Here is a 72,089-nt window from a genome sequence, read left to right on the forward strand (position 1 = left end):
TAAAACTGAGAAGTCATCAGCATAACTTACAGTGTGTGAGTTAATGGGGTGTACAACGTCATTAATACAGGGTGTACATAAAGCCTGAGAACACTTACAATTATTTATTGCAGTTTGAAGAGAAACTCTGAAAGTTTTTTTTACAAACATTCGATATATGAACCATGAGTGACCCGGCAGATGTCAATATGGTAATCGAATTCTTGCCATACCCATCCCAGCATGGCATCGTCGACTGTGGCAGTCACTCCTGTATTCTCTTCCAGATCTCTGATACATCACGTGGTAGAGGCAGTACATACACCAGATCTTTGATGTTTCTCCATGGAAAAAACTCACACAGAGTGAGATCTGGTGACTGAGGAGGCCATTTCAGGAAACAGCTTGCTCCACACCTGAACTCGCCATGTTTGCAACTAGCACTGACTATCGGCAAATTACCAAACTACACTGTGGCGGTATACGTGTAAAGAACATTCAGGGGTTCTCTTCAAAATGACATATATGATATCTGTACAATGTTTGGTTCTTATGCAGTAAATAATTGAAAGTGTTCTCAGAATTAATGTACACCCTGTATATGCTAAAAAGAGGAAATGTCCAAGAACTGAGCCTTGAGGGACTCCCTGTCTCACTGTTTTACTTGTGGATTTAAAGGTTAAGATCTTATTGTCAATCTGATGTGTAAGTTTGGTACACGGTTTCTGATTCACAAGATAGGAGGATAGAAGTTTCATTGATGCATCACTGATATTGCACACCTGCAGTTTTTTTAAGAGAAGCTCATGTTTTACTGAGACAAAAGCTTTGCTCAGGTCAAGGAATATTCCAACTGTGTGCATACCCCATTCTATATTGCTATATACTTCATGGAAGAAACTGGTAGCAGGAGTGGTCATGCTTAGGTCTTTCCGAAATCCATGTTGCGATTTGGTAAGCATTTTGTGTCTTCAGAAAAATGTTGTTAGTTGTGATAGGATAACTGTTTCAAATATTTTACTGAAGATAGGGATTAGTGATATCGGTCTATAATTTGAAACTACTTCTTTACTTCCCTTCTCATGGATTGACTGAATTACATTTATTTTTGAGGCAGTTGGGTATACATTTTCATTAATACTACAGTTGATAAGATAGGAAGGGGTTTAGTTATTTCATTGGCACATTTCTGTAACACCACACTTGAGATACCATCCCATCCAGATGAATGCTTGTGCTTTAGCTTTTGCATTGTGTTAAATATTTCCTGTTTATTTACCTCCATAAGTTCCAGCTCTATACCATCCATGACATCATTTGGTGCACCAGCCTGTAGATCAATAACAGGGGCTGGTTGGTCAAAAGGAGAGATAAAATGCTTATTAAATAAATTATATACTTCATTTGGATCTTTCACTAGATGGCCCTCTGTCCCTTGCTGGTGGCTTTACAATGTTTACTGATTAGTCTCCAGGATGCCTTACCTATGTTGGCTGAGCGCTCTATTGCATTATTGTTTATCTGTTTCCTCAAATGTAAAAGATCTGACTGAAAAGCTTTTTAGCTTGATTGAAATTTTCCTTAAGTAAATGTAGCTTTGTTTCCTTGTATAAACAGCCAAGAGCATATATATTCTGCCTTAACTTAATCAGCCTAGGTGTAAGTTTCAGCCTAGTATTACTTTCAAGACAAAAGTTGGTTCATACCCTGGGCATTTCTTTGAGATGGCAGCAGCCTAGTATTAATTTCAAGACGAGAGTTGGTTCATACCCTGGTTATTTCTTTGAGAGGGCAGCAACAGTCGAAATGCTTCAGCACTGTCATATAACATTTTTCCCATTTGTTTTCTGACCCTTTAGTTTGCAAATAGTGTCCCATTTCTCCTCTGCTAACTAAGTTTTGAAGGTGCTACTCAGGATCCGCTTCTTCTCAATTATTTTAGCTGCTGTTGGTACAGTAAACCTTAAATATTCTTACACCTGACAATAGTGATCTGAGTAATGAAAATCAACACTTTGAAAGTTAACACCGTCTTTTACATTTTTGTTGACTATTACATAATCTCTCTTACTGGAGCTTGACTGTGGTAAACTCTGTTGTCAGAGTTCACTATATTTGTGAGATTATATGAGTTTAATATATCTGTTATTTCAAATAGGTTATACTACAGGAGTTTGCATCAATATTTAAGTCTCCAACTATGCGAAGGTAAGTGGGGCCTCTTTGTCTAATTGCCCTTTTAAGTCTGTCAAGATAGCATAACACATCTGTATTTGATGGCCGGTACATACCAATAACTTTATGTTTAGCTAACCTGCTTGAATGAGTGTTTATGTTTAGCTAACCTGCTTGAATGAGTGTTTATTTGGACAACAACACCAGCCATTTCAATTGTTCTTAAATGGAAGATGTTCATTTACAAATAATGCCACTCCACCCCCTTTGTGTTGTTGCCTGCAGTAACTATCTGGTAACACATAACCATCTAATTTGTGATACTCAGTTTCATTGTCTTTTAGTCCATGTTCTCTAATTACTAACAGGAGTGGTAAATTCTCATCCACAAATACTTACAGCAAATTTAGCCTATTCCTAAGATACTGCACATTTAGATGCATTATCCTAAAGGGCACTGATATTTTACAACATTTTGTGACATGGTATTCTGAATCAGTCAAATTATTACACAAGTCTTCCACACTGCACTGTAATGACAATTTACTCACTTCCAAGTCAGTTTCTTCAGCATGTGACCTTTACAATCCAAGGGGTTTAGTTCAGTAAAATAGTATTGCTTGAAACTGATCTAACAAAATTTGTTGATTAATGGAAAATCTCATATAAAGATGTGAAACAATTACTAACAAAGAGATAGAGGGGCTGGCCAGTACTTACCTCAGCTCAGTACAGCCGATAGAAACACAAAAAACAACCGAAAATTTAAGCTCCTAGCTTTCGGAATAAATGTTCCTTCATCAGGGAGGAGAGAGGGGAAAGAAAGGGAAGAAGGGAAAGTGGATTTAGTTACTCACAACCCAGGTTATGCTTCATGCTTCATAACCTGGGTTGTGAGTAACTAAATCCACTTTCCCTTCTTCCCTTTCTTTCCCCTCTCTCCTCCCTGATGAAGGAACATTTATTCCGAAAGCTAGGAGCTTAAATTTTCGGTTGTTTTTTGTGTTTCTATCGGCTGTACTGAGCTGAGGTAAGTACTGGCCAGCCCCTCTATCTCTTTGTTAAAAATTTGTTGATTATAATTTAAGATGATTGGTTCTGTGGTTTTATGAAGCTCCTTACAAAGTTCCATTATCTGGTTCACTAACTTGAGCTTTCCATTTCTGTTTAAGTGAAGTCCGTGCCTTGAATGTTCTTCATGTTTCAGTTTGCTTATGTCTAGCAAGAGGACATGATTTACTTTTTTACATAGTTTCGACAGTTCTAAATTATAGTGCTCAATTTCTGTATTAATACATGACCACTGCAGGAGATCATGTCACAGTGGTAGGTTTATTAGGGTAACATTTGTGTTGTATAGTTTTGGCAATAACTTCCTGTAAATTGCGAGTGCTGAATTGCTCTCGTTTTTGTAAACATTGTTGTTGCCACCACTGATTACAACATGGTCAACTTTTTTCAGATTGGTTGTTTCTTATAAATTCTCAACTACAGCACTTAATGTAACTCCAGGTTTAACTTTTGCGAATACAGAAAATTCGTTGTGTAAAGCTTCATGAAGGGGAGCTGAAAGGCTTTTACCGTGGCTGTCTGCATACAGTGCTTCCAGATCTTAGATTTTTTTGTTTCGGCCTTTATCGGAGGATTCATTATATTTACTTTTGCTTACACTATTCACTGTTTTGCTGGCTGAGTCTAGTGAAGAAAACTTATTCGGTGTAACCGGTGCAGCATTTATAGTGATTTGTTTTTGTTTTTCACTTTCTTGACGGTTTCATGTTCTGTTTTTGGACTTTACTGTAGTCCACATAAATTTAATTGTAATTTTGACATATTCTGAGTTTGATACTATGTTTGTTTCGTCATAAATGACACGTTTTTAGGTTTGCAAATCACGTTTAACAATATCAATACAACTGCTTTTGCGGCTATTTTACGCCGCTGTTTCACTGTTTTCACTAGACCACAAATTTAATTCACTTAGGAGTTTTTTGTTTTCTTGTTTCAGGAATGCTATTTCTTTCTTGGTGGTTTCGATATCACTATTTAATAACTTGATAATTTCGTTTCTTGTGTGTACCACGTTGAGAAGATCTTTATGTTTGTCATGCACACAATCGCCACAGGCCCTACAAATATCATTGTTTTCGAACTTCAGGTTTATGTTCACACACCTCTAATGTAACCAGAAGTTGCACGTCACACACAGGATGCCCTCCATCACATGTCTTTCACATTTTTACACAATGAGGTATTATAAAATTGCTTTTCTGCTGAGACTGATGCAGCACTGCACTGGTGTACCAGCGACATTGCTATCCTCTGTGGATAGTCATGTTTTCTTGTGATTATTTTGATAATATCTCCAAAACTGGAATCCATATAACTTCAGAACTGAAAACCACATGTGTAATTTTCCTTAAAAGAAAGAAAGATTAAAAAGACAAACCCTTGATCTGAAATTCTTATTACTGCATATATAACACATGATGTTATTTCTGTAGTTCTGTTTTCAAAATTATAGCTACAAAGACTTGTGGTGTCCCCTTTGACTCTGATTTCTTTGGACTGCTTTGTTGTAGCTCATGCTAGGTGCGTAACTTGTTCTCCTGCTATGTTTGTTCATTATGTCTCAGTGATTAATAAATGCATATTTGATACTTAGTGTGTGGTATTGCCGACCAACATGTGACAGCCATAGTGGTGACCCCAGAATCATCATTGTCTCATTGTGGGTTATATTGTGCTTGTTTTTGTAAGTTACGAACTTCGTGTGCCAGCCCCCTGTTTGCCGCCACAATGAATCTACCAATGTCTTTTGACTACGAATGGACAAGTGTACCTACTTCGAATTTGGTTAAAAGTAAACAATTATTTACACCAGGCCACCCACAACATGGCCACCGCCAAGCGTGGCAGCACAACAGCCACAACATGGACATTGGAAGCCACCTAACAACAATGTGGACGATCTTCCTGTTAAAGACATTTTTGTTTATCCTTCATCTATGCCGTCACCTGCAGGACAGTTCCAGAACTGCAAATTGAACATGTCTATGCGTGGGGTAGCAACCCCCCCCCCCCCCCCTGCCTCGATCTCGCTGGTTTCCGCAACTGTTGCACCGTGGTTGCACCATGATCGCCTTCCACCCACTTTCGCAATGGCACCGGCCATTCCACCCACACTGGTTGCTGGGTCAGCCCCCCCGGGGCTTCACTGCATCTGCCCCCTGTCTGCCATTGCAATGGCACCGGCCATTACACCCGCGCTATGTTTTTCGTCTGGCTTGCAGATTGGACACACCATGCCGACTTATACACTGGCTCCCTCTGCCCCATGTTCTGCATGTGGCCACCACCCCACTCAGATCTCGGGTGACTCACCATTCACCACTACCGCACTTCCGCTGTCTGAGGCATGCTGCTCTGCTCGCACCGATGTCTGTCTGCCGGTTCTGCCTCAACATGTGTTACTTGGCAGGCTCCCTAAGCTACCTGCTTAGCAAAAAGACAATCCAAAAACTGGGTTCATTTTAGCGGACCACCTCCTGGACATCCACGGCATTTCTGACGATGGCATTTGTTTTGTGTGCCTGATGAACTGCCTCCACACAGATAAGGAAATCAGTGACTTGCTCTTCTCACCACCCATCTCACACAAATATTTGAAGGCCAAATCATTGCTTATCGAGCACCTTTCCCATTCTATGCCAGAGGATTTCCAACAAATTATTCATAAGGACCATCTTGATGACTGCACCCCTTTGCAACTTTGGCAGTGCCTACATGCTTTAATTGATGATCAAGTATTACCTGACGCCACCTTTTGGACATTGTGGAAGGTTAAATTGCCTTCACATCTGCAACTTCATCTACTGTCTCATGTCGATGACCCACTAGAGGTTCATTTACGCATGTTGGATCAGGCTTATGCTATCATTTGTCACCCACACTGCCTGTCATGAATGACATCTCCATCTCCCTCAACTGGCATGCCTTCACCTCCAGTTTCATACTCAGCCAGTAGAGGCCAGTGCAGTCGCCTCAACGTCTCAGCTGCCAGCCAGGAGCTGCCACCTAGCGGTCTTCAGGAGTTGCTGCCAGCACGCTCCCGACAGCCTCCGACCCTGCCCGAGCAGCAACCGAATCTGCTACTGGCCCCGATGCAGTCAGCTGTGGCCCTCTTCCACGTCCATCGCTGCGCCACTCACTTGTCATGCAATGCCTCTATGCTACAGACATGTCAATGGGCATCCGCTTTCTCATTGACACTGGTGCCAATGTTATTGTCATCCTGGCCAAGCATGCCATCGATACGCTGTCACTTTCTACCCTCTCCTTGATTGCCACCAATCATTCTCCTATTGTAGTTCATGTGCCCATCAAGATGCTGCTTCGTCTATCACCATTGGACCTTGCATGTTGCAAACATGGATGAACCTGTGATTGGGTTGGATTTTCTACACCATTACAAACTTTCACCAGACCTGCAGGCTGCTGTGCTCTACCATGCGTCTGCCTCTACTGTTCCGTGCTCATGTGGAGTTCAGCAAGGCTTCGCTCTCCAGCTCCTTGGCTACCACTTTCCACATGTGCCTCCTTGGTCAAGTGCATTACTACACAGCCCTCTGATCTCTCCCATGTGCACTCACAAATCGATGAACTCCACACCCATAATGATGCCTTATGCACCCACAACGCCTCTGCCTCCACCGAATTGTCACATGCACGGTGTACCATACATCGCTTATCTGCAGCTTCACAGTGAGGTCCCCCACATGCCCCTACAGCGTCTTCTCACCAGTCTGCTCCTGTGTTGAGCATTCCACCGCCTGCTGTTGTTTTCTCACCACCATGGGTAAATCTACAATCTGCATGTTTCGCTCATACATCATCCCTTCCTTCGCTGACACACTGTCTATGCTGCCCCGGTTCACAAAGGTCAGTGAACCAACACCTATTCACCTGGTTCCCAAAACGGACAGCACCCTACACATGTGCAGGGACTACAGGCATCTTAAGGCTCACACCATTATCGATAACTACCCCATTGCTCACATACAGGATTGCACACAATTACTTCATGGTTCTAATTTTTCTCCATTTTAAATTTTTTTCCGAGGTGTACCATCAGATCCCTATGCATCCATTGGATATTCCTAAGACAGCCTTCATCACACCCTTTGGCCTATTTGAATACTGTTACATACTTTATGGGTTGAAGTGCTGCACAGACATGGCAGCAGTTCATTGATTCCATTTTGCTTCCTCTGCCATTTGCTTACACTTACTTAAATGATATACTGATCTTTTCCTCCTCCGCTGAGGAGCATCAAGTTCACCTTGATGCAGTTCATTCAGCCCTTGCTGCCAATGGTGTGGTGATGAACCATGATAAATCTCAACTGTGTTCCCAGTCAGTGACATTCCTAGGCCATACCGTGTCCAATGATGGCCTCCGGCTGATGAGTTCTCATGTCACAATCACACTTTAACCCCCTGTCCCTGAGTATTGTGTTCAGATCTGTTGTTTTCTGGGTATGGCTAACTTTTATTACTGCCATATTCCTCAGGCCGCCTACATCCAAATGGCCCTCACCGATGCCCTCTCCGGAAAAAAACACTACTGGGAAACAGAAGTTGGAGTGGACCAAACCCATGCTCAACACTTTTGGTAACCTTAAAATTGCCCTTGCCAAGGCCGTCACACTCACCACCCTGATCCTGAGGCCCATGTCTCGATCACTACTGTTGCCAGTGACTCAGCTTTGGGCACTGTTTTACAACAGCACACTGCCAACTCCACCCAACCCCTTTGCTTCTTTTCCAAGAAACTGACTAATAGTCAGTGTAAATAGTTGCTTTCGACCAAGAGCTCCTCGCAGTGTACAAGGTGATTAAACATTTCCATAGTGACCTTGAGGGGCAACCATTCATGATCTATACAGATCACAAGCCACTAATGGATGCTATTCTTAATCCAGCTAAGGACCTTCCACCAATGTGTTTCTGCCATATGGACTACGTCTGTCAGCACTCTTCCAACGCGTGCTATATCCGTGGCATGGAGAATGTTGTGGCAGACTACCTTTCCCACATCTGCATGCTAACCGCACTGCTGAATCTGCCTGAGCTCACCCGGCTATAGGCCGAAGATGATGATATACAGTGAATAATATCAGACAACGAGTCATCGCTCTGTGTCATGCCCTATATACTACACAGGTCAATGATCCCTGTTGTTTGTGATACTTCTATGGGCACACCCCACTCCCTGGTCCCCACTGCCCTTTGTCATGGGGTCTTTACTGTCTTGCATGGCTTGGCCCACCCTGGAACGCAAGCCATGGTGCAGCTGGTTATGGACTGTTTTGTCTGGCCTGGCATGAAGCACGACTGCTGCATTTGGACCTGTGCGTGCGTCCCGTGCCTGCGCAGCAAGGTTGGCAGGCATGCTCAACCTCCATTGGGCAAGTTTGACATTCCAAAGGGGCGTCTTCGGCACATCCATATTGACATCGTTGGTCCCCTGCCCCCTTTTGAGTGTTGCAGATACACCTCATCGATCATCGACTGTGTGACCCACTGGGTCGAGGCGGACCCGCTTATTGACATCATAGCTGAGACCATTGCATGTTCTTTCGTCTCAGTGTGGGTTGTTCATTTCAGCTGTCCCCTGTCTCTCACAACTGACCAAGGATGCCAGTTTGAGTTCATCCTCTTTGCACAGCTCTGTGAACTCTGCAATATAGCCAAATTTCATGCCACGGCTTACCACTTTCAGGCGAACGGCCTGGTCGAACGGTGGCACCAGTCACTCAAGGCCGTACTTATGTGCCTCAGCTGCCTATGGTCCAAGGCCCTATTCATTCAGCCCATAAAGAAGACTTGAACACCTCACTTGCTGAGATTCTATACTGCAAACCCCTCCTCCTACCTGCTGATTTTGTTGAGGATACACTGTCAGCTGCTACTGTGGATTTACCCACTCTGGCTGAATGGCTTCATACGCACATTGCACACCTCCACACACCCCTCCCACACCCTCACTCTAGCCCGCCTTTGTTCATTTACAAGGACCTTGCTTCATGCGACTTAGTGATGCTGTGGGATGGCACTGTGCGAGCAGCCTTGCAGCCATCTTATTTGGGCCTTCACCACATGCTACATAATGGTACGAACATGTTTGATGTCCACCTACATGAACAACCAGAGACTGTGTGTGTTAATCAACTGGAACTGGCATGGTCACTCAGCGATCTGCCTCCTGCTGCTGCCGACCTACCTTCGGCCAATGTCTCTCTGCTTGTGCAGCCATTGGAACCATGGACACTTGCCCTGCAGATTCTGATGCACCTACTTCTCTTGCCAACCGCCACCTACAAGGGGGGGGGGGGGGGGGGCACCTCTGTGGCATCTCTGGAGCAAAGTGCCCTATCTTTGACTCCTGTTTCTTTGGACTGCTCTGTTCATTATGTCTCAGTGATGCATATTCAATATTTAGTATGTGTTATTACTGACCAACCTAATGTGATAACCACAGACTGATTAACTGTTATTAACTTAGATATCTTTTCAGGTTGGTGATATGTGTGATTGATTTCCTATGGGAATCAGTTGTTTGGAATCCAGCAAACAGCCAGTCATTTGTGAATAGAGGTGGTCCATACCAGCTTTTGGATGTTCTTGAGGTATCTGAAAGTCCAATTATTGTATTTATTTTCAATTATTTTACAATATTGTGTGAGTGTGTTTGACAGAGAGACAAATAATACTATTTTTCCTGCTTCCATTTTAACATTTGTAGTTATTCTAAGATTTATTTTTAAGATAAACTGTTCTTAATTGGTGATGGCTGTCATTCTTGCTTCCAATGACTTCACATAATGACTCATAGTATTGAGAGCCTGAACCAATAACGGAAAGTGCACACTTACTCTATGGTCATATCTCTACTCAACAACAGATGCAGTCCCAAAGAAGCTTCCTGAAATCACCTAAAGACTCACTGTCCCATCTGAGAAGGCAGGGTTAGAAGTATGGAAGAGGGCAGAGAATTGTCTCTGCAAGTAGTTGATGGCAGCTTAACAGTTACCCCTGGATGCAGAGGAAGCTGGAAGTTGTGCAAGGCAATATATAGAATGCACTGAACAATTTACAGTCAGAAATGGCAAGAGACAAGCTGGAAAAAAAAACAGAGCTTCTGTGCAGTGAACTGAATTGTTGTTACGGGCAGCATTGTCTTACAGTAATGTAATTCAGTTTCTGATGAACCAAACATTTTACACAGAGAATGATCTTTTGAAAGCCTTTCCAATTGCTTTAGACATTGCAAAGTTTTCACACATGTAATAGAAAGAGGAAAAATACACACATCAAAAAAAAGTTTTGCATCACCTCGGTTCCGAGAGTTCTGGAACCTGTACAGAAAGTAGGAACAGAGATCAACATAAACATAATGTTCGCTCTTGTTATTGCTCATGAAAACCACACATTGCATGTTGCACCACTATACATTGAGACTTTCAGAGGTGGTGGTACAGATTGCTGCAAACACCGGTATCTCTAATACCCAGTAGAACGTCCTCTTCCATTGACACATACCTGTATTTGTCATGGCATACTATCCACAAGTTCATTAAGGTACTGTTGGTCCAGATTGTTCCACTCCTCAATGGGAATTTGGTATAGATCCTCAAAGTGGTTGGTGAATCACGTTCTCCATAGTCAGTGCTTGATAGGGTCATGTCTAGAGAACATGATAGCCACTCTAGTTGGGCGATGTCATTATTCTGAAGGAAGTCATTCACAAGATGTGCACCATGGGGGCACGAATTGTCATCCATGAAGACAAATGTCTTGCCAACATCCTGCCAATATAGCTGCAGTATCGGTTAGAGGATGGCATTCACGTATTGTACAGCTGTCATGGCACCTTCCATGACCACCAGCAGCGGACGTTGGCCCCACATAATGCCACCCCAAAACAGCAGGGAACCTCCACCGTGTTGTACTCACTGGACAGTGTGTTTGAGGCATTCAGCATGACCGGCTTGCCTCCAAACATGTCTCTGACAATTGTCTGGTTGAGGGCATATGCAACACTCATCGGTGAAGAGAACGTGATGCCAATCCTGAGCGGTCCATTTGGCGTGTTGTTGGGCCCATCTGTACTATGCTGCAGGCTATTGTTGTTGCAAAGATGGACCTCGCCATGGATGTTGGGTGTGAAGTTGTGCATCATGCAGCCTATTGTGCACAGTTTGAGTCGTAACATGATGTCCTGTGGCTGCACGAAAAGCATTATTCAACATGGTGGCATTGCTGTCAGGGGCCCTCTGAGCCATAATCCATAGGTAGCAGTCATCCAATGCAGTAGTAGCCCTTGGGCGGCCTGAGTGAGGCCTGTCATCAACAGTTCCTGTCTCTCTGTATCTTCTCCATGTCTGAACAACATTGCTTTGGTTCACTCCAAGATGCCTGGAAGCTTCCCTTGTTGAGAGCCCTTCCTGCATGGTGCCAACTTGAGAATAATAACAAAAGCACATATAAAAAGGAAGAGGCTTGTGACATTATTGGTTGGTAGGCACCAAAGGATAGGTGTGGCACTAATCAGTAATGGTTTCACCCTCTATGGAAAGTGGCCTTTTTCTTTGGCTTTGTTAGCTGTGTCTTCAGTGTATCTGTTGAATGTAGGTGACTGAAATTGGTGTGTGCTGTCACTTTTGTCCTGTGTGATGATGATAGAAGGAAAAGGGTGAAAACTGGTACCAGCATGAAAACTGGCACCAGCACATAACATACTCCTCTTGAAGAGCACCAAAGCTGCAGCTGAGCTATCCAGCAGACAGATCACCAGCAACAGTGTCACATGGCCTCATTTCGTGGGACACTGTGGAGAGGTGTAAAATTTAATATACACTACTGGCCATTAAAATTGCTGCACCATGAAGATTACGTGGTACAGATGCAAAATTTAACTGTCAGGAAGAAGATGCTGTTATATGCTAATGATTAGCTTTTCAGATCATTCACACAAGGTTGGTGCCGGTGGCAACAGCTGCAACATGCTGACATGAGGAAAGCTTCCAAATGATTTCTCATACACAAACAGCAGTTGACCGGCGTTCCCTGGCAAAACATTTTTGTGATGCCTCATGTAAGGAGGAGAAATGCGTACCATCACGTTTGGGGACGTTTGCAAGACAACAACCATCTGCACGAACAGTTCAGCAATGTTTGCAGCAGCATGGACTATCAGCTCAGAGACCATGGCTGCAGTTACCCTTGACGCTGCATCACAGGCAGGAGCGCCTGCAATGGTGTACTCAATGATGAACCTTTGTGCACAAATGGCAAAACATCATTTTTTTGGATGAATACAGGTTCTGTTTACAGCATCATGATGGTCGCATCCATGTTTGGCGACATCATGGTGAACGCACATTGGAAGTACGTATTCATCATCGCCATACTGGCGTATCACCTGGCATGATGGTATGGGGTGCCATTGGTTACACGTCTCGGTCTCCTCTTGTTCGCATTGATGGCACTTTGAACAGTGGACATTACATTTCAGATGTGTTACAACCTGTGGCTCTACCCTCCATTCGATCCCCGCGAAACCCTACATTTCAGCAGGATAATGCACGACCGCATATTGCAGGTCCTGTATGGGCCTTTCTGGATAAAGAAAATGTTCAGCTGCTGCCCTGGCCAGCACATTCTCCAGATCTCTCACCAATTTAAAATGTCTGGTCAATGGTGGCCGAGCAACTGGCTCGTCACAATATGGCAGTGACTACTCCTGATGAACTGTGGTATCATGTTGAAGTTGCATGGGTAGCTGTACCTGTACACACCATCCAAGCTCTGTTTGATTCAATGCCCAGGCATATCAAGGCCGTTATTATGGCCAGCAAGCTCTGTTTGACTCAATGCCCAGGCGTATCAAGGCTGTTATTATGGCCAGAGGTGGTTGTTCTGGGTACTGATTTCTCAGGATCTATGCACCCAAATTATGTGAAAATGTAATCACATGTCAGTTCTAGTATAATATATTTGTCCAATGAATACCCATTTATCATCTGCATTTCTTCTTGGTGTAGCAATTTTAATGGCCAGTGGTGTAGTACATTGGTGCAAAGTCTGATGGTTGGGAACTCGATGCCACCATTTCTCCTCCCTTTAATGAAAGTTTCTTCCAACACTAGGACTGGAAATGGCTAGCTCTAAATCAATTACCATGGATTTGTTGTGCATTGATGACCTTGGCTGTGAGATGAAAGAACATATGATTGACTGCATACCTGGGAAGTTATTCCAGTACACAATATAAGATTGTGGACAAGTTAACTAAACTGCTAAGTTTTACCCTGTTGGCACTCGGAAACCTTTCTCTTTCTGATAACATGCAAACGGGATAGCTGGTACACTTTTGCATTCATTCACTGAATTCTGTCCTGCAGCACAGTTTATTAGGACAAAAGCTAAGGTAAAAATGTTTGTAATCTATAAAAATATGCAATAAGATTATTGTATAAATGCAGTTACCAGACATACTGCAGACACTTCTACAAGGAGCGTGAGATTCTTAATACAGGCAATGTTGGAGGATTGTTCCAAAAGTAACCAACCTTATTTTTTATTGTTGAAACCAATGATGGTAACTGGGCATGCATACACTCTATTTCTGTAGGCATACATAGTTCACATGCTTGATTTTTTTCCTGACTGCAGAAACAATGAGTCACTACCTAGCCATTGGCAAGCAAACGCATTTAAGTCGTAGTCATCAAATATTGTACTGTGGGCAAACTGACAGAAAAGTGGAACAACTTTATTGCATCAAATGTTATCTTAAGCTTGGTGATTTTCAAATTGAAACAATTTGCAAGATGCAACAGGTGTTTGGGGATGAGGAAATGGGTACCACACAGATAAAAGAGAGACACGAGCACTTTGAAGATGGCTGCTCATCAGTGAACAGTGAAGCTGGTTCAGGAAAGCCCTCAGCAAAGGAAAATGAAGTTGTTACTGATCATGTAAAGACTCTGGTGATGCAGGATAGACAAATCATGACTACAGAACTTGCAGCTGAGGTTAAAACTTGATCCATTCAGTCCATTTTAATGGAACATTAGGACCTCAGGAGGTTCTCAGAGAAATTAGTGCCAAAGTTGCTAACAAATCGGCAGAAGCAACTTCATTTGGAGATTGTACAGCACATGATAGATATAGTGGATAATAATCCTATCTTTCTTAACATGATGATCACAGATGATGAGTCCTGGGTTTATAGGTATGACCAAGAAACAAATTTATGGTCATTGCAATTGAAGCATCCATCATCCCTGAGACCCGTAAAAAGTGAGGGATGTCAACAGTAATGTGAAAATCACACTAAATATATTTTTTGACCCCAGTGGCATGGTCCATCATGAGTACATCCCAAAAGGTACTTATGTTAATAAGCAGTGAAGCAGTGAGAAACAGCTGGACTTGTGGGCTGCAGTCATTTGAGACCTTTACCGCAATAATGCACCCACTCATTGTTCTCAATTAATTCAGAGTTATTCAACCGAACACAACACAGCTGTAGTTTGGCAGCCTCCCTATTGCTCTGACGTAGCACCTCTGGCTTTTCCCTAATGAAAAAGACTGAAAGGGAGCAGATTTCAGAACAGGGAAGACATTACGCAGAATTTGATGGAGCAGCTCTTCTCCATACCAGAAGAAGCTTTCCACCAATGCTTCCAGCAGTGGCAGCAGTGCTGGGAGAGATATGTAGAAGCTGAAGGGGACTACTTTGATGGTAACTAGCATCAAATGATTGTATCTGAATAAAGATTGATTTTATAAATAAAAGTCAGATACTTTTTGAGCAGCCCTTTTATTACTTCCTGGTAGCTTTTGTGCCTAATAATAAAAGTGGAAGGCTGCATCAAAACAGTCACAAAAAAAAATGAATTTAAAAAGAACTGTGAAATTCACAACCACAGTCGTATAAGTAACATGTATTTTCAAACAGACTATGTCTCCATGTCTAACATTCAGAATGGAAATACTTTTGGATTAAAGGAGACCACTCACCAAAAAGCAGAAATGTTGAGTTGTTGATAGGCAAACACAAACCAAAGAAAACTAGCTAGATTTTGGAGTTATCCTTTGATGAGTTAGAGTAAAATACACACACCTATGCCCCTGTCTGGTACCAGTTCTGTTTTTTGGCAGGTGGACTGGTTGTGATGGGAGTAGTGTCTAGTGGGGTGGGTTGCGGGGGAGGCAGGCAGGGGACACGAGGCAGATCAGCGATTGGCAGTTGGTTTGTTGGCTAGGAATGCGAGAGAGAGATAAATGAGTTAGGCATATAAGGCATGGCTGAAGGGAACAGTGGGGAGCTACACAGGCTGAAGGCATCATGGGGATCATGAGTTGGGAGGGAGTGACAGGATGGAGAAAAAAAAAAAAATACTCTTGGGTGAAGGGTGCGGGCATAATGGGTTACCTGAGGTGAGGGCAAGATGAATAAAGGAGTGAAGGATGTGTTATAAGGATAACTCTCCTCTCCATAGTCCACAGAAGCTGGTGGTTGAGGGAAGGTTACAGATGATCTGGTTTATGAATCAGTCGTTGCTGTTGAACATGTTATTCTCGGCTGCATGTTGTACCACTGGGTAGTCAACTTTGTTTGTGGCATAAGTTTCGACAGCTGGTTGGTAGTCATACCAACTTAAGAAGCCATGCAGTGCTTGCAGGAGATGATATATAACATGGCTGCTCTCATGCAGGGCCCAGCCAGTGATGGGGTAGGATAACCTGTGACAGGATTGGAGTAAGAGGTGTTGAGTGTGGGGATTGGGCAGGTCTTCCACCTTAGTCTGCCACAGGTCTTTGCCGTGTATTTGTTTGTAGATTGGTAGGTAGTTGTGGGTCAGGATGTGGTTGGTAAAGAGAATAAGGAATGAGGAGGTGGGTCTGGACTCTGAGGGAGTTGGGAGAGGTAGGGTTCCATAGCAGCAGAGCCACAGGGATGAGGGATGTTGATGTGTAGGGAGCTGGCATCAACAGTAACTTCAATTGACTTCAGTAGTGATTGGAGGTTGTTTTGGGCTTTGGGGTTAGGATCACTCTGTTGGTGCAGGAATCAGACAGTTGCCAGAGGCTTTCCATCAGGTAGTCACTGCAACTCATCATGGCAGTGGTGGAGCCTTTGTCTGCAGGGTGGATGATTAAATAAGAATCTGTTTTCAGGTTTCATATGATTCTTCTGCTGAAAAGTTAGTGTTCTTAACAAGGGAGCTTTATTCGATGAGATTTCGGGATTGCAGCCGGATCACGTTGACTTCTTGCCACGATATTTCGGCTGGCAATCGTCCAGCCATCTTCAGGTGAGTGTGCGTCACTGGAGACTGCAAGTTCCGGGAGTCAGCTTTATAGCAAAAATTGGCGCGAAAACGCATGCGCATTGGCCACCGTCACAGGAGCGTCCTCTGTCGAAGTCCGCGCCCTTTGGAGCTACTGTTCTATCTTTGGAGCGCAGGCACATGCGTAAAGGTGAAAACTACATGTCCGCCCTCTGTCGGAATGCGCGCCCGCGTCGCTAAAACAGACGTCAGATGTCGCTAGACGTGTCATTTAGAATAAACCGTCTTCTCTCAGAGGAAATTAGAGAGATCACCGGGTCCCAAGCCTTGTCCAGTTGAAAACCGCCGTCACGATTTATAAGATTTTGCGCTAGGCGTATCTCCACAGATTCTTTAATAACGGAATCCCAAAAAGTTTTCGCTGGGGCCAAGATTTTCGTGGCCGAAAATTCCATAGCGTGTCCTGTGGTAATACAATGCTCAGCTACGGCCGACTTACTGGGCTGCAAAAGGCGAGTGTGGCGTTCGTGTTCAACGCACCTTTCATGTACTGTGCGCGTCGTCTGACCGATGTAAGCTTTGCCACACTGGCAAGGAATTTTATAGATTCCGGCCTTCCGCAGACCCAGATCGTCCTTTACCGAACCGAGAAGGGCACTAATCTTCGCCGGTGGCCGGAAGATTACTTTTACTTGATGTTTCCTTAGGATCCTGCCTATTTTAGATGAAAGGTTGCCGGCGTATGGAAGGAACGCCCTGGACCTGAAAAGCTCCTTATCTTCTTGATGTGAGTGGTCACGTTTCTTCCTTTTTAGCGCTGCTCTAATCTGATGTGGAGAGTAACCATTACCTCTGAACACCGACTCTAAATGTTCCAGCTCCTTTGTAAGGCTGTCTCCATCAGAAACAACATGAGCCCGGTGCACCAACGTTCTAAGGACACCAGTAGTTTGTGAAGGATGATGACAACTCGACGCTTGCAGGTAGAGGTCCGTATGTGTGGGCTTACGGTAGACAGAATGCCCTAATGACCCGTCCACTCTCTTGGTAACCAAGACGTCCAAAAACGGCAAGCAACCATCCTTCTCTATTTCCATCGTGAACTGGATGTTATTGTGGATTGCATTCAGATGCTGCAAGAACCGTGACAGTTCTTCTTCACCATGGGGCCACACTACAAAAGTGTCATCTACGTACCGCCAGAATACACTCGGTTTAAGTTCTGCCGAATCTAGTGCCCTTTCCTCAAAGTCTTCCATAAAAAAGTTTGCTACCAAAGGCGAGAGAGGACTTCCCATGGCAACACCGTCAGTCTGCTCAAAATACTCGTTATTAAATAAAAAGTAGGTTGAGGAAAGGACGTGATGGAAAAGTGCTGTTATGTCGGCCGTGAACTTATTGCTGATGAGAGACAAAGAGTCCATAAGAGGAACCTTAGTGAAAAGTGAGATGACGTCGAAGCTGACTAGTAAGTCAGTTTCACTGAGCCGAAGTGACTTTAGTCTACTAATAAAGTCAGCCGAATTGCGAACATGATGCGCACACTTCCCCACAAAAGGTCTCAGTAGAGAGGCGAGATGTGTCGCCAAATCATACGTGGGGGCGTCGATATTACTGACGATCGGCCGTAAAGGAACCTCTTTCTTATGGATCTTCGGAAGACCGTATAACCTGGGTGGCACAGAACTGTGAGGTCTTAGTCTTTTCGCCACTTCTTGCGGAATAGAAGAAGAATTCAGCAGTGCTGATGTTTTCCTTTCCACTTTCGCTGTGGGGTCTTTGCCAATCTTCCGATACATTGGTTCATTCAGCAAGTTGTAAATCTTCTGATTATAGACCTCACGTGGCAAAAGCACTGTAGCGTTTCCCTTATCCGCTGGTAAGATCACTGTATGAGGATCTTCTCGTAGCTTTCGTAATGCGGCCCTTTCCATGGCAGAAATGTTGCTCTTCTGACGTGGAGCTTTCGTGAGTGCACGGCAGGTTTCACGTCTAATTTCTTCTGCAGCATCACTAGGAAGAGGTCTTACAGCTTCCTCATCAGCACTAATAAAATCAGTTAAAGGCAGGGTCCTCGGCGTAGGAGCGAAGTTCAGGCCTTTCCCAAGCACAGACAGTGTTACGTTGTCCAAAACTTTATCCGTTAAATTAACCACGGAGCGTCGTAAAGCATCTTCTTGCGGTAACGTTGCTGACAGCCGGGTGAACTTCGAAACCTGTCTTGATGTAGATTCTTTATGAACCCAGTCCGATTTAGCCCAGGTCACGCCATCGACCCATGCCCAGGAAAGTGATGGCAGGCTGGATGCAATCTCCATATGCAGATGAAACAGCTGTTTCGATATGGCGTCCAGTTCACGCCGAGTAAACCGGATCCTCTCCTTCACTAATGCCAAGCTCGCCTTTCGTGTAATGAATTTTGCAGCGGCGGTCTGGATAAAATGCCTCACTCTGGCAAACTTCGGTATAAGGCCATTGTCCCGACACTTCAGTAAAAAACACAGAGAACTTAACAGTCTCGCTCGCTTATTGCGTAGCTTGTCCAACCTCTGGATTTGTAATGCCATCGCCTCCCCGAAGAGGTATCTGATGTGATTCTTGAAGTTTTCCCGGCGTACTGAGTATTCGATGAGATTTCGGGATTGCAGCCGGATCACGTTGACTTCTTGACTTCGGACTGGGTTCATAAAGAATCTACATCAAGACAGGTTTCGAAGTTCACCCGGCTGTCAGCAACGTTACCGCAAGAAGATGCTTTACGACGCTCCGTGGTTAATTTAACGGATAAAGTTTTGGACAACGTAACACTGTCTGTGCTTGGGAAAGGCCTGAACTTCGCTCCTACGCCGAGGACCCTGCCTTTAACTGATTTTATTAGTGCTGTTGAGGAAGCTGTAAGACCTCTTCCTAGTGATGCTGCAGAAGAAATTAGACGTGAAACCTGCCGTGCACTCACGAAAGCTCCACGTCAGAAGAGCAACATTTCTGCCATGGAAAGGGCCGCATTACGAAAGCTACGAGAAGATCCTCATACAGTGATCTTACCAGCGGATAAGGGAAACGCTACAGTGCTTTTGCCACGTGAGGTCTATAATCAGAAGATTTACAACTTGCTGAATGAACCAATGTATCGGAAGATTGGCAAAGACCCCACAGCGAAAGTGGAAAGGAAAACATCAGCACTGCTGAATTCTTCTTCTATTCCGCAAGAAGTGGCGAAAAGACTAAGACCTCACAGTTCTGTGCCACCCAGGTTATACGGTCTTCCGAAGATCCATAAGAAAGAGGTTCCTTTACGGCCGATCGTCAGTAATATCGACGCCCCCACGTATGATTTGGCGACACATCTCGCCTCTCTACTGAGACCTTTTGTGGGGAAGTGTGCGCATCATGTTCGCAATTCGGCTGACTTTATTAGTAGACTAAAGTCACTTCGGCTCAGTGAAACTGACTTACTAGTCAGCTTCGACGTCATCTCACTTTTCACTAAGGTTCCTCTTATGGACTCTTTGTCTCTCATCAGCAATAAGTTCACGGCCGACATAACAGCACTTTTCCATCACGTCCTTTCCTCAACCTACTTTTTATTTAATAACGAGTATTTTGAGCAGACTGACGGTGTTGCCATGGGAAGTCCTCTCTCGCCTTTGGTAGCAAACTTTTTTATGGAAGACTTTGAGGAAAGGGCACTAGATTCGGCAGAACTTAAACCGAGTGTATTCTGGCGGTACGTAGATGACACTTTTGTAGTGTGGCCCCATGGTGAAGAAGAACTGTCACGGTTCTTGCAGCATCTGAATGCAATCCACAATAACATCCAGTTCACGATGGAAATAGAGAAGGATGGTTGCTTGCCGTTTTTGGACGTCTTGGTTACCAAGAGAGTGGACGGGTCATTAGGGCATTCTGTCTACCGTAAGCCCACACATACGGACCTCTACCTGCAAGCGTCGAGTTGTCATCATCCTTCACAAACTACTGGTGTCCTTAGAACGTTGGTGCACCGGGCTCATGTTGTTTCTGATGGAGACAGCCTTACAAAGGAGCTGGAACATTTAGAGTCGGTGTTCAGAGGTAATGGTTACTCTCCACATCAGATTAGAGCAGCGCTAAAAAGGAAGAAACGTGACCACTCACATCAAGAAGATAAGGAGCTTTTCAGGTCCAGGGCGTTCCTTCCATACGCCGGCAACCTTTCATCTAAAATAGGCAGGATCCTAAGGAAACATCAAGTAAAAGTAATCTTCCGGCCACCGGCGAAGATTAGTGCCCTTCTCGGTTCGGTAAAGGACGATCTGGGTCTGCGGAAGGCCGGAATCTATAAAATTCCTTGCCAGTGTGGCAAAGCTTACATCGGTCAGACGACGCGCACAGTACATGAAAGGTGCGTTGAACACGAACGCCACACTCGCCTTTTGCAGCCCAGTAAGTCGGCCGTAGCTGAGCATTGTATTACCACAGGACACGCTATGGAATTTTCGGCCACGAAAATCTTGGCCCCAGCGAAAACTTTTTGGGATTCCGTTATTAAAGAATCTGTGGAGATACGCCTAGCGCAAAATCTTATAAATCGTGACGGCGGTTTTCAACTGGACAAGGCTTGGGACCCGGTGATCTCTCTAATTTCCTCTGAGAGAAGACGGTTTATTCTAAATGACACGTCTAGCGACATCTGACGTCTGTTTTAGCGACGCGGGCGCGCATTCCGACAGAGGGCGGACATGTAGTTTTCACCTTTACGCATGTGCCTGCGCTCCAAAGATAGAACAGTAGCTCCAGAGGGCGCGGACTTCGACAGAGGACGCTCCTGTGACGGTGGCCAATGCGCATGCGTTTTCGCGCCAATTTTTTGCTATAAAGCTGACTCCCGGAACTTGCAGTCTCCAGTGACGCACACTCACCTGAAGATGGCTGGACGATTGCCAGCCGAAATATCGTGGCAAGAAGTCAACGTGATCCGGCTGCAATCCCGAAATCTCATCGAATACTCAGTACGCCGGGAAAACTTCAAGAATCACAAGGGAGCTTTATATTGTTATTCAGAAGTCTGTAAGAGGTCTGACATCAGGCAGGAAATGATACGTAGTCAGTAGTCTGTAAGAAGTCTGACATCAGGCAGCAAATGATACCTAGTCAGAAACAAAGCAAAAAGTACCTTAATAATCATTCTTGTAATTTATTGGAATATTTGGATTTGTGGGTGTAAATTCAAGATTTATTAATATTCATATCAAATATGTTTTAACTTTTCTACTGTATGGATGACTGATATTTGTCCTCAGAGTCTTTTGTTATGGAATACATGAATAAAACGTTCTTGGTTTTCCAGCCACGTCAATTCGAATAAAATCCTTGAGCTTTCGATGGCCATCTCCGCCATCGTCGTAAGGAGTTCACTGACTGTCAGGGCTACTACGGTTTCTTGCTTATATAGGCATGATGAAGTCATCAGTAGCCAATCAGATCAATCCAATGTGGTGCGCATGCGTAAGGCGACCCAGGCAGCTAGTGGAGCTATTGCCCGTAGCAGCACTGGTGATGTCAGGTGGTGCCAGGGGCATGTGCATGTTTGAAACTGCCGCTCCCATGTCGCACATCTGTCTCTGCTTTCTTTCAATGTCCAACACCCATTCCCATGCCCTGCTGAGTGTGTATCCCTAGCCTCGGTTGAAATTGTTGTTGTTTAAACGAATCTCGGCCACTTCCTTTATAACTGAGTTCCAATATGGAGATGCATGAACCAACACTTTTGTATTTTCGAACTGTATTTTATGTCCTTTTTCTAGGCAATGCTCCACTATGGCTGACTTGTCAAGCTCCCTTTGTTTTATATGGCACTTGTGCTCAGAACAACGCTTCACAACCATGTGAATTGTTTGTCCAACATACATGACCCCACATTCACAAGGTACACCACACACACTGGACGCTCGAAGAGCAATGTCGTCTTTAACAGGGCGCAACATATCTTGTATCTTGGTTGTGGGCCGGAACACTGGTCTTAGCCCATGTTTGAGCAACAGACGTCCTAACTTACTGCTAGTTGCTCCACAGTACAGCAGAAATACAGAGATTTATTTAAACAACAACTATTTCAACAGAGACCAGGGATACACACTCAGCAGGGCATAGGAATGGGCGTTGGACATAGAAAGAAAGCAGAAACAGATGTGCGATGCGGGAGTGGCAGTTTCAAACGTGGTGCCTCCCCTGGTGCCACCTGATGTTACTGTTGTTGCCACGGCCAATAGCTCCACTAGCTGCCTGGGTCGACTTATGTGCGCACACCACATTGGATCAATCTGATTGGCTGTTGATGATGTCATCATGCCTATATGAGTGAGAAACCATAGTAGCCCCGGTAGTCAGTGAACTCCTGACAACGATGGCGGAGATGGCCATCGAAAGCTCAAGGATTTCATTTGAATTGACGCAGCTGAAAAACTGAGAAAATTTTATTGATGACTAATATTGTTGTCTGAAGTTAGTAAAGCTATAAAATGGGTAGGAAGTTGAAGATAAAAGAAGCATCTGAGTTGTGTGACAGAAAAAACAGTGGCTGCATTTTGTCTAATTATTAACCTGTAAGGCATCCTCATAATTATCAATGTGACTACATTAGCAGTAGTCATAACTGTTCAAAAATGATCAGCTTTGGCTGCACCTGCTTTTTAATATATAGCGTAACTCATTTCATCTCCTTGAAAAGTCTCCTTTCTAATAGAATTTATTAAACACAGTGTGTTAATGAATGAATGAACATGTAAAGAATATTTATCAAGTGATATATCAATTTGAGTGATGGTTTTCAATTTGAGATAATAAAATTAGAATTTAGTGAATCTTGTAATATTTTACCACACTTTAAATAATAATATTGACATTAAACAAGACTATCCCCCTGATATTTCAGAACAGCATCTTCCCAATACAAGTGATTATACTTGGAGCTTTAACAGATTTATGTGAAGAAGGCACATGTATACCACATCTCTTAACATGGAGGGGTGGAAAGGGAAAGAAAATGGTTTTCCAACAGCTTCTGGCTGCTATATGGAGAACAGAGGAAGACTGGATTGGTGTTGAGCTTGATGGTCAACGATGTATAACTGGTACATGTGCTTTGTTTCATTCATAGTTTAATTTATGTTCTTTTTAGTAATTATATAATAATTTGATCTTCATATGATAATGGTTTTATGTTTACAAAGAATGCTGAAATAGAGGAAATACAAGGGCAAGCTGAAAGGCAATGCCTTCAAATTTTTTGTGTGAAAACTCGTAAAATGCACTATCAGATCATACCTGAGTGCTGTGACATCTGTAGCTGTCTGACACTTTGGGTTCATGGACATCTATCATGATCCATACATCCCGACTTGGCCACATCAAGGTTTCATCTGTTTTCAGAACTTAAAGAATACTTTTGAAGACTCCACTTTGATAGTGATGAAGTGGTGCAAGCAAAGGTGAGGTTGTGGCTGTGTTAATAAAATCAAGCATTCTACAGTGGCAATATCAACAAATTTGTCTCTCTTTGGGAGAAATGTGTTCATTTGCAGGTTGTATAATTTAAGAAATAAATGTGTAGACATGAAGAATGAAGATGTAGCATGTTAATAATATTTGTTTTATTTAAAACGCTTTAAGAGTGCTCAAATATAGATTTGGAGGCATCATTTTTCAAGGGATTCTTGTATCATCCTGAATTCAGTAAAATAAAAGTAATCATTGAGGAAAGTTTTATAGAGGTTTAAGGTACTATATCCATCCGAACGTGAAATTATGAAAAGAATATAAACCAAAATGGCATTAACAGCTTTATTGAACATGTTATGAGATCTACTAACCAACATTTGAGAACTGCCTTCATAGAGGAAAATGAATTTTAAAATGAAGAAATCTTGAATGTGTAGTATACTTTATATGTGTGTGAAGCATTATATGTGATGATCCTAATCTGATGTTATAAACTGTCCAGTACACATATTAAAAATAATGACTGTACTAAATAAGTAAAAAGAACACTGCTTCAGGCATTAATGTTGATAAGCAATTAACATAGGAGAACTAAAAGATACCCTGTGCAAAATATTAGCACACAGTTTTTCCTGTTACACAAGTCCACAATGCTTATTGATGACAAATGACAATATATGAGGGTCATTCAGAAAGTAAGGAACATTTTGTTTTGACACGTTACTGCATCACCCCACCATCAATGCCCACCAACCACTGACCTTGGTATTCATCTGCTTCAGTTTGGTGGCAACTACGATCCAATATGATTGCATACTGTTTAGTTGTGTGACTTTAAAATGTCAGATAATATTGATGATCCCACCAAATGTGAGGTACCGGAGTTATCTGATTTTTAAACATGAAAAAAGCTTGTTTTCATGATGAAGATGACTTAAGCCAGCTGTCAATGGTGACTGATGGATTCAAAGTGAGGATTGAAACAAAAATCCAAGAACATAGGCATTTCACAACAATTGGACTGTACTTATTTTTTCCAGACATTTCAAGAACAGTCTTGTATGAGATTGTTAAAGCAAATCTGGGCCATAAAAATGTGTGCCAGTTGGGTTCCTCAAATTTTGTCAGATGGACACAAAACAAAGCGAATGGCAGCTGCATTGATGTTTCTGAGTCACAGTGAAAAGGATGTTGATGAATTTTTAAATGAATTTGTCACTAGTGATGAGACTTGGATATTACTTTTAACACCAGTGGAATGGTATGATTCACAGTCCTCAACAGAGCTAAAAAGAAGGAAAACAAGTTTTGAAGACCAGAAAGATAATGGCTGCGATGTTCAGGGGTCGTAAGGGTGGCCTGCTTATCGACTACATGTCTAGAGCCTGCAGTGGCCTACTGTCAGATACTTCAGTAACTTCACCACACCATTAAAAACCAGCAGCACATAATGCTAAGCAGTGGAGTCATCCTCCTTCATGATAATGCATGTCTGCATGAAATAGAGTGACACACAATTTGCTTCTATGGTTTCAGTGGGAAACGTTTCAACATCTGCCATATAGTCTAGACTTACACCAAGTGATTATTACTTACTTCCCAAATCAAAAGATTTTTTGAGTGGTCAGCACTGGTGAACTTAAAGAATCTGCTAATAAGTGGTTCAATAGCTCAGTGGCAACTAAGTGTGCATAAGTCATAGAAAAGTTGGTAAATGGTATGGCAAGTGCTGAAATTTTAATGCTGACTATGAAGAGAAACACTTGAATATCAAATTGTACATAAAACACAGTTTTGTTTAATTATATCAAGTAAAATTTTCTGTAGGAAAAAAACATTCTTTATTTTTCAAATGACCATCTTACTATGAAGTCATATTTAGATATGTGTGCCTTTCCATTGTCCTGTAAGAAAATGATGAATGAGTTGAATATGTAAAAATGTTACTTATATAACTTTTTTTTAAAGTGTGTTTGTGAAATTTAATGATGGCGGTGTACTCCCTGCGTGTATTCCTATTTATTATGGCTGTAAGATGCACTTTCTTCATAAGAACTTGTTGTTATATTCTGTTATACAATCATCGGACAATTTGCAGGATAAAATTTTTAAATTTCTTTCATGCTTAAATAATGCCTATCACATCAAAATATGTTTAATGACAAATCAGTAAAAAAGGATCTCTCTCTCTCTCTCTCTCTCTCTCTCTCTCTCTCTCTCTCTCTCTCTCTCTCTCTCTCTTGTACTCCCCCTCCCCTCAAGCCCCCTCTTATCACTATGTAAAATAATACTGTTCTTAAAATACCTCCCAAAAATATTGACTTTAACTGCAGTGTAGACCAACACATTTAGATGTTACCAAACAATTTATTCTAACGGAATCCTATATTTTGAAGCACAACCAAGTATCACTGGATGTGGGTAAAGCCCTAACTTTACTTGTTATTCCATGACAATTTTTCAGCCTGTCTTCTCCATTGATTGGGCACTGTCAGTCTAACCCAGTATCTGAAGTCTGAAGCCCAATGCACCACCTCTTGCAACTCACTACTGCACACGCTTCAGAAAAAAACCTACCTCAGTTCATTTGAAATGCAAATTTTATAATTAATCCATTAGCAAAGGCAAGTAAGCCATGTGCCCAACGATTTAAAACTGCACAATTGGGAATATATTTATTTCCTTAGTAAGTTTTTAAGGGACTTTACCCCATGTTCCAAGGCATATTTTTCCAACTAATGGTTTGTGTCTTAGTGCTAGGACATAATCAGAGGCTATAAAGACACAGGAAGCAGTATCAACTTACATGAGCTCAGCAAGTTGAATTGCTTATACTTATTAATGTAATGGCGAGTTTGTGACATCATATCACTGCTTAAGATCCCCAACTTGAAGATCAGAAAAGGTAGATCACCAAGGATGCAAATACTGGCCATGAAAGTCTGGACAGTACTTTTATTGTTGTGAATCTGGATTCACCAGCTACCATGTTTCAAAAGGTGAGTACATGGGTGTGCAAAACTTAAGAAAGAAAGTAACTTTCACAAGATGTGTCACTGCCAAGTACATTTCTTGATGAAACTTGGACCATACACAGAAAGATCTACTACAGTACAGTAAAGTACAGAAAATAACTGAAAGAAATACACAGTGACAAAGAGGAATGCTACTTTTATTCAAAGACGATAATTACACTGTAAATGCCATGAGTTATGGTGGTCTCTAGGACATTATAAAAAGTTGGACATGGTCCTTAGTGGGCTGTGTAATCAACAGGGAAAGCAAAGCATGCTCTACCGTGTGCTACCATGCTGAACACAAGGTTTTTAAGGATTTCTTGTGGTATGGCATTCAGTTCCACAACTAGCTTGGTTGATATATTCCAGATGGTCATTAGTGCATGAAGACATGCAGCATTATGTCTGTTCAATGCTTCCCTCATGTGCTCTATGTGACTTAAGTTCATGGAACAGGCAGACCAGTCCATTCGCCAAATATCTCAGTGAGAGCTCCTCCATCTGCGTTGCTTGATGTGGCCACTCATTGTTATCCATAAAAATGAAGTCAGGACTGAATGTTTAGTCTCTTACACTTTATATCTAGTTTCTTGTTGTTTTAAAATTTGTTTCTCAAGTTGCTATACAGAATGCTTTATTAACTGCACAAAGTTGCAATGATATTTGTCCCAAAACAACAACTGAAAGATTGTTCATGATCACTAAATGAACAAACACAAAGTTTACTCTCATGGTAACCGATTGGTAGGGGAACGTCATCCCATATGGCTCTAGGGTGGGGTCTGATGATGGACGTTATAGCATGAAATAGCACGACAATGGTTCAAAGCAAAGCAGAGCATCCTGGCTTGTCTCAGTGATTGCACTGCACTTTATGGGAAATGAACTGCAACTCAAACAGCGACTCGAACTGGGACCTGAACTGGCCTGCTGGAGGCTGTGTCTGGCCTTGTGCACACAGTAGGTGGAAGCATGTATCAATTCACATGATGTGCAGGCTGTGTTTGTTCAGCACTGCCAGTTTTGTGGTGTGCACACTACTCAGAAGCATAGCTGGTGGTCCCTGCTGGAGCCTGCAACAAATGGCGTATAAACATACTGTTTGTATTCAACCCAGTGTTGTGACATGTGATACCCATCAGAGGAGAGAGACTTGTGAGTGACGAGTAGGCAACACCGCGCAATAGAAGTGTTGGGCTGGCACCACCTTCCATGACCTTGTTCTACCATGTTCTTGGACACCAGTCATAAATTGTCTCCCTTAACATTGTTTCGCTGCCAGCAGTGACCTCCAAAAACACTACAGAACAACAAACAAACAACTGGCATTGAACAGAACCATAGACAAGATACATAACCAGAATCATTGACTTGATGTAAACATCTGAGTACAAGATACAGTGAACACACAATGAACAAGACTGCTGAGTATGGGGTGCAGGATCCATGACACAAGAATAGAAAAAGTACATAAAAACTGCATAATAACTTCCAAAAGCTCAGTGCCATTTGCATGGAAATAGAGAACTCAACTACCAATAAACATCAATAGGTTTACTCTGTTGCTTTCCTCTAGCACCACAAGGACTTTGTGGCATTCTGCCATAATTGGTCTTGTTGTAAAGGCTGCCAGTGCTTTCAGGGCTGCTTGGCTGTTTGAATAAATGAAAATGCTGTGATCTCTGTATCACCTCCGCAGATTCTCCTCCACACACACACTGATAGCAGATACTACTGCTTGAAACACAGTGGCCATCTTCCCGAGAGAGATTGCACTTGCGAGCCTTGGCTGCACCCCATGTACCCCAAATTCAACACCTTGGTCTGTTTTCGAACCGTCAGTGAACCAGACTATGTCCGCAATATGGTATCGAAATTTGTTCTCCCAGTGCTTTCTACTTCCAATTACTGATGTTGATGCAGCTGGGAGTTGTTATATAGTCAGCTGGAATTTCCCAAACCATACCTATGTCTACGTCACTCAGTATTTTAGTGTGAGATCCTGGATAGCCACTGAGTTCCAGTTTTTGCCAGTCCTTAAACTGTGTGCACCAGCTGCTGCCTCCATCTTTACACACAGCTATCTCAGCAGTGGGTGTGTTGCTAATTCTACCTGTACTGTCTAAGCAGGCAATCTCTGCACCTTAGCAAGCTCCTTAGCAACTACCTGCTGTTCTGCCTTTTTCCAGCACTCTGTAGCCGCATAAGTGATCATAGGCCTTACTACTGTGGTGTATATCCAGTACATACTCTTGGGGCTTAAGCCCCAGCAGTTTTTACTACAAGCTCTCCTGGGACTCATTAGAGTATGTTTCACCTTGGAACATATGCTCCTTACATGAGGGTCCACGATAGTTTCTCATTCAGGGTTACCCATAGATATTTCAACATCCCCTTCACTGGAAGGGTTCCATAGAGAAGCTTGAGATTCCAATGTGTGTGTTGGATCTGCTTCCTCATAATTGGTACTACAATAGTCTTCTTAGGACTGACCCTTAGTTCCCATTTCCTGCACCAATTTTGCACAATCTTCAATGCTCCTTGTGCCATAGCTCTGACTGTACTTGAAAATTTGCCAAGTATTACTATGACAAGATTGTCTGCATATCCCTGGCAAAAGTACTGTCTAGAGTTTAATTCTACAATGAGTTCATTCACTATGAGGTTCCACAGTAGAGGGGACAGGACCCCTCCTTGTGGACAGCCTCTGTTGGTGTTGATTACCATTCTTTTTGCATCATGGTGGCTTCCACCTGCCTACCACTAAACATGGCTATAATCCACCTGGAAATGGTGGTCTCCAAGCCATGTACCTCTGCTGCCTTAATCAAAGGTCATGTTGCTAAAAGCCCCTTTGATGTCGAAGAATATGCAGAGGGCTATTTTCTGAAAGTGCAGTACTTTTTCCACCATCCCAACAAGTTGGTGGAATGCAGTTTTGCATAATTTTTCTGGCTGGTGTACATGTTGGTTTACGTGCAGGGGGACCCTAGTTAATCTCCTGTCCCTAAAATGCATGTTAACCAGTTTTTCTAATGTTTTAAGAAGAAAGGAGGATAGACTGATCGGTCTCTTATCATTGGCCTTGATATGATCAATTCTCCCTGGCTTTGGAATGAAGACAACTGTCACTGCCCTCCAGATCTTATGAATGATTCCTGCTGCTAGGCTAACACTAAATAAGTTACATATGAATCTTAATAAGTTCACTCCTGCTTGTTGCAGGAGCACTGGAAAATTCCATCTGGGCTGGGTGACTGAATAGTTGGAATGTTCCCACTGTCCACTGGATTTTACTGTGGTCAACTCATTCTCTGGCAGGTTCCCATTTCTCCCTTTGAATACGTGAAAACCAATATCTCACAGGGATCTCATCCTGGTCTATGTTGTCTGTCAGTGTAATTTGAGGTAAATTAGTCTTGAGAACAAGTTCCAGCATTTCATGTGCTGTCCTTGCATACACCCCAACCACTTTCCTTAAAGTTTCACCTGGATTAGTTGGTATCCTAGTGAGATTAGCTCAAGTCTGGCCTGAACAGCCATACCCTCTACCTCCTCACAGAGTACCCTCAAGGATGCCTGCTTTGCTTGCTTAATTGCAAGACTGTATTTGACAAGGGTTTCCCGATATTCTGCCCATTGTCCTTTCCTTCTCACAAGGTTAAGCAGTCTTCATATCTGTTTCCTCTGTGATTCCAGGTTGTTGTTCCACCATGATACATTCCTATTCATGCACTTCTTGATAATTGAGCAGTTGCCATCGTACGAGGTCATGATGGTTGAGGTCACTGCCTCTGGTACCTCCTCAAACTCTACTGGATTCCTTATCGAAGTACTGACTACTGATAGGCTTGAGTCGAGGTCCATTCTATACACCTCCTGGTTTGTTTTCCTGGGATTCCTATAGGACATGGTCTGTCTAATGCCAATTTAAACCTCGAACTTAATGTACATGTCGTCTGATGAGGATGGCACTAAAGCCATGTGCCATTGTTTGACATAACTACCCTTCAAAGTGGAACCGAAGGTTATGTCACTTACCTCTTCCCTTCTTATATTCCTGAATGTAGGTTGCTTGCCGCTTCTTGTCTTCCCAGAAGATGACTCAGGGCAGCAGTGGCCCCCATACTGCATTGCAGATTTGTCTGAAGCTTGTTAAGTCTCCATCTTGCTGCCATTTTCACTTCTGATATCTTTGATTACCCTGACATCAACCTGTGAGAACCTGAAGGATAGTCTCAGGTCCTGTTCCTGCATTCCCTACAGAGTCTTCTCTCCGACTTCCACCACAAGGGTTTGGCCGTTTGGTATGACCTTCCAGTTGATTACCTTCCAATCCTCTGTTGAGACTTTCAGCTTTTGAGACCCTATTTTCTCAATCAGAGTCTCTGGAGAGGTATCTCTAAGGAGTTTTGGCACCCAGATGTGGTCTTGAAGAGCTCTGCCACTTTCTTTACCAGCAGCTTCCCATCCTCTCATGGTGATTTCCTTAAGCCAGTCCACTGTACCCACCCCCTCACAGACAAAGATAAAAAGAGAGCCATTTGCATGAGCTCCTCCTGCTGTGAGGTGATCTTGACCAGTGGATAGCCTTGCTGGATAACTGCCATCCTAAAAACCAAGACTGCAGTAGTATAGGTGTGTTTCCCTATTTCTTGCATCGGCTTTTTCTGGATATCCTTATCCTGAGAAGTTGAGTCTTAGATTCTTCCCTTGTTCTCTTACTGCCTGCCCTCAATGTAAAAGTGGCTTTTACACCCCCTTCACACTGAGACAGTCTTTTCTTGAAGGTGTTGGGCTCAAGCCCTTTTAGTCCCCTTCACTTTTGTTTAGGAAGCCACTCTTTTCCTTACTTTAGTTTTTGTTCTCTAAGAAGTTTCCTTCTCTGAGCTTCAGACAAGTCTTTGATCTTAATATGGTCCAACTTCTTGGTAACCATTCCCACTTCTTGAACAGGTCTGTCCCCCTGTTCAGCTGAGGTCTCAACTTGACCCTCAGTATTGCTATTTTCTTTCATGTCCAATTTGATCCCATGAGAGTTGGGGATCTAATCGGTCCACACCGCGGAAACCCCATGTGGTTCAAGGCTAATTACTCAGGGAGGTTGCCTGGTATCCCTGAGGTTCCATTCATGACACATCTTCCCATGTGCCTTGCATCCCCTGGTGGATTGTGTCACATCTTGGGTTGGGTATTGAGGAGTTGGGAAAGGGTAAGGAATGGATGTGGAGTGACAGGTAATTGTAAGGCAAATTTAGTCTGGTCCATCGGCCAAGACCTTACTGACAATAGGTTCCCACAGCTGGCATAGCCCTCTGCTTCACATGAACACACAAGCCTCTCCACTTGCACAGACAGTGCTACTTCAAGGTGGTGTCCGCTGGAGAGGTTTCTCCATTAGGAATTCACACACATTTGAACATTTTGAACTTTGACTAAACCTCCAGGAACTCCTAAATAAGCGTTACGTAATATGTTGCACCATATTAAACTGCTGATGGACCACTGGTCTACAGACCTAGGTGTCTGGCACTCTATTGCCTGGCTGTTTCTAAAGCCTAGTTTGAGACAATGTTGAAAGAAGACATTATCCGACTGTGAAATGGCCCATGCACCCCCTCTTCATCTAGTGCCAAAGAAGTGTTGATCTTGGTATCTGTGAGAAGAAATCATGCTCTTAAAACCAGAACTGTGCCGGATCACTATCTGGCAGTATTGTTGCCTTGCTCGGTGCAAGCATATTTAGTGTTCTCAGTTGTGCCAGAACTTAAACCCAGATCCTGGTAGCAGAGGAAGACATACCAAAAAAAGCATTTATCACTCTGTTTGAGTTATATCAAAGAATTTATGTGACCTTTAGCTTCTGGAATGCTGCTCAGATATGACAATCATTTATTGATTCAGTTTTGCAAGATATGCCATTCTTTTTGGAAACCTTGATGGTATTCTTTGTCCTGGGCATGACGTTAAACTGTATCCAAAACTGAGTGATAACTGGTATAAGTGATCCCCTTCTACCAAGTGCCAATTGTCTCCTTGGAGGGTGGATGAGTGGGTAAAGGACAGGGCACTCTGTTGTCCGTGGGATGAGAAATCGTCCCTGAAGGCAGAAGTACCAGATTGGTCAATGGCATTAGAATGTCGGAGGCAATGAGAAACCACCATATTAAAGATCCTATGGATTTCTCTAGTTACAAATCATGACTGTGTTCAAAACCAAATTTTCTGGAGTTTCAAGTCCCCCAGTCAGATCTCCAGGGGGGACAGTTTTGAGCAATGCTGTCACAAAGAAGAGATTATCATTGAAAGTTAGTATAAATACATGTAATGTGAAGATGATGGCTCAGGCTGGAAAAATCAGCAATGCAATCCAAGAAATGGAAAGTATGAGCATTAAGATCATGGGCATTAGTGAAATATGATGGCCAGGTTCAGGTTCTTGTAACATCAATGAACACAGAATTTACTACTCGAGAACTTGTAATGGTCATTATAAGTCTGGAGTAGGATTTATAGTATTGAAAGCAATTGCAGAATGTGTCAATAATTGTGTACCTGTTTTAGAAAGAGTAATATTACTCCAGATAAGTACTCTACCTGCACAACTGAACATTATTCAGGTCTGTGCTCCAACAACAGACCATAGTGATGAAGAAGTTGCAGAATATTATTCCCAAATCTCAGGTGTTTTGCAACATCTACCAAAGAAAGATCTTACAATAATTATGGGGGATTTTAATGCCAAAATGGGAAGGGGATCCAAAGGTGACATTATAGGTCAAGGTCACTGTGGGCTTGGTGAAAGGAATGAGAGAGGCAAACTACTCAGTGCATTTTCAAGAGAGTGGAGATTCATAATAACTAACACATTCTTTACACTACCACCCAGACATCTCTGCACGTGGAACTTCCCAAGACATTCAGATGAAAGTATTACCCGGAATTGATTATGTCTTGATAAATCAAAGACATAGAAACAGCTCTCTCTCTATCTCAATGAAAACCTATCCAGGTGCCGACATTAACTCAGACCATATTCTCCTAGTTGGTGTCTTTAAAATAAGAATGAACAGAGTTCAAAAGAAAAAAGTCAAAATGTATCAAACTGAAAGGATTTTACATACGAGAAAATTCAGGAGTCCATCTTAATAATGAAGTAAAGTCTCTGTCAGGTAACTTGTGCACTGAAGAGAAAATTAAAAGATAAATTCTATAATGGAATCAGTCAAAGAAGAACATCTGAAATCCAATGTCACCAGAAAGAAGTCGTGGATGACTGAAGAGATACTGAAAGTGATGGGCAGAAGGAGGAAGGTGAAAAGTAATCCTGATGAATACAAAAAAATCACCAAATAGATCAGGACACAGATACAAGAAGCTAAGGACAGAGAAATACAGGAACAGTGCAATGAAATAGAGAAACTACAATTGAAGCATGATCGTTTCAGTATTCAAAAAAATGTCAGAAAATTTCAGAGAAAGGACAGAAAATAGGCTGGTAAATAATAAAGGAAAAATAATAGTTGGACAAGATGTGCTTAAAGAAACATGGAAAACATACACAGAACAACTCTTTTATAACAACCAGCCAGAACTTCCTCAAATATATTGTGAAACAGGACCTAGAATTCTGCTGGATGAAGTCAAGCTGTGATAAATGGAATGAAAGATGGTAAATCACCTGGTCCCTACAATGTGAATGCTGAAGTTGTCTGTGACAATAATTTAAAATGGTTGACTGCAATATTCGACATCTACGGCTCGGGTAACATTCCACAGGAATGGCTTAAGTCTGAATTTATTACATTGCTCAAAAAGTCCGGAGCTAAGACTTGTGGTGAATACAAGACCATCAGTCTCATAGTCACCTGCTAAAGATCTTTCTGAGGCTCATTAACCAAAGAATTTACAAGATCTGTGAAGAACATATTTCTTCTACCCAGTTTAGTTTCAGAAATGCATTTGGCATGTGTGAAGCATTATTTAGTATCCAGGTACTTTTTCAAAGGTGCAGAGACATGAACTGCAACATTTTTGCCTGCTGCCTGCTTTATTGATTATCAGAAGGCTTTCAACAGAGTAAAACATCAGAAGATTTTTGACATTTTAAGAAGCACTGATTTAAATAATAAAGACCTACGTATAATTGTGAACCTATATTGGAACCAGTCAGCTCCTGTGAGTGTGGACAGAGAAAATACAGAAGACATAGACATTCTACATGGTGTAAGGAAGGATTGTATATTACTCCCACTGATTTTCAACATCTATTCAGAATACATCTTTAAGGAAGCTCTTGATGAAGTAGAGATGGGAGTGCTCTTAAGTGGAAAATATATCAACAACATCTTATATACTGATGACACAGTAATATTTTCTGATAGTGTGGATAGTTTGCAGTACCTTGTCAATAAACTTACACAAAAAAGCTCTGAATATGGTCTACATGTCAACCCTCAAAAAATGAAAACAATGCTAATCAGTAGAAATAGAGTCCCTGAAAGTCACATTAAGATAGGCCAAAATCACATAGAGCTAGCACATAAATACATTTACCTTGGCACTGCAATAAATTACCAGTGGAATCTTCCTGATGATATGAGAACTCAAATTGGAAAAGCCAGGGCTGTTTTCAGTAATATGAGTAACCTTTTCAAGAATCGTGACTTAGCAATGACGATGAAGATCAGACTTCTACACTACTATGTATTTTCCTCCTCTTCTATGGTGTTGAAACATGGACTCTGACAGCATCATCGGGTAAGTAGATGGAAGCTTTAGAGATGTGGCTGTACAGGAGAATGTTAAGAATACTGCGGATAGCACATGTCACAAATGTTGAGGTTCTATGAAGAATGAAGAAAGAGAAGAAGTACTGGTCACCACGAAAGCAAGAATGATCCAGTACCTGGGACACATCATGCAGAACAACAGATACCATCTACTCCAGACCATCCTGCAAGGAAAAATACCAGGGAAGAGAAGCATTGGCTGGAGAAGAATATCCTGACTTAAGAACATCAGAACATGAACGTCTAAAACATCTACAGACCTATTTAGAGATTCAAGTGACAGGAAAAGTACTGTGAAGATGGTTGCCAACATCCAGAATGGATAGGAACCAGAAGAAAAAGAAGAATATGGTATTCTTATCCTTTGACCACCAAGGAGCAGCACCAACATCTTATTGAAGTGCTCAAGTCCTTAGAGCAGTATGGTGTTGTCTTGAACTTTGCTAAATATGTATTTGGAATATCTTTTGCAGGTTCCCTACCATTGCCAGAAAAGTTTCAAGCCATCCTGTAGGTACTGAAGCCAAACGTTGTTAAAGAATTATGTCATTTCTTTGGAGTGTTGAATTTCTATTGCCACCATCTACCATATTCAGCAGAATTACTGGAACCTTTAACTGCAGCACTTGCTGGCTTGAAGGTTGGAGGGAATACTTCAGTTCAGTAGACTCATGCAGTGTGGTCTGCTTTTGATGCTGCAAGGACAGAGTGTGGCAAATGCTGCACTTCTTGCTCACTCTGAACTTGATGCATCCTTAGCATTAATAGTGGTGACTTTCTGTTTCACAGACTGTCACCACCACAGCAGAAATGGAGTGCCTATGACCAGGAACTTCTTCCTGTGTGTGGAGCAGTCAAGTACTTTCAGCCACAGAGAGAAGCAAGGGAATATACCATCTACACATATCATAAGCCACTGACTTACACCTTCAACTGGAACAGCAACAACTGCCCACCTCATCAGTATAAGCTCCTAGAATTTATAACTCAATTTAGCATTGTTGTCAAATACATTTTCACAATTCACACTGTAGCTGCCAATTGTCTCTCATGCATCAATAATGTGCCAAGTACTGTTGATCTCACAGAACACACCCAGAAACAACAAGATGACCAGGAGCTCCATAGTTTCCTGAACAATGCTACATCAGTGTTCCAGGTGAAGATGTAAAGGTACGTTGAGGTGTCACTTAGGAAAGATCTCATCCTTTCCAGCCATGTTTCTTAGACAAGCCTTTGACAGGCTTCATAACTGGTGTCACACTGGATGTGACCAACATTTTGCCTGGTATCAAATTTTATTGTCTGGCCTGGGATGGTAAAATACTGCCATGAGTGGACACATACTTGTTTACAGTGTCAACATAGAAACTATCTCACCACACTCACACACCAGTCAATGTTTTAGCCAATACAGCCTTACATTTTGTGCATGTGCATATCTGTGTTGTAGGACCTTGATCAAACAGCCAGTGGTACTTCTCTACTATGATTAACTGTTCTACATACTGGTGAGAAGTAATGCTGGTAGACAGTATTTTTGCAGAAACATTAGCCTCCACTTTTGTGTTGCTGTGGTCATCTAGATTTGGTTGCCCAATGTACATTACTATTGACTGTGGCCAACAATTTGAGTCTGACTTATTTGCAAGCTCACGAAGTTCTGCAGATATGTGTACCATAAGACCACCAGTTATCATCCAGTGAGTAATGGCATGATAGAGGTAAGCACCATTGCTTTAAAGCAGCACTCATGTGTCTTGATACTAACTGGAAACCACTCTCCCAATAGTTCTCCTTGATGTGTAGAACATGCACAAGCCACATAGATTCCTCATCAGCGGAACTTTTTTGTAATGAAGAATTACATCTCTTGGGAGAATTTATTGATGCCAGTTGTCTGCAACCATCCATTCAAGACCAACCAGACTTCATATATCATCTAAGGGACTCCATGGCTCACATTCATCCTCACAAAGCTCCCAGACATGGTGTACCACTCATTTACAAGGTTCATGATTTGGACAGCCACTCTCTCATAATGCTACAAACAGACTGTTTGAAACCTTCACTACAACCTCCTTATACTGGTCCACACCATTTTTTAAGAAGAGGTGTACAGATACTGGACATTGTAATGAATGGCAAGACCACAACAGTTTCTCTCAAATACTTCAAGCTCACATGTGTTTTCCTACCAGCTGAAGCACCATGAAGACAACATCATCTCTAAGAACCAGCACCACAACCACACCTGAAGGTGCAATAAGACACAGAACTGCAATCATTGCAGATGGCTCTATTTAGGCCTTGTTTTCATTTTCTAGCATGTTTTCTCTCTGACACTCTGCTTCCACTAAGAGGGCTGTTGGAGCATCAGACTGTTGTCATCTGCTGCGTGTGTTGCATATTGCTGTCACACCTGTCAGGTTTAATTACACACCAACCAATGATGCAGCATGCAGCAGCAGCAGTAACAATTTATTCTTTGATCTTTTGCCTTACATACTTCTTGCATTGGAATGTTATATAGTTACAGAGTTTCCCATTACAAGCTAATGCTTAACATTCAGGGGGGATTCTACTTTCATGTATGAGGGGCATTCAATAAATAATGTGAGACACTTTTTTATGAAAGCAGGTTGGGTTTATTTAGGATTCCAGTGCAGCTTGTTACTCTCCACTCTTCTGGTAACAGAAAAATCTCCATTCAATGCAGCACTTTTACACCACCTTACTGGGAATAGCGATCCTATTCCAATCTAAATATAGATGGCAGAAAATCTAATAAACAGGTCTCGCACTCAATTTACTAAGATCTCACCAGCCATCAGATCCACTAGAGCTCAAAAATTCCTGGAGAAACTTTATTTCACAGAATATCAGCGCAGGCTCTGAAAAACAAAAGAGTATCAAGAGGCATAGTGGGTACTGGGAATCAAACTCAGTTGTAAGTAGAGGCATGAGGCCAAACAGCAATTCACAGTTTGGTTTGAGCCCAGTTGGCAAGTGCTCATAACAGCAAAACTCACAGCACCTGAATAAGACTGCTGGGTCAGATTGTTAAAATATTGAACATCAATTGGAAACAACTTGCTGAAAAAACCTGAGAGATCACATTATTTCACTCCAGAGGGGGAAGGTGCTCCAAAACATCCACAAGTTGGATAATGGTCATCTGAAGGAAGATTGACTTCCCACTGTACTGACCTTAGGTGTTGAAATGAACACATTATACTTAAGTCTGAAAAATGAAATTTCACATTTATGTATGTATTTATTTATTTATGTGCTTATTCCTTAGATCCTTTAATGCATGTTAGGATGATGATGATGTTTGGTTTGTGGGATGCTTAACAGTGCGGTCATCAGTGCCCGTATGGATTCCAAATTTTTACACAATTCAATCTAGTCACTGTCACAAATTATGATGATGAAATGATGAGGACAACACAAACTCCCACGGGCAGAGAAAATCCCCAATTTGGCCAGGAATAGAAGCTGGGGCACTTTGGTCTAGAGGTAGCAATGCGAGGCACTAGAACATGAGCTGTGGATGCATGCTAGGGTGTAAAACAACTTAAAGAATAAAGAAATGTATTTTCATAGAACATAATAGTAACTTCACAAAAACAGACATAGGACATAATACTTATTTTACAAAAACATTTGCAGGGAAAGTGCTCAATATAAAACTACAACAGAAAAAATAAGTTAATTTTACAAAAACAAAAGAATGTAAGATAAAACTACAACAGAAATAATTAGCAGAGTGATAAAGACAAGGATTAACACATGTTTAAAACACAATGAAATATATATATATATATATATATATATATATATATATATATATATATATATATATATATATAAAACAGAAGGAACTTCCACATGGGAAAAATATATTAAAAACAAAGATTCCAAGACTTACCAAGCGGGAATGCGCCGGCAGACAGGCACATGAACAAAACACACAAACACACACACAGAATTACGAGCTTTCGCAACTGGCAACTGGCAACTGACGAAGCAACTGCCAGTTGCGAAAGCTCGTAATTCTGTGTGTGTGTTTGTGTGTTTTGTTCATGTGCCTGTCTGCCGGCGCTTTCCCGCTTGGTAAGTCTTGGAATCTTTGTTTTTAATATATATATATATATATATATATATATATATATATAAAACAGAAAGAAACTTCCACATGGGAAAAATATATTAAAAACAAAGATTCCAAGACTTACCAAGCGGGAAAGCGCCGGCAGACAGGCACATGAACAAAACACACAAACACACACACAGAATTATGAGCTTTCGCAACTGGCAGTTGCTTCGTCAGAAAGAGGGAAGGAGAGGGAAAAATGAAAGGATGTGGGTTTTAAGGGAGAGGGTAAGGAGTCATTCCAATCCCGGGAGCGGAAAGACTTCCCTTAGGGGAAAAAATGGACAGGTGTACACTCACACACACACACACACACACACACACACACACACACACACACACACACATATCCATCTGCACATACACAGACACATGACCTTGTATGTGCGGATGGATATGTGTGTGTGTGTGTGTGTGTGTGTGCGCGAGTGTACACCTGTCCTTTTTTTCCCCTAAGGGAAGTCTTTCCGCTCCCGGGATTGGAATGACTCCTTACCCTCTCCCTTAAAACCCACATCCTTTCATTTTTCCCTCTCCTTCCCTCTTTCCTGACGAAGCAAGTGCCAGTTGCGAAAGCTCGTAATTCTGTGTGTGTGTTTTGTTCATGTGCCTGTCTGCCGGCGCTTTCCCGCTTGGTAAGTCTTGGAATCTTTGTTTTTAATATATATATATATATCCAAAATTTGTGCTTCTCTTTCAAAAAATTGATTTCAGTTAAATGTATCTTTAATTTATTTTAAAATAATACTTTGTTACTTCATAAGTGTTTGATGGAGTTGGGGAGTGAATTAAAAATTTTAAACAGGAGAACTGTACACGTTTCTGCACCTGAGCTAGATTATTTAGTTCACAGTGTAGGTCAGCTTTCCTTTTTGTGTTGTGATCATGCAACATTTAATTGGTTGAATAGTGGGCAGAATTGTCAACCATGAAACTCATAATTGAATAAATATATTGGGATGTCATAGTAAGTATCCTGAGCTTCTTGAACAGATTGTAGCAGGAGGTTTTTGGGTATACTCTGCACATTATTCAGACTACCTTCTTTTGTTACAAGAAGATTTTCTTTGATGAAGATGAATTGACCCAGAAGATAACTCCATAGCACATGATGGAGTGGAAGTATCCAAAATAAGAAGATTTTGTGACACTGATGTCCAGTTTGTGAGGTTGTCCTAATGCCAAAAGTAGTGGAGGATAAATATTTTATGATTTGGAGTATATGATAGTCCCTGGTGATCCTACTGTCTATGAGGACACCTAAGAATTTGATGTAATGTACTGTTCATATTTGTTGACTGTCAAGTAAAATATCAAGTAAAATAAGAATCTCTTGCGGGACTTTGCGATCAATGCTGACATGGATGTAATTGGTTTTGGTAAAGTTTACTGTTAGTGAGTTTACTCTCAATCATGTTGAGAGTTCTGAAAGTAATTTATTGGCTTCAGCTTTCATGTTGGTGGACTGTTTGTTGTTTATCACAATGCTAGTATCTCCAGCAAACATAGTAAACTTGCATGTTTTGTATGAAAAAGGTAGGTCATTTATGTACATCAGAAACAGAAGTGGACTGAGAATCACTCTATGGAGTGCAGTGTCCTAGTCAGACTACACCTGCTCCTCTGCTCTCATCAAAAACTACTTTCTGCTTCCTATCATTTAGGTAAGATTGTAGCCAGTTTTTCACAGCCCTCTGATGCCATACTGGCTTGCTTTGTTGACAAATATTTTGTGATCCTCACAGTCAAAAGCCTTAGAGAGATCACAGAACATCCTGGCTGGCTTCATTTTTTTAATTAATGGATTCCAGTATGTTGTTTGTGAATGAAAATATTGCTGCAGTAATGGAAATAACTTTTTGGGAACCAAACTGTCTGTCACTGACAATGTTAAAATTTTTGAGGCGCCTTCCAATTCTGAAATGCAGTAATTTTTCAATGGCTTTTGCAAAAGTGATCAAAAGTGAGATACAACAATAGTTAGTGATGTGTTTTGTGTCTCTCTTTTTGTGGAACAGCTTCACTATAATAAGCTTCATTCCATCTGGGAAGACACTCTGACACATACAGGAGTAAATATGTGGGCTAAATCTATGGATAGTTTATCAGAGCAGAATTTTAGTAATTTGCTGCAAATATTGTTCATGCCTGATGGTCCTTTGGTTTTTAATGTTGCAGTGGTTTTCTTTACCTCATTTCTGGTTATTGGGGCTACACTTATTTCACTTACTGGATTAGGAAACTGATGTTTCAGTATGTCCATGACACTTCTTAAAGAGCCATTGTGATCCATTTGTGCAGCAGCACTTATGAATTAGTCATTTAAGGCTTTTGGCAACAACCTCTTGATTGCTTATATGTTTATTATCAGTGTTTAAATACATTCTACATGTTTGATGCCACTGTTGGCACCTGTCTTACTACTGATTATGTCCCAAATTGTTTTGATTTTATTACATCGTTGGTTGATTTTGGTGTTAAAATATGAACTTTTTTAATGTTTAATTACTTTGCGTGATATTTTGCAGTACTTTTTATAATAATTTATTTGGGCAGCATTTCCTGAATGTTTTGGTGTGATGTACAATTCGCATTTGTGTTTGCAGGATATCCTTTTCCCTTGGTGATCCATGATTTTCTTGTCAGTTCTTGTAAATCATTTCAAAAAATAATGTAGTTCCATTGCAAAACAAATTATATTTGGAACTGACATGTGTTTCATAGAATATGTGATTCCAATTTACATTTTGGAGGCATGACTTAAAGGCCTTAATTGTTTCATCATTGATGGACCTGAATACCTTCCACTGGGGCTCAGTTTTACTCTGGCAAGTAATCATGATATGAATGTTAAGTCTCTGACCATCATGAGCAGAGAGGCCATTCATAGTTTACTAATGGTGAAACTACCCAGATTCCCTTGGTCTACTAATATGTTGTCAGTCAGGGTACTTAAGATAGAATGTTCTATGGTGGGAAAATCGACCACTGTGACAAGAGTGTAGGTGTGCATCAAATTTTCCAGTTCTGACTTCCCACTAATGTGTGTTAGGAAGCTGATATTGAAGTACTATGACATTTCTTGAAGTACTATGACATGTCTTTTAGAATTAAGTAGATGAAGTAAGAGTGAGTCAAGCTGCTTCAAAAAGAGGTCAAGATTGCCTGAGGTTGCCCTATATATTGCTGTAATTAAGAGAGTACAATTACTTACAGATACCAGGGGCGCTAGTATGAGAGAGAATTCGTGAGATCCTACAAAAACTAGACATTACTTCAGAGAGCTCTTTCATCTCCATCTTCACATTTTGGCTACACTCTCTGCAGATTCTTGGGAGTAGGTTGTCAAAACAACGTGGTCACAAGCAGAACGAATGCACACAAGAAAGCGAAGTTCAAACACCAAGATGTAAGCAGCCTTGCTGTAATTAATTTCACTGGTATACATCTGCCTTGCTAAAGGTACAAATTTTATACTCACTCCAAAAATGGCACCAATGACAGATTACATCAGTTTCATGAAGTATGTTGCAGCTCCTCTCCCACTGGAAGTAGCAGATGAGGTTTGCCATGAAACCTGTAGAGGTGTCAGTGCTATGACCAAACATCTTCAAGGAAGAATGATTAGCACTGAAAAGTGGGGAAGAACAAGAAAACACTAGTTATGCCTGGCGACAAGAACAGTTTCACCGCTGTAATGCCATGTGTGGACTACAGTAAGAACACTTCCAATCGTTTGAATGATTTTGCCTGTAGGTGGATAGATGTCAGTTTTACAAAGAAAACTGAGGAGAGAATTATGATTCTTTTCAATGAATCAGGATTGCCATGTAAAATCATTATGGGGTTTTGGAACATGATAAATTTATTTTATTTTATTGTGGGTTCCATTGTTCCTGATAGCAATGGAGTTGCAAGGATGTGAAATGAGTCAGTATTTTTACAGTGTTAATGATACAGCAGCACGCAATATGGTTAATTCATGACAAGACTCGTAGTAACAACATGGGACATTAGGAGAAATAAACACCTATTACACACATCAGAATCAGCACTTATATGTATACATTCAGATTAACAATATCAAAATATTTGAGCAACAATATAACATTACAGCTACAAATAGTTTACTTTTATGCTTACATTAATGGATAACTCAGTTGTATAATAAAAACATGCTCCTCTGCACTAAAAAATTCACTAATTGAGTAGAATGACTTTAGTGTTAGGTATTCCTTCAGTCTGCTCTTGAACTTTGGTGTTTCCGGAGCAAGTCTTTTGATGGTACTGGGTAGAGCATTGTAAATTTTGATGCCTGTATAATTTACTCCTTTCTGTACATGGGTATACTTTGACTGGTTACTATGAAAGTCCTCTTTTGACCTTATGTTGTGACCATGATATTGACTACTGGTTTTGAAGAGAAAGTGACTTTTATTAATGTAAAATGCAAGGGAGTATATGTGCTGAGATATCATTGTGAATCCTTGTAGCTTCCTAAACAGATTCCTGCATGAGTGCTGGGTTGCACTCCACTCACTTTTGCATCATCACTTAAATTATCATCCCTTTCCTTACACATCTGTTTTTCTTATTTTTCATAATTGTATACACATTCATAACTGCAAATTGTGGAGCCTAACCTATAGCACAGATATGTAGACCAAATACTATGAGGGCAGTTTGAAAAGTTCTTGGAATCACCACAAGAGGTCATCACTAGAGCGAGTTGTTCTCATGATATTCATTGCCATGCCACATCAGTGCTCTTGGAACAGAGATGTGGCAGTGATGTAGCTCTGTTGTTCCTGCATAGTGATTTGCGAATATGGAAAAAATCAAGATTCAAGCAGCAGTTAAGTACTTTGTGAAGATTGGCATGCAAGCAAAGGACATTCATGCCGATTTCCAGAATACACTGGGGGACTCTGCTCCTTCATATTCAATTGTTGCCAAGTGAACAAATGAATTTAAATTTGGTTGGAGAGCTTAGATGATGATCCATGGAGTGGTTCGCTGAGATGTGTCACTACTCCAGAAATCATTGCAAAAGTGCACAAAATGCTCATGGAGGACCATCTACTGAAAGTGCGTGAAATTGTTCACGCTTGCCAGATGTCATCTGAAAGGTTATATCACATTTTAACTGAAGAATTAGAAATGAAAAAAGTATGTGCAAGACAAGTGCCATGACTCTTGACGCTGGATCAAAAGAGAATGGACATATCGGAACTATGTTTGGCCAATTTTAAGAGAAACGAAGGAGATTTTTTTCACTGGTTTGTGACCACAGATGAAACTTGGGTGCACTACTATACCCTAGAGACAAAACAACAGTCAATGCAGTGGAAACATGCTGATTCTCTGCCACCAAAGAAAGCAAAGACAATCCCTTTGATGTGAAAGGTCAGGGTATCAGTGTTCTGGGATGCAAAGGGGATTCTGTTTGTAGATTATCTCCCCACTGGGCAAACAATTACTGGAGAATACAATGCTAACCTCCTGGACAAATTGCAACAAAAGATACACAAAAAAGGTCAGGTTTAGCAAGGAAGAAAGTCATCTTCCATCAAGACAATGCGCGCCTGCTCACGTGCCGTTGCCATGGCAAAATTACACGAACAAAGGTATGAATTGTTGCCACATCTTCCATATGCACCTGATATGGCCCATCAGACTTCCATCTCTTCCCAAAACTGAAAATTTTTCTTTGTGGATGTAGATTCACTTCAAACAAAGAATTGATATGTTGAGTTGACAACTATTTTGCACGCCTGGAGGAAACTCATTTTCGAGTTGGGATCAAGGCACTGGAACATTGTTGGACCAGGTGCATTAATCTTCAAGGAGACTACCTTGAAAATAAAAAAAGTTTCAGTAGTGTAAGTACTTTTTTCTATTCTGTTCTGATAACTTTTCAAACCACCCTAGTATGTAACAGAACTAAGTAATTTGCTCCAGCTACAACCATGGCCGCCCCCTGTGGACTGCTGCTCTCCTCTATCAGTCCATCTGCCAGTTGTTCATCAATAAATTCTTCCAATACTGACTGCAAACATTGTGGTAAATAAAAAATAAAAAAATAAAAAAAATAAAAAAAAAATAAATAAAAAAGAACCACTCAGTTTCAAACAATAATTTCTCTGGTTCTATTCTGTCTGTGCCGTTAAAATACTCTTACACAATGTGGTTTATTAGCAGTTTGCTTATATCTGTGGGGAACATTGACTTGTCCCTATCCACATCATACAGGACTTACAAATTAGCTACCAAAATTCCTTTGGTCAGCTCTACTCCATTGGTGCGAAAATTACTCAGATTCATGGGGGTACTACAATCTCATCTACCATATGTATGATATTGCTTCTTAGAAAGCAATATGATTTTGTTTTGTAAATAACTAATACATCATTGTCTGCAAGTGGTTCTCTGCCAAACACAATGCATTAGCAGGCCACGACACTTCTACATTTACCCAGATGAATTTTGTGGCACCTTGTGGCACAATATCATGTAAATTAAACGTTATTGTTGTTGACTGTAGTTCATGTGGTCCACACCTTAAGATTGATGCACCTTGCAACAGTACTTCACTGACAACAGCCCCCCATAGCTGAAACATTGTCCCTCTAATTTCATCTACGCATCACCTAAGGTCAATTTTGGTATGCTGCATTATCAGAAAGTGTAACCCCGTATTATGCAGTCACCTTCACTTGTTGTTGTTGTTGTTGTCTTCAGTCCTGAGACTGGTTTGATGCAGCTCTCCATGCTACTCTATCCTGTGCAAGCTTCTTCATCTCCCAGTACCTACTGCAAACTACATCCTTCTGAATCTCCTTAGTGTATTCATCTCTTGGTCTCACTCTACGATTTTTACCCTCCAAGCTGCCCTCCAATGCTAAATCTGTGATCCCTTGATGCCTCAAAACATGTCCTACTAACCGATCCCTTCTTCTAGTCAAGTTGTGCCACAAACTTCTCTTCTCCCCAATCCTATTCAATACCTCCTCATTAGTTATGTAATCTATCCACCTTATCTTCAGCATTCTTCTGTAGCACCACATTTCAAAAGCTTCTATTCTCTTCTTGTCCAAACTAGTTATCGTCCATGTTTCACTTCCATACATGGCTACACTCCAAACAAATACTTTCAGAAACGACTTCCTGATACATAAATCTATATTCGATGTTAACAAATTTCTCTTCTTCAGAAACGCTTTCCTGGCCATTGCCAGTCGACATTTTATATCCTCTCTACTTCGACCATCATCAGTTATTTTACTTCCTAAATAGCAAAACTCCTTTACTGCTTTAAGTGTCTCATTTCCTAATCTAATTCCCTCATCATCACCCGATTTAATTTGACTACATTCCATTATCCTTGTTTTGCTTTTGTTGATGTTCATCTTATATCCTCCTTTCAAGACACTATCCATTCCGTTCAACTGCTCTTCCAAGTCCTTTGCCGTCTCTGACAAAATTACTATGTCATCGGCGAACCTCGAAGTTTTTGCTTCTTCTCCATGAATTCTAATACCTACTCCAAATTTTTCTTTTGTTTTCTTTACTGCTTGCTCAATATACAGATTGAATAACATCGGGGAGAGGCTACAACCCTGTCTCACTCCTTTCCCAACCACTGCTTCCCTTTCATGCCCCTTGACTCTAATAACTGCCATCTGGTTTCTGCACAAATTGTAAATAGCCTTTCGCTCCCTGTATTTTACCCCTGCCACTTTCAGAATTTGAAAGAGAGTATTCCAGTCAACATTGTCAAAAGCTTTCTCTAAGTCTACAAATGCTAGAAACGTAGGTTTGTCTTTACTTAATCTTTCTTTTAAGATAAGTCGTAAGGTCAGTATAGCCTCACGTGTTCCAACATTTCTACGGAATCCAAACTGATCCTCCCCGAGGTCTGCATCTACCAGTTTTTCCATTCGTCTGTAAAGAATTCGCGTTAGTATTTTGCAGCTGTGAATTATTAAACTGATAGTTCGGTAATTTTCACATCTGTCAGCACCTGCTTTCTTTGGGATTGGAATTATTATATTCTTCTTGAAGTCTGAGGGTATTTTGCCTGTCTCATACATCTTGCTCACCAGCTGGTAGAGTTTTGTCATGACTGGCTCTCCCAAGGCCGTCAGTAGTTCTAATGGAATGCTGTCCACTCCAGGCGCCATGCCTCGACTCAGGTCCCTCAATGCTCTGTCAAACTCTTCACGCAGTACCTTATCTCCCATTTTGTCTTCATCTACATCCTCTTCCATTTCCATAATATTGTCCTCAAGTACATCGCCCTTGTACAAACCTTCTATATACTCCTTCCACCTTTCTGCTTTCCCTTCTTTGCTTAGAACTGGGTTGCCATCTGAGCTCTTGATATTCATACACGTGGTTCTTTTCTCTCCAAAGGTCTCTTTAATTTTCCTGTAGGCAGTATCTATCTTACCCCTAGTGAGATAAGCTTCTACATCCTTGCATTTGTCTTCTAGCCATCCCTGCTTAGCCATTTTGCACTTCCTGTCGATCTCATTTTTGAGACGTTTGTATTCCTTTTTGCCTGCTTCATTTACTGCAAATTTATATTTTCTCCTTGCATCAATTAAATTCAATATTTCTTCTGTTACTCAAGGATTTCTAGCAGCTCTCATCTTTTTACCAACTTTATCCTCTGCTGCCTTCACTACTTCATCCCTCAGAGCTACCCATTCTTCTTCTACTGTGTTTCTTTCCCCCATTGCTGTCAATTGTTCCCTTATGCTCTCCTTGAAACTCTGTACAACCTCTGGTTCTTTCAGCTTATCCAGATCCCATGTCCTTAAATTTCCACCTTTTTGCAGTTTCTTCAGTTTTAACCTACAGGTCATAACCAATAGATTGTGGTCAGAGTTCACATCTGCCCCTGGAAATATCCTACAATTTAAAATCTGATTCCTAAATCTCTGTCTTACCATTATATAATCTATCTGATACCTTTTAGTATCTCCAGGATTCTTCCATGTATACAACCTTCTTTTATGATTCTTGAACCAAGTGTTAGCTATGATTAAGTTATGCTCTGTGCAAAATTCTACCAGATGGCTTCCTCTTTCATTTCTTAGCCCCAATCTATAATCACCTACTTATCTGTGGTAATTCTGGGTGTTGCTTAAAATGCTGCACCCCAACCTGAAAATCTGCTATTGCTGAATCCAGAGACTCCAAATCACTGTCTCCAACTCCACATAAACTGTAGCATGGGCATTCATCATCTGACCCATAAGGTCCATACTTGTTATCAACACATGTGTCCCATAAAACCCTGTGCTTTCTCTCCTTCACTCCTCCCACCATACTGCATCATAATTTACTGGGAACTCTGCACAGTGAGTCTGGGGTTCCCTCTTGTGTTTAATACTTGCTTATTCATCCCTTGCTTCCGCTTACCATTCTCACAATTATGTCGGTCATGTCCAACCACACCCATCTATTGAGGTTGGCGATATTGCTTCTGTACATATCCCATCCTCCCACATCTGTAGCACCCTGCATTAGTGGAAAGTACTCCCCTCTTATTCCACATTAGTGTTGTTACATCAGTTTCTTCAAACTCTGTGACCAATCTGACCACAGAGTACAAATTCTTTGGGGTACCTGTTCTCCCTCTTTTTGACATATCAAGGCCCTTAAAAATGCATCCATGCCCTGTGAATTGTGATTTATTTGTCTCATAATGTACATAATATAAATCATTTGATTCAGATTAAAGGAGACTCATCAAATTGTGGTAAAACTTCACTATAAACTAAGAACAGTTGATGTTAACACTCAGCATTATAATCATAATACAATTTTGCTATATATATGCACAATAAAATCTAACACTTCATTACCACTTGTTCAAATTATCATTTCATCCTCTATGAATTCTTCTATTGAACAGTAGCATTTCTCCCACAGAATCCGCTGTAGCCTTCTTTTTAAAATTTCTGGCTTCATGTTAAATATGTTTTTGCCAATTAACTTGATTGTCATCTCCTATACTGTGGAGTCAGTGCATATAATTTCAACTTGTGTGTGAGCAGCATAAAATTATTTCTTGTGTTATATGTATGGTTAAAATGATTCTCCTTAAATAATTTTTGTCTTCTGTGTGTGAAGATTATAATTTCATAAATATGTGTGGAGGCAGCATTTAGGATTTGTAGTTTCTGATATAATGGGCAACAAGACTGTTTGCTGTGAAGTATAAATGTATCAGATAATTTCTTTTGCAGTTTCATTATTCAAGATACACGCATGAGCTTACCCAGAAAATTATCCCATACCTAACAACAAAATAACTATGATAAGCTGTTTTGATGTACTTAAGTTAGTGAAATTTGCATTGAAAATGCAAAACTCCTTAGTTTATTTTATAGGAAGTCAATATCTGTATTCCACCTTAAGTTCTTGTCCACATTTAGTTCCAGGAATTTGGCCATGTCAGCTTCTTTCAAAGATTGATTGTTATGTTATACTTTAAGTTCCACACATTTTGAATATTTGGTTTTAAAATGTACCATATGGGCTTTTGCAATGTTCAGTTTCAACCCATTTAACTGAAACCAATTTTCTGTAGTAAACAGTGTGCTTCAAATGGAAGTTGGAAATTTTGCTGCATTATCACTGTTGATTAAAACAGAAGTATCAACTGAAAACAGAGTTGATGTGGAATCTATATTTATGGGTAAGCCATTTACTTAGAATAGGCCCCAAAATGGAGCCTTGAGGCTCACCTTGCGATACCGTACTCCATTTAGAATTATAATTCACTTCATCTGAGTTGATAGTTATCCTCTGTTTTCCATTGTGTAAGTATGATATTGGTCAATTCAGACCATTCTCCTTAATCTAGTATTTGTCTAATTTGTAGGTAAGCAAGTCATGGTTCACCGAGTCAAATGCTTTTGTGAGACCACAGAAGATAACTTCAACTCTACTCCTCTGATCCAACGATTTGCCTATGTTTTCAGTAAAATTATTCACTGTGTCCAGAGAGCTTTTTCCTGGTTGATATTCAAATTGGTTACTTATAACAATATCATTTTTACAATAAAGCTTTTGAACTGGTTTGCAGATACTTTCTCTGACACTTTCGATAGGACTGGAAGAAAAGAAATACGCCAGTAGTTTCTCATGTCTTCCCTTGACCCTTTCTTTAACAGAGGTCTGACTTTGTCACACTTCAAAATATCAGGAAAGCATCCCTGTTCAAAAGATTGGTTGAATATATTAGTTAGGGGTGGTGCTATTATGCCAAACACTGTTTTAATCACTTTAGTGGGTATCTCATCATTTTTAATCATAATATAACATTTTTCACACTGTTTATTGTGACTTCTTTAAAATCCATAAGATGCTCAGCTTCTTGCTGGAGTCCAAGGGGATTTACTTTACTCTGACATTCTGCTATATCAACATCTGACTTTGCCACATTTATGCGGAATTCACTTAAACATTCTGATATTTGAGGCAGGTTCACAATAAAGCTATCATCTACTTTAATCCTAGATATTTCATAACCGCTAACTCTGAACACCTAACTCTGATCTGACAACAGACCACAGTGCTTTTGTTTTACTTTTATATTGTATAATGAACTTCTTATTTGCCATTTGTTTGGCTGCCTTCACAACTTTTATAAATACAGCTTTATAATGATAAACATCCACAGTAAAATGACTGTTTTTATTATATTTCAGTTGTGGAGCTTCCTCTTCCTGGCCATAGAAATTTTTATGCTCTGCGTTATCCATTTATTTTTATTAGTCATTTTGTTGCCTGTGATTCTAAGTGAAAAGTTTCATTAAATATTTGAAGAAAACTACTGAAAAAGTTGTTAAAGTTACTATTAATCAAAATACAGATGTTGTAAGGCCATTCGGCCTCTCTTAATGTATTTCTAACTGTAACTAAATTTTTTCATTGAAATTCCTTTTCATATGGCTTTTGTTACATGAAATTTGTTTCTTAATTTTTGGTAATTCAACGAGTAATGCACAGTGGTCAGAGATTCATAAATCCATGCAAGATTTATAAACGTTTTCAAATACATAATATTGTAGAATATGAATACAGGTAGCTGACTGTACATTTACTCTAGTTGGTTGCATGAAGTTTATTTTAATTCCATAGTTTTTTATTATGTCAGTGAATCTGGACACATCACTGCTTTCAACTACAATATTAATGTTATAGTCAGCAGCTATTACTATATTTTTCCTTTATTTTTTACTTATTTTTTTCAAGCATGTAATGAAATTTTGCCAGAAGAGTTTCAATTGTAGCTTTCTCTGGTACTCTATAAATAGAAACTACTACAACATTTGGGTGTCTCAACTCAAAAAGCAGCTTTCAAATAAACACTCTTCATTCAGATGATTAAAACATTTCTTATTTAATACTTTATATCAGAATGAGTAAGTATGTAAGAGCCTCCATATGATTTCTCTCATCTACAAATGCTTGTGGCTAATTCAAAATTTTCAATTTTATTAAGAATTTTAATATTGTCAGATGTAATCCAATGTTCATTGAGGCAAATAACTTTGATATTTCTTCATTTAGGTAGAATAATTTGTAATTCAGCCACTTTATGACTTTGGTTTGAAAATTCAGCACTTAGACCATTTATATTTAAGTGCGTTATGTAGGGACATTCTTTTCTATTTATGGTCTCAAGCATAGTCTTTCTTGTGTACCATTCTGGCCTTGCAGTTTCTGTTATCAAACACTGTTTCTCATCCCCATCATTTCTCATAAGTTTCCCCTGTTTTGCAGAATTTTACATATCAGCGAACCTTTTACTAAAATTTTTGGGTCCTAACCTATTTAAATGCAGACTGACTTTACCGAAACATTTATTGCTTAAGAATGTATTCAGATTTATGAACACTGCTCCTACATCATTACAGTTTTCATTTAAATCATGGTTTATTCTCTCAATATAACAATCACTGACTGATCTTCTGTCGATAATACCACTCACCATGATTCTAGACATTTTGTAGAGGTTGCTGTCAGATCACATTAAATTACTTGTTTCACTTACAATTTTCTCTTCAGTGTGGCTTATAAGAGAATTTTTAACTATGTGGATGAAGACTACTTTGAAATTCTTCCAAAATGCCTCTGCTGAACCACCCTGCAAGCTATATATGTTTCTAAAGTGTTCCTTCAGCTGGTGAGTCTTGACTTCCGCTTTCTGGAATATGAACTTATTTGCCTCATCACTCTCCTCTAATTCGTATGTCAGTACATTCATCTTATGTACCATATCTGCAAAATTCTCTATTGACTCATAATTTTTTCTCCAAGACTACTCAGTTGTTCCCTTAACCTCACACAGTTTTGCTTCTTGCATCTTTGTGGCAGGCCTTGTTTTAGTTCATCAAATATTTGTATGCATCTTAGTCTTTCTGTACATCTGACACATGTCTTGACTTCCCCTACCAACTGCAACTTCATCACTTTGTAAAGGGACATCTTCCTGTAGCATTACTTTTCCTCAACAGTAGTAGTCAATACCAGAAATAGTTTTTGAATTTTAGACAGGTCAATGTTATCGCAGCTGTTTTTCTGAAACATTTCATATAATGCAATATGTTACATTACAAGCTAAAATGTATAAAAAGAAATTACTTTATTTTCATTGTTACAATAGATATATACTAGGAGTAGATATGTACGAGCTCTGAATGTACAGTTAATTTTTTTTATAGACATGTGAAATTATGAAATATTTGGCACACTTAAAATTTCTGTTATTAATTACACATTCTGGTACTGTTTATTATGTTTATTTCTGGATTCATTTATAAAATTATAATCTAAAGTAATAGAAATTCATTTGTCAAGAAAAGTTGTAAACGTTTGGAATATTGTGATCACCGCAGAGTGAAGTAGTAGTAAACATGCCTCTAATTTTTGTATTTTGGATGAACAATGTAATTTCTGCTTTGTTAATATGAAAATTCAGAAGACAGTGTGATATAGTAAAAAGTAAGACAATAAATTATCATATAGACAAAAATTCTGCAACAACATTCTTCAAAATTATGTAGATCAATCGAAGCATGAGAATCCAAAATGTGAGAATTTCACTTCAAGAATCACTCCCATAGACATGGAGAACTGGCCAACTGTGTGAGAAAAGATAAGAAATTTTTTTTGTAAATATTACTCCTTTTGAATCTTCTGAAAAGACGACAACAAAAGTAGCAACAACAAAGAAGGGCGGGGGAGGCAGATTACAACTTGCAGTTACTGATCCTGTGACCATTTTGCAATTCTAGCTGTTAACTGCAGGTCACCCAAAAAGTATGCTACGTTAACAGTGAACTTTCAAGAGAAAGACATGATAACCTGTGGTAGCTGGATCTAGTAAAGAACTAGGTTGATTGGCTAATTCTAACTTTTCATCCTTACCTGCCAGCTTCTTACACATGTCCATGTTATCTGCTTGCAGCTGTGATACTTCATTAATCTACACTTGAACTGTCTCCAGATCAGTGACACCCTACATCTGAGACTCTGTCATTGTGAAACTTTAATTCTCAATACATGCTAAGTAACAAAGAACACACTTACAATGGGTCATATACCACAATACAAGTTTTACATTGTATATCTTATCTTCAGCCCTCTGGATGTATACTGACTAGGCATGTGCCTATACCTAGGACAGTTAACACAAATCTCCAGTACTGGTTTAGCACATGGTGCAACTACTGCAAAACTGTGGAAGATCTGCCAGTTCCAACAGCTGTTTAAGCATAACCATCAGATTTCTGTTATTCTGCTGCTTAGACTCGCTGTGGTTATGAAGCCATGCTGCATGGAGATCGATTGTGCTGGTGCCAACTGCCATTCGAGAACCAGAATCCTCCTGACACCAATCTTTAGTGACCAGTGGTGAGTGCAGCTGTAATTGTGTAGAGGTAGTGGACATGCAGGGTGTTGAGGATGGTGTAGGCCAGTGGTAGCTAGGAAAACTTTCTGAAAGATTAAATGTCTGTACACCATCTTGGCTACAATGATTGAACTGCTGCAATGCCATGGAGATGCCCCCTACAGGTGCATAGTTTGCTGGCTGTTAAGTCAGCTGCACAAGGCCGTGAGGGCATGCTGGATGTGTAATGTCTATGTTCTGTTTCAATGGGACTGTTTGCTTCACTAAATAGTCATGCCCCAGTTAATGTTCTTTGGCCATGAGGGAGAAGTGCCAGAGATAAATATCTGTCCGGATACCGTAGAGGTCCACTGCTACTGGAAGAGGAGCTGCAGTAGAGTCTCAAGGGGCTCATTGATTCTATTGATCCATTACACCACTAGACTGCACATAACTGTGCTAGAGTCAGAGGGCTAGAATCAAAATGGTTAATGGCATTTTTGTTGTACTGATACATTGCTTCCGGGCACATACAGATTAACACCTTCATGACCTAATGGTGTGGAAACTAGAGTCCTGCAAGTGTGTAGCCTGTCCACATAGTCTGCAGGAGTCTGCAGTGCATCACAGAGAGCATGAATACAGTTCACAAACATTGGTGGAAGCTAACAATTATGATCAATGCTTTCTTGCCTAGGAACTCAAGCAAGTGAGCACTCAACTGTGGCCACAGAGATATAATGTGCTTGTCCACAGCCATGTGGATATCATGCACTCACACTCCGTGGCTACGGATTTGTAGTGTGTGCATGCACAATGTGCTTCACTTAGCACCTGAGTTGAGCGACATTTATTCAAATGTCAAATATGGTTAACAAATTAACATTCATTATTTGCAAATAACAAATAAAAATATTTACTCTAAATATTATTCATTTACTGAATAAAAACATTTATTTGAAATCTGTGAATAAAACCGTCATGAATAATAGATAATTATGAAATCCAAAGACATTTATTGTTCAGTTCTTTGTCATTTGTTAAACAAATGTACTTTTTGTTGCTTTTCAATTAATTTTGAAAACAACTCTTTTTTCAGACATCCCTCCAGAAAGTTTATTGGATTATGAAGTTTTGGCATTGTGATACACTAAAGAAAGTACATTCTACATATATAGAGGGCATCTGAAACCATCTTTATTACAAGATAATGATACAAGACATAAAATACAATTGCCTTCGGCAAAAATTTGGAATCATCTATTCCACTGTAATTTTTTGCAAATAATTTGTTGTGATTCTTTGTTACCTTCATCTCCCAAATCATGTTCCAAATAAATTTTCTTTTTATGACATAACATGATTTTAAATTCTTGACGCAATTTCTTCAACATTTCTGTGACTATTATATGTCTGTAGTTTGTTCTAATCCCCTCTTTGTAATGGGCAGCAATGTGGTTTTAAATTGTGGGTAAGACTGTGCTACAATAATTTCAGTTGATGTAGAAAGGTGGAAAAAGTCTTACAACTATCTCTTGATACTTTATGATTAATATATTTTGCTGCAATATTATGAACCATTTTGTGTACCCAAATCTAGTCTTTCTTCTGGAGTTCTTCAGTCTCAGGCTCTATTTCATAGCATACACACATCACATCAAAAAAACTATTCCATCTTCTAATAGAAAGCTTATTCAGAGTTAATCCTAAAACATTTTCAAATGAATTTAAACATTCAGCAGCATTCCATGAATATTTTAGGGGACTTAGCATAAAAGTCTGGTGATGTTAGTCATTAGTAGACCACTGAGTTCTTGCTTAGTTCACCCATTTTGTACCATTACAAACATGAGTGAGTTGTGTAATTATATCAAGTAGGCAACCATGTCTGGTAGTGTTTGTAGTCTAAGGAAGGTGCTGAAGATTAAGAGTTTTTATTGGCTGCACTCTCATTATTAGCTAGTTACATAGCCTGTTAGCAGTGGGAGGTGCAGTGACAGTTGAATGGGACTGCATCAGTAGCATAACTGCTAAGAATGTTTGCCTGTGAGAATTTCTGTTTTATTTGTTATGATCTAAATCAAGTAAAGTGTGCTCAATCTGAAGGTTGGTTTGGATATTGCAGATATTAGGCATGGTGGTGTGCCCTTGACGTTCTCCCACCTATGAACCAACTAATACAGGCAGTTAGAGGGGGACCTACATTTCCAGATATACTCTGAAACATGGTGCACCTTGCTTGGCATTTTTGTCATTGTTATAGATGAAAGAAGCAGTCAGTAACATACTACAGTGTTATGCATTTTTTGTGGCAGCATTGTATTTTATCAGTAAACAGTATAAAACAGAACAGTACAATATAGGAATGACAACCACTTGCAAATGTCAGAAAATATATGCTGTCTGGTTCCAACTATTCACAGTGAATATTCTGATATGTCTTCTGGGAATACAGTTTTGTTCAATTGTCCATTTCAAGATTCAAATCAGTGTCCACCAGAATCAATTCTCTTAGTCAGCATTACTCATCTGCATGAAGGATCCTCAAATACACTGTTCACTTTTCAAGTAATAAGCAAAGGTCTGACAATATCTGGAAATGTATTGTAACTGAACATGTCATTCCTGTAAGAATGTCAAAAAATCAAGAACATCTTTGAGACCATTCTAAAGAAGGTAGCACACAGAAAGTCCTTTGATCCATTAGTCACATGTGTCTTTGACTGGAATAAGTAGGTCTTAACTGGGCACTCCAGTCTTGATTGTTTGGGATGGCAATCAGGGATAGAAGGCAGGCATCTTCTGAATTAGAAGCCACACAACTGTTGGAAGTCCACATTCCAGGTGATGTTTGTCCATGTCTATTGCAAAGGCACTGCATGTCCAATTGGGATTCAACTAGAGCAATATTGTGCAGTCTTTGTCTTGTGGGAAACTTTTCGGTGACGATGAGGTATCAGGTGGTGCTGATTTTCTTTGTGAAATATCTTTGGCGGATTGCTCACCACACCAAAAGATATGGCCTTCCTGGGAGGCATCTTTCAAGCACATTCTGAGAATGATTTGTCATCATCTGGCTGGACACAACACATGCCATAGGAGCCCTGATACATGGGAGATTTGCATGCATGTAGCTATAATCAAGGAAGAATGTTATGATGTGGGGTGCCCACAATAGTGGGCAGGCAGGACAGAGATGTCAGTTCATCAAGGAGGAGACCAGTGAAACTGTGTCAATGATGGGCCCACATCCTGACCATGGTTTTGATGTAAAGGGCTGTTGCACTTGTTCAAATGGTGAGAAGTCCCAATCCTTCACTGTGAAAGGGGAGGATGTGGGCATTGTATCATATCTTGAAGAGAAGTCCATTAATAATGAGGAAGCCAACGGTTGCTTGGATCTGCTGTGGCATTACTGGAGTCATCAGCTGAATCTGCACCAAGTGAGGTATCTAAAGCTCTGAGGAGGTGGACTCAGATGCATGTGTGGAGAGTTTGTAAAAGGCATTTATAATTCAGTGCTACTGTATGGCAGTCATTTATCATGAATATGATTCCCAAACATTGATGTGTGTCCATCATCCACAGTGGTGCCACACTCTCCTCCCTGAGGCTTCCACCAGTTTCCATGGCACAAGACTTGACCATGCTCATCTTGCAGACTGCCACACTCTCATATTGCTCAATCCCTCTTAGCCCCATCCATATCTCCTCCTTAGAATGGGCAAAAAAGATTAGACCATCCACATATGTGTGGCACTGGAATGTGTGTTCTCTCAGCAGGATTCCTAGAAGATGTTGTTTCAGCCTGTATAGAAGTGACTCTGCTGCACGGAGGATCTTTGAGAGAGGACAGCCCTGCTGGACTGAACGTAAGATGGTGATGTGTCCTTCCACCCTACCATTAATCATCAACCTTAACAAGGCACCATCAAGAATGTACATGATCACATGGGTAAAGGCAGCTGGGAAAGCCATCTAATCAATCACAGCAGTCAGGAAAAATGGCTCACTTTATCAAACAAGTGAATGTAGTCCACGGAGACCAGGACACCTTGCAACTTACAAATTGACACAAGCCGGCCATGGTGGCCAAGCGGTTCTAGGCGCTTCAGTCTGAAACCGCACGACTGTTATGGTCGCAGGTTCAAATCCTGCCTCGGACATGGATGTGTGTGATGTCCTTAGGTTAGTTAGGTTTAAGTAGTTCTAAGTTCTAGGGGACTGATGACCTCAGATGTTAAGTCCCATAGTGCTCAGAGCCATTTTTTGATTGACACAAGGGCAGTCACATCACGATAGCTCCTTAGGACTGTCTGGACATTGCTGTTCCCTCCCCCCTCTCCCCCCCTCCCCCCACCTCCCAAAGCTGTTAGTACAAATGAAATAACTTGGTGCAATACTCACTTAAGATACATCACCAAAATTCTGGTGAAGATCTTGAAATTGCAGTTCCAGCAGGTGATCTGGCAGTAAAGTTCAATCTGGGTGCCTCCAGCTGGTAAGGGCACCAGAATAATGAGACCTTCCATGAAAGCAGATGGAATGGGGACTGCTAATGATAGCATTTCTTGGTACATCTCATTCGAGGTGATTAAAATTACAATAAAGAAAAAAAAAGTGTCATCAGATACTTAAAGATATGGTAGAATTCCAGTGGAAAACAATCTAATCCTGGTGATTCATCAACTGCCCCTTTGGCAAGGACATCCACAGCATCATCACTTGTGACCTCCTCCAAAAGGGATGCCACCACTGTATCATCAAGTGTGCCTATAAGGGTCTGGGGGACTGCTGACAAAGCTAGCTGCATCATTGTGGTGCACCTTCTGATATATTTGGTGATTGTGGCTGATGAACTCATAGGCGAAGGCCATGATATTTTCCAGGAAATCCAGAGTGTGTACCAGTTTTTGCCATCTTTTTTGTCATTCAGAGATAATGTTGTGCATGAATGGAGGTTCTTCACTGATCCTGTCTTGGCATCTCATTCGTACCACAACACCTTCAAGCATATGGTGGGTAAAAGTGAGAATCTTTGTTTTGGTGATCAGGGGTGGTGGGAGCACCCTAAGTTCTTGGAGAAGTGTATAAGAGAAGCCCATTCTTTGTTGACACCAGAGTGATCTTTCTCTACTGTAACCAACCTGCACATGTTGTAAAGCTGGTTTGACACATTGAAGCCACCATTGGAGCCAAGCCATGTAGTACAGCGGTCAATGTTCACATGAATCCCATGCACTCACCGTAAGTTTGCTGCATTCCTGATCCTGTAAGAGTGCCACATTCAGTTTCCATTATCCCTGACTTCTCGACATCATGCGCCACTGGACGTTGACCATGCAGATGTATGCGCTATGGTCTGAGAAAGTTGTGGGCAAGTGCTCTGCTACTAGAATCACTGTCAGAAGGTCAGAGGAGATGTAAATGCAATTGAGTCTGCTGGTGGAGTGACTACTCCCATAAGTTAAGTGAGGATGATCACCATGTAATACTTTCCAGTAATCAGTAAGATGTAGGTATTGCAACAAGATATGCAGTTCAGGGTCTTTCTGAGACAACACACTATCAAAGTGTCTTCAAATAATGAGTGTGTATATCAACACAAGAAGAGACTCATAAGTTCTTCTGCATAAAATCATGATCAGTCTTGCCATTCATCTGTCCCAGAAGGGGTGTGGACAACTCAAGTCACCTGCATATTGACACCAGTCCCTGTGCCAATGGCAAAGATACCACATTGGTTACATCTGTTTCATCTTGTACAAGGACAGCCTTTCCATAGCCTTATGTAGCAGCAAGTGATGTAAGTAGTAAACCTGTGGAAGTCTGGGAAGGTCCCCAGTTGAACTTCCTGCAATAGAACAACATCCACGTTTGCCACCCTGAACATGTCACGCCGCAGTTAAGTTTGATACATGTGCCGATCATAGTGAGCTTGATGGAAGCAATCTGGTAAGTTTGTAGCTGGTCCTCTGGCACTGGGATGTCCTTAACAACAGGGGGAGGAGATGTAGGTACAGCAGTAGATCAACACTTCACTGCACAGCACATTCTGTCATTGCTGTGCTGCTAAGGCAGTAGTCACCTCTGCATCCTCGGCTGAAGATTCGGGTACAGTATCATTCACCCATGCTATGGGGTTAGTGGTAGGTTCTTCAGAGGCATCCCCAATGTGATGTGGTGGCTGCCAGGATATTGCATATGACACAGGGCATCATTCCTCATGTTGGTCGACAATCAGTAGTTGCACCTTTGACAAGAGGAAATTGGCAGTCAGCCCGGTGGAAGCACACATGTCAGAATTTGGTGTGAAGGTGTCAATCAGAAATTCATCATGGTGGAGATAACATCGATTCATGACTGTGTAGTGGGAACACTAGTTGAGATCACCTTTTGCTGATTATGCCTTTTTGGGGTGTGCTGTCTCTGAGAGTGCATCCCTGTGTCAGACAATGGGAGTCATTCTGTATGTTCAGGCACAAAGGCAGTCTTGGGCACAACCATTGCATCAACATCTGAGGCACCTTGGGGCTTCTCTTCACTTTCTAGATCCAGCAGGACTCGAAAGGGTGGGGGGTAGGAGAGGAAGGACTGCAGACTGCTTTAGATGTTGGCTGCCCTGCATTATCTATCGTGACATCACTGGTTTCAGAAGATCCTGTAAGTCATTGGGGCAATGCATCTGACTGTGATCCATCCAGAGTGTCACTACATGTGTGAGAGGTAAAGATGTCAGGATCGTAGAAGGCACCAGGGTCCATTGGTTGGAGCTGGCAACCTGTTGTTGCAGATAGTCTCAGTGATTGTAGTCCTCTTTCTGAAACCCAAGCAGGTCGTATCACTGAACCACCAAAACACATTTCTGTACACATTTGTTGGAATGTCACTCAGAACTTCATTCCTGTGACAACAGTTCCCCTTATGCTTTCTGAGAAAACTTATAGAAAAAAGAGATGCTGAGTATAAGGATTTGATGGAATCAGACCTAGTGCTGTTAAAGAAGATTTGTTAAGCATAATTTATTTAGAGAGAAAATGTGTTTCAGTATAATAGTCTGTAAGTAAAAAGTATTGGGTAATTCCTGTCTGTGTCAATACTGCAATATAAGAAGTGAGACTAAATTAATAAATGTTTTTCCTAATTTTTAAGATGTTATAAAACTACTACAGTAGTGCAATCTCGACAGCAGTTTGGATGCTGCAGCAAGCCTGTGCAAAGCAACGACTCCAATCAGTTACTTCAATTTCGCGAGTTTAAAGTCACACACTATCAGCTGTTCATTAAACTCGCGAAATTGAAGTAACTGATTGGAGTCGTTGCTTTGCACAGGCTTGCTGCAGCATCCAAACTGCTGTCGATATTGTACTACTGTAGTAACTGAAGATCCATGTAATTTGCCAGCTGAAGATGGGTGCAAACCCGAAATGCATATTGGCGTAAATAAAAAAACGCATTAAAAAGTGGCTGCTTGCCGTATTTTTTCAGTGAAATATCATTATCCACGGCCACGGAGCTCAACAGTCCAAATAAAATGGACAAATTGTTATGTTATAAAACTATTACACAGGGTATGGGTCCCAGATTGAGATTGAGGGACACATGGAGAGATTAATGTCTAGCATAAGGGGATGACAGCTATAGTGAAATGTGTTGTAAAAATTTCATGAGGAACAGCATGTCTGTGAAGTGAGATCAGAAAATGTAGTCTAAGAGTTGTAAAATAAGGCTTAGACCACTGATGGAGCATGTTTAAATGTGGAACCAAAGGGCTAAACCTGTATAGTGCATTCACAGCCTCTGAACCTTGTCATTTAAGCTGCCTAGTACTTAAGGTGAAAACATTGTAAATATTGCATGCCGTTGTCCATGTATGCTGGGTTCTATAGCAGACCAAACTATGGTAGTCACATGGGACGCCCGATCTTCCATAGGAGGGAGACAATGTAGCACCTCCACAAGTTTTGGAGACACTGAAGAAACTAACACTTGTTAGTACATCATTTGCTGGAATAAGACAAGTGCTACAACACTGTAACACAGTGGTAAGATGGAATTCTTGCAGGATGAGACAAGCCATCTCCACACTACCAAGCTATGTATTTGTTGTGCTTAATGTGATTGGAAGCAGCACACTGTTACAAGGAGGCCACAGGATAATGTAAATAAGAATTAATTTTAGCAGGGGGATCAGCAGTCTGGAAGCAGCAATGAGGAGGAGAAGGCCAAGCCAGGTGACTGAGCAAAATGAGACAACGCAGAGATGGAACAAGACCTAGCCTGCACTAGTGCACCATCTGCTGTTTCCAAGTCCTCCTTTTCTCCACTGGCAGGCTGCCTCCTGAGCCTCTCTGACATCAGCCAGCACTCCTGCCCTGGAGGGCATCAGGATGAATCCGTGGTAATACAGCCGCTCACCCTTTCATGCTGATGCAGGTGTCTAGGGGCCATGCGCCATCACTCACAGGTGCAAGATACACCACTGAAGGCTAACATCCCCTGGAAGCAACCTGGTTGTTTTCAGTGCCACTAATTCTGTCTGTGAGCAGCCATGTTACACTAAACTGCCGTGCATGCCACTGTGTAAGTTTACGGAGCCAGAATCACATTTCTGTGGCCATCAATTGGTCCCAGTGGTGCTCTGCCCTTGCCATGTGCTGTGAGGGGGTATAGTTACTGCCTCCACTGAGACAGTATGAGTGTAGTTGCTTGAGTGTTAATAAAATGTGTTGACTTTTGATGCTCTTTGTCTAAGCTGCAAACTGCATGCTCCCTCATCATAGCCCCTCACCATGATGCAACCCTGCATAAAAATGGTCTATATCCCAGGCCCTCTTCAGCTTCTTGATTAGTTTGAATGCTTTCATCCTCAGTTTCCAAAGCATTGAAGCTAGATTGGAGCTATCAACCTTGCAATGTTTCTGTTTCCTTTCACAGGTTTGGAGGGCATGACTGAAAGGCAGTATGCAAATTTTTACTGCCACAGAAACACATGTTAACCTACTTAGTTCACAGTCCCTATACAGTTGATATAAAGTGTGATACCTTGAAAATTACCAGTAAATTTTACTGAACTACTAGTTTTGTAAATGTTGAAGCTACTCAAAACTAGTAATTACATGAACAGATATTTTTAATGAAACTAAATTCTAAAACTTACCTAATTTAGGTAATCTGAGTATAAATTCAATAATCAGTAGTTCCTTACACAAAAAATCACCAAACCTTTTCTGTCATTATATCTTTGTCTAGGCCTTCCCAGTATCATATGAAGACTCCTATTAACCACATGAGAAATAATAATGATTACTGTAATTGGGATTGTTGTGATGTGAGTACAGATAACTGTTTATTGATAAATATCATTGTGGACCATTAGATATTAAGATAAAACTATATAGCAGCGACTTCCATATTAATTTTACTATGATAAACTAAGTTTGAGAAAGTGCAAAGGTTGCAGCAAATTAATGATACCTGACATATTAATTTGGATTCTACTTCACTTTGTTAATGAATAGTTTGACTTGTTTTACATGCCTGACAGCTGACCTTTATAATGAAATATGATTAATGATTGAATAAATCAGATGTCATATAATTATATGAGAGTAACAATACATGAAAGACAGAGTGAAATGATCAAGTAGAATCGGTATAGGCACAAAAAATGTCTACATAGCACTCATATAGAAGCCACAAACATAAATGTAGTCTGAGAACAGTGACAGTGGATTATAGGCAATATTTCTTCCACCCACTGGATATATGAGAAAGAATTATTATATAGTGAAAAGTACCATCTTCCTTACATAATACACTGACTTGCTGAATATACATGTGAAGCATGACACTTTTGATTTTTCTGAACTCTGCGTATGGAGTTCCTTACACTGTATTAATCTATACTTCTGATGACAGTTACCTCAGATGAAATGAATGATATAAAAATGTGGCCAGAATTGCAAATTTTATGTTTTTTGAGAGATGCTTAATTTAATAGATACAAGTGTAAAACTTTACAATGGAAACTCAGGCCTGAAGACAGATTTTTACCATTTGCACTTATAATGAGTTAGCTCTAAGAAGACTTGTATTAATGAATAATTAGGTAAATTATAAATGCAAGAGCAGGCACAGACTGCAGGGGAAACAGTGACTGTAGAAATCAGTTTATCAGGATACCCACACGTTGCAATCAGTATGTTATATTTTCACTGGTTTCGCTCTATAATTTCACTAGAGTACCATCAGAAACTCTGGAATTTAATACAACAAAATGTGACAATATGGAATTGCACATTGACATTGACAACATATTTCATTTAAAGTACATTTATTTTATTTTATTTTATTTTTTTATCTACAAATTCCATAGATCCTGTTATGCGTATGACACTAGGATGTAGAACGACTTGAGTAATATATGTTCACAGACCATGGTATCAATTAGTTTACAAGAGCAGAACTAGATATAAATTGCATAAGACTTGCAAAAATAATAATGAACTAAAATAAAGTCGTAGGAATAATACATTAAGCAAAGTTTATCACATTGCAAAAGCCTATTTGTCACAGTAAGTATATGGTTACAAATAGGAACAAAAAGAACATAAACAAACAACAGTAAATATAAATACATACAAAAACTACTTTTCTCTGTTGAAGTATTCACCAAGTGAGTAAAACGTTTTCTCGATTAAACATGTCTTTAGATTGTTCGAATGATGCACTGTTACTATGTAGATTTTTTATATAGCTCGGTAATAAGTTAAATATTTTGACACTGTAGTAATGCACTCCTTTCTGTACCCGAGTTAAACTTTTTAGTTCAAAGTGGAGGTCGGCCTTCTTTCTTGTATTGTGATAATGGAAGCTTTCATTGGTTTCATAGTGGGCAGGATTGTCAACCAAGAAACTCATTAGGGAAAAAATATACTGGCAGGTTGTGGAAAGTATTCCAAGTTTTTTAAAGAGCGTATGGCAGGAGGTTCTCGGGGGTACTCTGCACATTATATGAACTACTTTTTTCTGCATGAGGAAGATTTTTTTAGATGAGGGTGAATTGCCCCAGAAGATGATGCCATAACACATAATGGAGTGGAAGTATGCAAAGTATGTGGACTTCGTGACATTTATGTCTCCAAATTGTGAGATTGTCCTAATGGCAACAAATGCTGAGATCAGCCTTTTTACAGTCTCGAGGACATGGTGGTCCCAATTGAGCCTACTGTCTATGTGGAGGCCTAAGAATTTGGTGCAGTGTACCCTTTCTATCTGATTATTGTTATTTAAAACAGTAATCTCCTGGGGGAGTTTGTGGTGAAGGCTGAAATGGATATAATTTGTTTTGCTCAGGTTTACTGTGAGCGAGTTCACTTGGAACCAGGTTAATAGTACTGTAAGTAATTTGTTGGCATCAACCTCTTCTTTTTTGCTTGCAAGATGTCCTAATCCCATTTGTTATCCATGGTTTTTTTGTGTTTTCTTTTGGTACATTCCTATAAACTTTTTTTGGGAAGGAGGTTTCAAATATTGATGCAATTTCTTTACTAAACAGGTTATACTTGGAATTTACATCTGTTTTGGAATATACGTGACTCCAATTTACATTATGGAGGCATGATTTGAATGTTTTGATTGTTATTACATTTATGGGCCTGAATACCTTCCACATTGGCTCAGTTTTATTCTGACTAACATTTATATTTTTTATGGTAAGCCTTTGGCCATCATGGTCAGAAAGACCATTTATTATTTTACTAACACTGATACTGCCCAATTTCTCTTGGTCTACAAAAATGTTGTCAATTAGTGTGCTTGAATATGAAGTTACTCTGGTGGGAAAATTGACTCCTGGCAGAAGGTTGTAGGTGTACATCAGATTATCTAGGTCTGTCTTCCCATTACTATCTGTAAGAAAGTTGATGTTGAAATCTCCAAGTAGTACAACATCCCTTTAATAGTTGAATAAGTGCAGTAAAAGCAAATTGAGCTGCTTCAAAAAGAGGTCAAGATTTCCTGAAGGTGCTCTAGAAATTGCCGCAATTAATAGGGTGGAATTACATACAGAAATTTCAATGGCACATGATTCAGAATGTTGCTCTAAACAAAAATTTTGAACATACATTTCTTTGCAATTGATACTGTTCTTAACAAAAATTGCAACACCACCACCTTTTCTTTGGTTTCTGCAGTATGAAGACGTCAGGTTGTAGTCAGGTATTACCAGCCTTTCCATCCCTGAGCAGGCGTGATGCTCATTGAAGCATAGTACATGGTCGTGATCTATGCTTCCATTGTCTTGCACATTGACTGAGAGTTTGTTTAGCTTATTAAACAGCTCTCTAATGTTTTGGTGGAAGATTGCAAGTTGATCTGTTACAGAGGCTGTTACAGGGTTTTGCCTAAAAAATTATTCTTAACTGTTGACTTCACGAATGCACTCTTGTCCTGTATTTTTGAAAACCATTTGTCTATTGTAGTTTATTTATACGAAGTGCATCTCGTAGAGAATACCTAATGCTCTCTTTCCTGCCCGGTTTAGGTGCATACCATGTTTTCTTAACAACTCTCTTCTAAAACTGCTTACATCTACAACACAACTGTTATTAAAGCATTGCAAGTCTTTTCGGGATGTTTACAACAAATAACTTGGAGTGATTTAGCGCTAAGAAATTCTTTTCCAGCGTTTGTATCACATCATGGCCTTCATTACAGGCTAATTTGTTTGTACCACCAATTATTTTCACATAGTCATTTTTAACATTCTCAGGATTGCAACCCGATAATACTTCCTGGATTTTTGCACCACACTTCACTATTCCATACACTTCAGAGTTGCTAAGATTGCTTTTTACGATATCTGCTAAGCCTCTACCATGACTGTCTGTGTACACGTTTGATAGATTTATTTGGAGCAGAAAGTTTGTAGTTGTCAGAACTCGAACAGTCATTTGGTGAAGATATAGGCTTTGGCTTATCAAATGAAACTTCCTTGTGATAACTTTCACTTTTAGGGACTTTAACACACGATTTTAGTTTTGATTCTGTGCCAGTCACTGATACACTGTTACTAGGAGCAAATTTATTTATGTCCACCAAGTTTGTGTCACTCACTGTTTGTGAAGTATTAGCACCCGGTGATCTGCGTTTGTTGTTGACTTTCCTCCATTCCGTCAATTTATCCATTTTATCTTGTTGGAGTAAAAGCACATTGCAACCACCATTGTGCAGCCAACTTAATCTCTGATGCCAGCAATGTAATTAGCCAACTACTGTACTTTAAATGTAAGTTACCATATTTCAAATGAAATATGTTCTTTAATATCAATGTAAGATTCCATATTGTCACACTTTGTTGTATTTAATTCCATAGTTGCTGATGATGTTCTTGTAAAATTATACAGCAAAACTGGTAGAAATAAAACATATTGATTTTGGCTTGTGTTTGTCATGATTAACTTAATCACGACTTAATTTCAAAAGGCTTACTTTTCAAGTGTATGTGGTATTGATTGGGATACAGAATAATTTATCTGGCTTCTGACTTTATTTCTCCAGTGGTAGTGACAATTTCAGAGCAACTGCATTGAGAAGTTTTCAGCTAAAATTTTCAGCTGAAGGGCCAACAGGAAGTTGTAACAGCTGATGTGATCAGTTTTGACAATAGTGTTTAGGTCACCAAGTACAGGAAATACATAGACTGTATTCAGCAACTGCCATTATACACATGCAGGTATAGATGATTAATTAATGTTCTTTTAAGTCATATATGCAGTGTTTCCATTAAATTGAATACTGATTATTTTAAGGTAGTGACTTGCATGTAATAACTATCTGTACTTAAGAGTATCTGTTCATATTACCTACTCTGTTCACTACTTTGACAAAATTATCTAATGAAAATAGCTCTGTGATAGAAGACATTGTATTTATAATTTTTAAACAGACCCAGAGTGTCCACTGATGGGAAGATTGCAGAGGAGTCAAAAGATGAGACATAATTGTGAATGTGGCAAAACTACATGCAGTCCTGCAATTGGAGATTTGGCTGGAAGTGTACGACCAAAAATATATGCAATTCTCACACTTCTAGAGTGCAGGCACAAAGAATGTGTTGCTGCTGTCCGTGATCAGTATAAAATGGACACTGAGCCACTACCTGTTATAGATCAAGTATGTACTAGGACAGTGTCAACTATTGGAAATATTCATTTACTTATTAAGTCATTATTAAATGATTTCTGTAAATATTGTACTACCATCTTAAAAAAATTAAAAAAAACACATTTTTTAGATAAATAATAAATAAGAATATAGCAGGACCATATCCGGGCAATGTTAATAAACATTAAAGCATTATCTTACAGGAAGTTCATTGAAAGTTAAAGTTAATTGCTAATTATTGATTTTTAATTGTAAACTTCATGTTAATGATGTAGTGAAATGAGCAAGTGAATCAAACTTACTACCTATGCTTAAAAAAATGCTTTGGTTTAGGAAGTTTAGGTAGGTTGTCAAAGATAAACAAAAAATGTTTACTATGCTTTGGTCCATACTAATTTGATATCACAACTGCCAATTGATGCAGTGCCGAAGGCTCTCTAATGCTTCTCTGGCATATTCTTTTAGCTGGATTACGGCTACTGGCACCATTGTTGATATCTGAATGGCCAAGGTTGATTTTTATTTTTTGCTTTCCTGGGCAAGACTCTGCCTTCACTGTTTCATCACACTGTACATACTGCACTTCTTGTGCTCTCCTTATGCGTTGTTTCAAATTGTTGAGTCTTGAAATGCTATCCCCAATTATTGATTTTTTTTATGCAAGCACAGTTTACAGTCAAAAATCATTAATTCTGCTGGTCTGGATACTAAATTAGTGCAATCATTTAAATGCAGTCATGAATTGTCATCAGTTGTAGAAATAGAATTTTATTCCATGATTTAGTTTACACAGTCAGTCCTCTCATAGAAAGTAGTACCAGTAATTAATACGAACTCAATAAACAAACCACAATAAACAGCCAACACCTACAGTTATTTTTGGATGCAGTTGAGTGCTTACATCAAATATTCTCACTCCAACATAGTCACACACCTACAGGACCCAAACTTGTCAGAACATAATTTCTGCAGGCAGCACAGGTTCATCTTTGTCTTGAGTAGTAGGTATTTAATTGATGATTAATGGACTCACAGAAAGTTAATGGGTCTTAAAGAGTCCATAAACATTGTTTAAAATTAACTTAAATGTTAATCTGCTACTCAAAAAGTTAACTTGGTTTATTAATGATTAATGATCTTGTGCCTAGCTATGGGTAGGACCATGCACAAGGTCAAAATGTGATGATTATTAAAATGATTAACTGTTCTGTAGCTAAACAATCAATTTCATAAAATATTTCATTTTGTGTATGGCCATTAAAGTTAATTTCTGGTACCGTCATTGTATCCATATTCAGTTTTCACTTCACAGTACCAATATGTGGGATTAAGATGTAATTTGTTGATGTATCAATTATGAGTCAGTTCAACTATGATCTAGACGGTGTCTTCTATGTTTAGGTCTGTGTTCTCACTTAATATGCATGTGTCATTGACATACACTATAAATCTTGAAAAATTGTTTGTGCTCTGTTGAAGGTTATTCAGTACAAATATAAAAACAGTAGCACACCTAGCAGAACTCCATGTTAGTTGTCACATTCTATATTTATCTTTACTCCTTTTACTATACAAGTGGTCTTCACACATAAAGTATTTAGGAAGTAAATTAAACAGCCTGACATTTGCAATGAAGATTCTGTCATATCCAACTATCATAGAGACAATAAAAATAATTTACCACAACTACTTTAAATCAGTTATAAGGCATGGCACTATTTTTTGCAGAGGCACAAGCAAAATGACTAGAATCTTAAAATTACAGAAATCAGTTGTTAGAAATACGTCTAATGCAAAATTGAAACATCCTGTTGCCCACTGTTAAGAAATTTAAAAATATTAAGTGCTCCATGTTTGTACATTTATGAAATGATTATTCATGGACAATAACTTTAAACATAAATATAGTACTAGGAACATGGAGAATTTCATGCTTCCTACTCAGAATAAAACTGTTTGCACAAACTCCAGAATACGTGGGTATGAAAATTTACATTCTAAAAAAGAAACAAATCCTCAGAATGGAGACGGTCAACTAAAGCAAAACCTCTGACAATTATTAATACAGAAATATTATTATTCCTTAGAAGAATTTCTTAATGATAATATGACAATTTGAGCAAGAAAGCAAGCGGCTGCAATGTTTTGTTATTTAAGCTTAGAAGTTTTATGTCTAATAAGTGACTGTAATAGTCATTCTCTCTCTTTACAGTAATACTGTTGCTAAGCTACACACAGTCTCTGTAAATTATAAATTAATAATTATTGTTTCTGTAATACATTTAAATTGTAATTGCAATGTTGATGAGTCTCCTGTACATTGACTCTTGTGATTTAACTCTATATGTTACGAGACAATAAAAATTCTAATGCTGACTCTGTATAGCTATGTAATGTTTGGGGCAAGTATGTAAACAAGTGTTTGTGAATGACTCCTGCTTTTTCATAATGGGATTGTGTCCATTGGTGACCATGCCAACTACAAATGTACATAAAACACAGGAAAGACAACCACTCACCATGGCACACTGATGTGTGGTGCATAGACACATGCAAAAGAAAATAATATCATACTGTGTCCATATGTAAATGTGCATGGCACGTGAAATTTGAAATATTGTTACTAGTAGGATGTGTCAACATCCATTTGTGCACTCGAAACTGGTCACTAGTTTTAAATATGAGGGTAATCCCAAAAGTAAAGTCTCCTATTTTTTTATAACTACATAGACCTGTTTATTTTTACAATGGTCTGCATCAGTTTACAGCTTGAACATTTAGCTATATTTCAACATAATCACCATTTCTGTCGATGCATTTTTGTAACTGCTGTGGCAGGTTTTGTATGCCCATGCCATGCTGTCAGAAAGTTATGAACCTCTTCTTTCATCTCATCGTTGGAGCTGAATCGCTTTCTGGCCAGATGTTCTTTTAACCTAGGGAACAGGTGATAGTCACTAGGCGCCATGTCAGGGCTATAGGGTGGGTGGGTGATTCTATTCCACTGAAGCTGTTGCAGGAGAGCAATGGTTTACCGAG

At 40.2% G+C, this 72,089-nt stretch overlaps 1 protein-coding gene across 1 annotated transcript; it reads left to right on the top strand.

Annotated features, from left to right (window-relative positions):
• Positions 1–6,146: 6,146 nt before the first annotated feature.
• On the top strand, positions 6,147–56,061 carry LOC126285135 (uncharacterized). The gene is made up of 4 exons (XM_049984455.1): positions 6,147–6,322; positions 9,734–9,845; positions 23,434–23,632; positions 55,981–56,061. The coding sequence occupies exons 1-4, from the start codon at positions 6,147–6,149 to the stop codon at positions 56,025–56,027; spliced, it is 534 nt and encodes a 177-aa protein (XP_049840412.1). The 3' UTR covers positions 56,028–56,061.
• The last annotated feature ends 16,028 nt before the right edge of the window (positions 56,062–72,089 follow it).

Source organism: Schistocerca gregaria, chromosome 8, assembly GCF_023897955.1.
Source record: "Schistocerca gregaria isolate iqSchGreg1 chromosome 8, iqSchGreg1.2, whole genome shotgun sequence".
Lineage (NCBI taxonomy): Eukaryota > Metazoa > Arthropoda > Insecta > Orthoptera > Acrididae > Schistocerca > Schistocerca gregaria.

What these genes read in the sequence shown, in the direction of transcription:
- LOC126285135 (XM_049984455.1), top strand. Translation starts at nt 6,147, where the DNA reads ATGCCTTCACCTCCAGTTTCATACTCAGCCAGTAGAGGCCAGTGCAGT. An exon ending in AGCTTTTGGATGTTCTTGAG is followed by an intron (nt 9,846 to 23,433) that starts GTATCTGAAAGT and finishes CTGATATTTCAG; the next exon opens with AACAGCATCTTCCCAATACA. An exon ending in TGGTCAACGATGTATAACTG is followed by an intron (nt 23,633 to 55,980) that starts GTACATGTGCTT and finishes CTCTTTTTTCAG; the next exon opens with ACATCCCTCCAGAAAGTTTA.